Source organism: Peromyscus maniculatus, chromosome 2 (genome assembly GCF_049852395.1).
Source record: "Peromyscus maniculatus bairdii isolate BWxNUB_F1_BW_parent chromosome 2, HU_Pman_BW_mat_3.1, whole genome shotgun sequence".
NCBI classification, from domain to species: Eukaryota; Metazoa; Chordata; class Mammalia; order Rodentia; family Cricetidae; genus Peromyscus; species Peromyscus maniculatus.
The window spans coordinates 141,306,948-141,377,582 of record NC_134853.1 but is presented as its reverse complement, the minus strand read 5'-3'; the positions used below and the strand labels follow the sequence as shown (position 1 = coordinate 141,377,582).

General features: G+C 48.9%; 3 protein-coding genes across 3 annotated transcripts; 1 reads left to right on the top strand and 2 right to left on the bottom strand.

Moving 5' to 3' along the window:
• Positions 1-23,608: 23,608 nt before the first annotated feature.
• On the top strand, positions 23,609-38,624 carry Ppie (peptidylprolyl isomerase E). Its single transcript, XM_042271828.2, has 10 exons — positions 23,609-23,698; positions 24,600-24,698; positions 26,864-26,907; positions 27,536-27,562; positions 28,875-28,956; positions 29,391-29,491; positions 31,945-32,068; positions 35,030-35,215; positions 37,977-38,119; positions 38,302-38,624. The coding sequence occupies exons 1-10, from the start codon at positions 23,668-23,670 to the stop codon at positions 38,368-38,370; spliced, it is 906 nt and encodes a 301-aa protein (XP_042127762.1). The 5' UTR covers positions 23,609-23,667; the 3' UTR covers positions 38,371-38,624.
• Positions 38,625-38,967: 343 nt separating this feature from the next.
• On the bottom strand, positions 38,968-61,876 carry LOC102920686 (bone morphogenetic protein 8A). The gene is made up of 7 exons (XM_076564979.1): positions 61,378-61,876; positions 53,548-53,737; positions 52,997-53,145; positions 44,134-44,328; positions 43,378-43,454; positions 42,875-42,985; positions 38,968-41,307 (listed from the first exon to the last, which is right to left on the bottom strand). The coding sequence occupies exons 1-7, from the start codon at positions 61,700-61,702 to the stop codon at positions 41,158-41,160; spliced, it is 1,197 nt and encodes a 398-aa protein (XP_076421094.1). The 5' UTR covers positions 61,703-61,876; the 3' UTR covers positions 38,968-41,157.
• Oxct2 (3-oxoacid CoA-transferase 2) lies at positions 50,391-52,193 on the bottom strand. The gene has a single exon (XM_006992244.4). It carries the CDS (start codon positions 52,125-52,127, stop codon positions 50,565-50,567), a length of 1,563 nt encoding a protein of 520 aa, XP_006992306.2. The 5' UTR covers positions 52,128-52,193; the 3' UTR covers positions 50,391-50,564.
• Positions 61,877-70,635: the final 8,759 nt, after the last annotated feature.

Here is a 70,635-nt window from a genome sequence, read left to right as displayed (position 1 = left end):
TCAGGGAGAGAGGTGGGGCTGGGGGGCTGGGGGAATGGGGGCTGGGGGACTGGGGGACTGGGGGACTGGGGGGCTGGGGGGCTGGGGGGAGGGTGCAGCTTTTGCAGCTCTGGTAACAGCTGCTGTCACTGGCCTGGAGAGTCGGAACAGCCTTGGAAGTGGTTTGCCTTCTTCTACGTACAGTCTAATTGTTCTCTAAACAGACATTGTTGGTCCTTCCGAAGCAAAACCTGCCCTCGCTGCCTTTCCTCCTACTCCACCTGGGCCCATTTCACACATCTCACCGGCCTGCAGTGATGCACTCCAGAGAGACAGAACCAATGGGATGAGTTTGGCATGCACGGAGACACAGCCTTGGGGGAGCTGGCTCACGTGATGAGGAGTCAGGAGAGTCTGTGAGACAGGCTGGCTGGCAATCCAGGCAGGAGGAGTTGGTTTGCACTCCTGTCGAGTGGGAAGGCTGGAGAGACAAGCAGGATTTTCTAAACCGGAGTCTGGAGGTAGAATTCTTCCTTCCTCGGGGAACTGTAATCTTAGGGCCGTCAACTGACTGAAAGAGACCAACCCACGTGATGGAGGACAGTGTGCTTTACTCAAAGTGTGCTGAAGTTTATTGCTTTAAATACTGATCAGATCCCAATAGCAACAGCAAGACTAGTGTTTGACCAAACACCTGAGCACCATAGCCGGCCTATTTAACAATAAAATCAGCACCCAGAGCCTCTTTGCCTCTCTTGAGGGTTGATACATGTCTTATCTCGGTATTTCTGCTTCCCCTTCTCTGCCCTAAGGCTTTGCTCTCTGATATCCACGGAGTTGTAAGATACCCACGCCGCATGCTGAATGTCTGCATGGCAGGCCTCTCTTACAGCCCCATTGCCAGCCTTTCCTAGCCTCCCGACCCCTTGCCTGTCTCTGCTAGCCTTCCTATACACGATGTTCCCAAGTGTGGCAGGCCTCGGAGATGCATTTTCTGCTCCGCGACATTTGAGTCACAAACAGTTTGCCCCGCACGGTAAGCTCCTTAATAGTTTGGGCCTTATCTAACTTGAGCACTGCGCCGGTGATTAAGCTGCTATCCTTCTGCTCCATCCCGCTCCGCGGTAATCTGCTTTGTGAGGCCGGGCTTGGGCTCTGGAAGCCACATTTGTGCTCTGCTAACTGGCTTTGCGTTAGGCTCTGTCAGTGGAGGATGCTGCGTGGGACTGTTTAAATCAGGGGTGCTGCGGAAAACACAGCAGTGGACTATGAGGAAGGGAGAAGGGTCTCAGGGGTGCCTGAAAATGGGAGGCGTGGCCCTGCAAAGCAGGGTTGGGTGGGGGGCGCACGTGGAGACGCATCAAGGTCAGATGGGGACACAGGAGGAGTAAACATGGGCAGGACTCTTTGTTGTGTTTTTCACGAGAAGAACTGAGCAAGGCATAGTGAGCAGCAGCCTTGAGTTTGGTTGGTTTGAATCATTTCAGCAGACTTTGGGGGCCCAAAGGGTTCCCCTTAGGTGTTTAGAATTTGGCCTTCATGATTAGGGCAGGTAGAAAACCCTCTAGAGTCTAAAAGAGCTGGTGGTAAGGATTATAAGCACAGCTTTGTTTGGCTTATTTGCATGTGAAAGGTATGCTCTAGGGTGGGTTGTCATCTAGGTGAGTATGTTAGGGTTCTCTAAAGAAACAGAACTAGTCTGCTGTGGTAATGGCTGCATGACTTTAATCCCAGCTCTCCGGAGGCAGAAGCAGGCGATCTCTGAGTTCAAGGCCAGCCTGGTCCACACAGTGAGTTCCAGGACAGCCAGGGCTATAGAGACACCCTATGTCCAAAAAAACAAACAAAAAAAAAAAAAACAGAAACAAACAAACAAACAAAACCCCCCAAACAAACAAAACCAAAACCAGCATTGGTCAGAGAAGCTTCATCTAGCTCTAGGCAGTGGGAACTGCAGAGACTCATGCCTGATCAAATTGCTAAGAATAGAGACTGTTGGGGGCTCAGTCATAAATGGAGCATCTGTATCATTCCCTCGAAGGCTCAAGAAGCATCATGGGAGACAGAGAGAGAAGGAAGAACATAAGCGCCAGAGGAGGGGATGGAGCGCCGTGTAACACTGACTGCCGCAAGATGTGACTACATAAGATTGGGCTGTCAACATCCTGCATGGAGAGGGGAGCCTCATGAGGCCCCGCCCCTCCTTGAGGATTTCTAGGCACTTAAGGGGTTACCGGGGAAGGGAGAGGCAATTACTTCAGTGGTGCGGCCACTACTCAGGCACCCATGCTCCTGTAAATAACCTCTCACCCACATGGCTGTCAGCAACCCTAGTGAAACTCCCCGGGTCACTAAATAAACACATATCTGTTAAGTTAGAAGAAAACCAGCTGGGGAGAGGAAGAGGACCTGTGGGAGGAAGAGAAGGTTAAGAGAATCATGGGGGAGTGAATGTAATCAAAATACAGATATGAAAATGCCATATTGGAACTCAGTATTAAGTGTAGTTAGTAAATGCTAATGAAACATAAATGTAATAGGCATGCAACTATCACAGGGCTATGACAGACTGGCTTCCATCACTGGAGGCTGGATAGTCTGACTATTGCCTTCCGAAGATTAGAGGCTCGAAGAAACTATAGCTGGCCCAAGCTGGAGGTGTCAGAGTGTAAGTGTGGGTGAAACAGATCCAGTCTGAGGCAGACAGCCTGGACACCCCGAAGAGATACTGGTGTGAGCGAGCCCACACTGAGTGCTGGGGAAGCTGGACTCTGGTGTCTGCCAGCATCAGCCCCAGCAGGAAGAGCACAGCTTGGCTGCTGTCCTCCTTCCTCTACCAGATGCCTACTTACTCATCTTCAAGGTGGCTCTCAGTCTAATTCAGCTGACAGTCGAGATAACCCGTCATAGTCAGTATGGCTCCAATCTCAGTCCCATGCAACCCAAACCTTTTGGGGGGTTCAGCGATATAATTAGCAATTTTTTATGTTGAATTTTCACTGTTCAAATTACTGAAGATTCTACCTTCTGATTGTGTCCTGCCTGGCTAGAAATCTGTGCTAGACGTGGACACAGAACACAGACCCTTGAAGAGGGGATTTGAGGGAGGTGACATTGATTTGATTTGATTCTTGGCTGAAACTCAAATGCGGAGCTCTTTGCTCATAGAAAAGTGGGTGCTAGCAGTCTGTGACATCCCAGTCAAATGATGACCTGTAACCAGGCTGCATGACGTGACTACTCAAAGTTTTCTGGGGCACAAAGTGGTGTCTCACTTAACCATTATGACAGTAATAATAACTGTGATGTAGAACACAGTCTTCTGAATGGGATAGATTGCTTACAGGAAGAAGAAAGCAGCCTGGGGATGTAGCTTCACTGGTACAGTGGTTGCCTGTTATGAAACGCTGGGTCCAATTCCCAACATCAAATGAACTGGCCACAGTGGCCCATGTTTGTAATCCTAGCACTTGGGGATCAGAAGTTCAAAGTCATCTTCAGCTATGTATTGGATTTGCCTAGTATACATGAGCCTTGTCAGAGAGGGTGGAGGGGGTGTTTATTTGGGATTGTGACCAAATTTGATAGATAATTAATGTCTTAGCTAGGGTTTCTAGTGCTGTGAGAAAATGCCATGACCAAAAAGCAAGTTGGGGAGGAAAGGGTTTATTGGGCTTACACTTCCACATTGTAGTCTATCACCCAAGGAAGCTAGGACAGGAACTCAGACAGGGAAGGAAGCTGGAGGCAGGAGCTGATGCAGAGGCCATGGAGGGGTGCTGCTTACTGGCTTGCTCCTCATGGCTTACTCTTACTCAGCCTGCTTTTTTTTTTTTTTTTTTTTTGGATTTTTGAGACAGGGTTTCTCTGTGTAGCTTTGCGACTTTCCTGGAACTCGCTTTGTAGACCAGGCTGGCCTCGAATTCACAGAGATCTGCCTGCCTCTGCCTCCTGAGTGCTGGGATTAAAGGCGTGCACCACCACCGCCCGGCTAAGCCTGCTTTCTTATAGAACCCAAGACCACCAGCCCGGGGATGGCACCACCCACAATGGGCCGGGCCTTCCTGCATCAATAACTAATTAAGAAAACACTTTACAGCCTGAACTTATGGAGGCATTTTCTCAGTTAAGGTCCCCTCCTTTCAGATGACTCTAGTGTGTCAAGTTGGCATAAGACTAGCCAGCACAATTAACATGCCAGAGAAGAGGATGACATGAATGTCTCCCAAAATTAGGTATTAAAATGAGTATTAAAACTTTGTATCTCCCCATTTGGGTCAGGATTCAGTGCCCTTCTTTGAAGGACTGAATGATAGTTCTTTTTCATTAGGCAGATACCCTAAGATATCCCAAAGATATCCTGAGATATTTCAAAGAGAGCAAGAACACCCAAGGAAATTTGAAAACAAGAACAAGATCATTGTGGTCTGGCAGACCGCAGGTGTGTGGAAGGCTTGGTCCCCAACGCAGCAGTGTTCGAAGATGAGGCCTTTGGGAGGTGACTGGGTCTTGAATGGTTCATCTCATGACTAGAGTAATGTGTTTACGGACTGTGTAATAATTATTTAGCTGCCACCTATCAGCTTCAAACCCCCTTTCTACTCTGCTGAAGCAGAGCCACACTTCTGTTTTGCCAAAGCATGCTCCCCATTAGCAAGTGGATAGGATGGGTCTGGAGAGGAGGAGGGGACTGTCTCTTTCCTTTGGGTTTCTGAACTTGTGAACATCACCCAGCAATCCTTCTTCCCCCAGACCCCTGCAGTTACTTCCTGTGGGTTGTCTGAAGACAGGCGGCAGTTTTTCCATTCTTGCAGACCGAGCCCATCCTGCTACAGTTAAAAACTGCAGTGACCGCTGGCTGAGCAGCAACCCTCCTTGGAGATCTGAGCCCCTCCCTCAGCAGGACCCCTCAGCTAAGCTTGAGTTTTGATCATTTAAACACCTTCCCTTGGTTCCCCCATCCCAAGGGGTGGCTGGGTGCTGCACTGGGTTCCAGTTCCTGGAACTGCTGTTCCCAAGATACTTTGATATCCTTTTCTTGTCTGCATTTTATCACCTACCCAGGCTCAAAGCCATGCAGTGGGTAATTCTGTCTGTCTGCTTATGCTCAAGGCTTAGCCAACATTCCTGTTATTTCATTACGATAGATGAGGAACTTGGCCCACAAAGCAATTTAATCACCTTCCTTTGGTGCATAGCTGTCAATATTCAGGCTTTGATGGGTATAAGAGGCAACCTATTCTTCATATGATTCAATTTCCTGTTGCAGTCATACCATGCAGGCACCTGCATGGACCAAGCTGCTGGTCAAGCAGGTTGTTTCAGAGACAATGCATCTAACATTGTGGTATTCTGCTTCAATGGGGAAGGAAGAAAGGGTGAAGAAAAGGAGGGAGGAAGGGAGGGGGAGAGAGGAAGGAGAGAGATTTGCATGCTGTTAAGACAGTGGACTTTGGTGGCAAACAGATCCTGGTTAATAGCTCAGAATCGCCTTTTACTACTTAAAGCTTACATCATCCAAGTAGATCCCTCAGCTTTTGTTAGACTCCATTTATTCACCCGATACCCACGCAAGATAATTAAAAAAAAAAAAAAAAAAAGACATCAACTTATGGTCTATGACTGCCCCCTAGAGGTAAAATTTGAATGCTGCCTCCATAACTACATTGACTAGAACCTCAGAACTGTCCAGCCCCAAAGGCAGCAGTTTCTGCAAGTCAAACGGCCTGTTGATAACTAGTCATCAGTGACTTGGAACGCTTTGAATTGTAAATCCGTGCTTCTTCACGGGGACTAAGAAAAGTTAGAGGGCTGGAAAGATGGGTCAGGTGGTAAAGTCCTTGTCCTGAAAACACAAGCGCTTGAGTTCCCTCCCTAGAAACCATGCTTAAAAAAAACAGGTGTGCCTTTAATCCCAGCGCTCAGGAGGCAGAGGCAGATGGATCTCTGAGTTCGAGGCCAGCCTGGTTTGCAGAGTGAGTTCCAGGACAGCCAGGGCTACACAGAGAAACCCTGTCTCAAAAAACAAACAAACAAACAACAACACAACAAAACAGGTGTGGTGGTAATCCTAGCTTAGAGGTGGGCAGACAGGTGGAGCCCTGGAACTTTGGAGACAGCCAGCCTAGCCTATTTGGTAAGCTCCAGATCAGTGAGAGATCCTGTCTCAACAAGGTAGATGAGGCTGAGTAACAACACTGGGGGTTGTCTTCTGACCTCCAACCATAGGACCACATGTTTACACACACACACACACACACACACACACACACACACACACACACTCACAAGCACATGCTTGTGCTTAAATTGGTCAGTGTGGGTTCAAGAAGACAGAAGGGCCCCAAAGAACCAAGTCCCATGAAAATTTACCCACCAACAATAGCAACAACTATGCTTCAAAGAAACAGACAACCCACGTGTTATACAAACTACAACAAATAGCCTACTGAAAAAAAAAAGAAAAACGGAAAGCCAAGAGAATATGACCCAATTCATCTTATTAGGCTAAAATAGCTCTACAATCTTTTATCTTAAACTTATACAAGTTTGGGAGGATGGAGAGAAGGGCCAACAGTGACGAGCATGTACTACTCTTGCAGAAGACCCAAGTTCAATTCTCCGCACCCATGTGTGGTGGCTCACAACTGCCTGTGACTCCAGCTCCAGGGAATCCTCTGGCCTCCAATGACACCTGCACCCATGTGTGTGTGCACGTCTGTGCTCATACACATGCCCGAATACAAACACACATGTGTACACATGTTGTAAATCTTTAAACTTATATGAGTTTGGGAGTTTAGAAGGTGTGTTTGTTGAACTCTAACATCCTAGTACAGTCGGGCTAGCTTCACACAATCAAATATCCCAGAGACAAAACGGACTAAGTAGAATAAACAGAACGTAAAGGGTGTCCCAGAAGCCCACAATATGTTTTGCTGCCCAGTGAGCTTGCTCAAATTCTTTCCCTACCTCCGATAAGCAAACAAACAAAAAAGTATCTACTTCTAGTTTTCAGAATAAAATTTAATTTTGGAATTACAGATAAGGATTTTGGATCTACAACAAACAATACCAATCCAGGACAGTATAAGAGAGAAAATTCAATCCAAATTCAACTGTGAATGCATTGGGAGAAATAGTAAAATAAATACTAGAAAACAGAATCTGGCACTGTGTAAAATCAGTACACTCCGGGGCAGGGGAGACGTCTCAGTGGGCAAAGTGCTTGCCATACAAGAGTGAGGACCTGAGTTTGGATTCCCAACAACCATGTAAAAGCCCATGCAGTGGCTTTGTGCACCTCTAACGTTGATGGAGGTGAAAATGAAGGATCCCCAGAGCTCACTGGTCAGCTAGGCCAGCTGAGCTAGCCAGCTCCAGCTTCAGTGACAGACTGCCATCAACCTCTGGCTTCCACATGCATTTGCACACATGTGCATTTACACCCACATACATGTACACACAAACAAATACACAAATATTCCCACATATGCACACACACACACACACACACACACACACACACACACACACACACACACGCCGATCGTTGGGATGGATGTGCAGCACCACAGTGTGATTATGGCTACAAGTTGACCACAGGCCCCAGGAGACATGGGAGATGATGCACCTCCACCTCACTGAGAGGTCCAGCAGCTGCCCAACCCCCAATCCTGCCATCACTCATCCACAGGGAACAAGCAGCTGCCGTGGAAAGCAAGGCTTTGGCGGTGGTGTGTGTGTGTGTGTGTGTGTGTGTATGTGTGTGTGTGTGTGTGTGTGTGTGTGTGTGTGTGTGTGACTCTGGCTCACAGTGTTAGCCTGCATTCCTCACTAGTGTTTCCTACAGTTCCAGTTGTGTGAGCAGATGGCCAGCACGCCCACCAGAGACACCTCCAAACCCACACAACAAAGGCTGCATACACAACACCCCCATTTATCTTCACTCTGCAGTTTCCAAGGAAACAGTAGAGTTGAAGGCCAAGGCCAGTGCGGTTCAGGCTTGCGTGGGCCCCAAACTGATATTGATTTTCCCTTCATTCACAAATGGACAATTTAATGTTTGGAAATAAAAAACTTGGCACTCTGGATGTCAGTTAAATGATAAAGGGGAAATGACATGAGCTTTTCCAATATACAGAAATAGATACAGAAATAGCATTTAAAAAAAACAACTAGACACAGATTCTTTTTTTTTTTTTTTTCATTGTTATCAGGGGCTGGAGAAATGGCCCAGTGCTTAAGAGTGTTTGCTACTCTTGCAGAGGACCTGGGTTTGGTTCCCAGCACTGGTACGTAGCTCACAACCACCTGTAACTCCAGGTTTGGCGCCCACTTCTGGCTTCCATGGGCACTGCATGCACACAGTGTAATTATACACACTCAGGCAAACATACTTATACTCACAAAAATATAAATAAATATTTCTTAAAAAATTTGATGGCAAATTAAAAATGAAAGGGGGGGGCAGGTGTGGTGGCACATCCTTTTAATCCAGCACTCAAGAGGTAAAGACAGGCAGATCTCTGTGAGTTTAAAGGCAGCCTGGTCTAAATAGTGAGTTCCATGGACTACACAGTGAGACGCTGTATAAAAAAGAAATTGAAGCCGGGCGGTGGTGGCGCACGCCTTTAATCCCAGCACTCGGGAGGCAGAGCCAGGCGGATCTCTGTGAGTTCGAGGCCAGCCTGGGCTACCAAGTGAGCTCCAGGAAAGGCGCAAAGCTACGCAGAGAAACCCTGTCTCGAAAAACCAAAAAAAAAAAAAAAAAAAAAAAAAAAGAAATTGCTAAGAGTAGAAGGGAACATTTTCAATCTGTTAAAAGGTATCTACCCCAAACCTAAACTTCATGCTTAGGATGAAAATCTAGAATTGAAGTACAGCTTGTATCAGCACTACCATCTACCCACTCAGAGTTCCTAGCCTGTGGAATGTGAGTTATCAGCCTGTGGAATAGGAGTTCCTAGCCTATGGAATAGGAGAAGTAAATAACGGGCATAAGAATGAGAAGGAGCCAGCTGTGGTGGTGCATGCCTTTAATTCCAGCACTCAGGTGGCAGAAGCCAGTGGATAGCTGTGATTTCAAGGCTAGCCTGGTCGAAATAGTCAGATCCAGGACAGCCAGAGCTACATGGTGAGACCCTGTCAAGAAAGAAAGAAAGAAAGAAAGAAAGAAAGAAAGAAAGAAAGAAAGAAAGAAAGAAAGAAAGAAAGAAAGAAAGAAAGAGGGAGGGAGGGAGGGAGGGAGGGAGGGAGGGAGGGAGGGAGGGAGGGAGGAAGGAAGGAAGGAAGGAAGGAAGGAAGGAAGGAAGGAAGGAAGGAAGGAAGGAAGGAAGAAAATGAGGCAGCACTATCTTTACATGCAGATGATACGCCTGCCAATTCAGAAAATCCAGAGGAAAACTATTTGAACTAATAAGAGAGTTCAGTAGAACTGCTAGATATGGGATCAGCCACGGCAGTCAAACCCGGTATACTCTGCTTAAAAGAGTAAGAAACTAGAAAGTGTGATGGGTGAAAGGATTCTGGCCCAGAACTCACCAACTGGACTAGGCTGGTGGTCCAGAGAGCCCCGATGGTCCACCTCCACCTAACTTCCTAGTGCTGGGGTCGCAAGTGTGCACCACATGCCTAGTGCTGGGGTCACAAGTGTGCACCACATGCCTAGTGCTGGGGTCACAAGTGTGCACCACATGCCTAGTGCTGGGGTCTCAAGTGTGCACCATATGCCTAGCATTTTTCACAAGGATTCTGGGGATCAGGCTCGGTCCTCACACCCACGTGACAGGACTTACCTCATGATTTACTGACTGGGCTGCCCCCAGCAGGTCTGACAGGTTTCTTAAAAATGTTATTTATTTGAGTGTGCACACACACGCATGCAGCAATGCACATATGGAAGTCATAGGACAGCTTTTGGGAGTTGGTTCTCTTCTTTTACCACGATTGTGGGTACCAAGGATCAAGCTCATGTTGTCCGGCTTGGTGGTAATCACACTTACCACTGAATCATCCTACCATCCTGATTGTGTGTGTGTGTGTGTTGGGGGGGGAGGTATGTAAAAATTTATGTTTTAATTTTTATGGTGGTTAACTATCAATCTTATGTTTTCTATCCCAGAGCTTGTATCCAGCTGCATGCAACAAAGATACCAGATCACAACTTAAGTGGTAGTTGTTGAACACAGAACAGCCCGACTTCAATTAAAAACAAATATCAAGCTGGTTAAAATGTAGTCATTTTGCTCTTCTATACCTATATTTCTTTTTTCTTTTCTTTTCTTTATTTTTTATTTTTTATTTTTTTTATTTTTCGAGACAGGGTTTCTCTGTGTAGCTTTGGAGCCTGTCCTGGGACTCACTTGGTAGCCCAGGCTGGCCTCAAACTCACAGAGATCTGCCTGCCTCTGCCTCCCGAGTGCTGGGATTAAAGGCGTGTGCCACCACCGCCCGGCTCTTTTCTTTCTTTTTTCCTTCCTTCCTTCCTTCCTTCCTTCCTTCCTTCCTTCCTTCCTTCCTTCCTTCCTTCCTTCCTTCCTTCCTTCCTTGTTCCCCCCCCCCTCTCTCTCTTTGGTTTTTTGAGACAGGGTTTCTCTGTGTAGCTTTGCACCTTTCCTGGAACTCACTTTGTAGACCAGGCTGGCCTCGAACTCACAGAGATCTGCCTGCCTCTGCTTCCCGAGTGCTGGGATTAAAGGCATGCGTCGCCGCCGCCGCCGCCGCCGCCGCCGCCGCCGCCGCCGCCACCACCACCAGTCTCTTTCTTTCTTTCGTTCTTCTTTTGGTTTTTCAAGATAGGGTTTCTCTGTGTAGCCCTGGCTGTCCTGGAACTTGCTTTGTAGATGAAGCTGTCCTCAAACTCTCAGAGATCCATATGCCTCTGCCTTCCAAGTGCTGGGATTAAAGTCATGTGCCACCACACCTGGTTCCTATACCTGTATTTCTTAGCACCTCCTTTGGGTTGTTGTTATTACTAGATGTGCTATATGTATACATACGATAAACACAATAGAAAACTATTGTGTGCGGTGCTAGGGCAAGGGCTTTACACACGCTGGGCAAATATATTGAGCTGCACTTCCTACCTAGACAATTTTCAATTATAGTAACACATATCTAGTATAAAATTTGCCGTCTTAACTATTTTAAAGTGTGTGATTCAGGGGTTGGAGGTATGAAGGCTCAGTGTGGTTAAGGTCCGTGGATGCTCTAGCAGAGGACCTTGCTTCTATTCCCAGCACCCACATGGCTACGCACAACCATCTGTAACTCCAGTCCCAGGGGTTCTGATGCCCTCTTCCTGCCTTCAAGGGCACTGTACACATTATATATATATATATATATATATATATATATATATATATATATATATATATATATGCAGGAAAACACCTATACACACAAAATAATAATTTTTAAAAGACCCTAAAGTGGCATTAGGTATATTTATTATTAGGTATATTCACAGCATTGTGCAACCGTCATCACTATGAAGCTTCAGAAGGTCTTCATGTTTTCAAAAAAATTCTGTATTCAATAAGCAGTCATGTTCCATCCCCTCCTTCCCAGGCCTGGCGACCACTACACTGCTTTCTTACTATAGATTTGCCCATCTGGGATGTTTCCTACAATAGAATTATATAGTGTGTGTTGTTTGGTATCTGTCTTCTTTAGTTTCATATAATATTGTCAAGGTTTATCATGTACTATTTTTTAAGATTGTATTTATTTTATGCATCTAAGTATTTTTTTTTTTTTTTTGGTTTTTTCGAGACAGGGTTTCTCTGTGTAGCTTTGCGCCTTTCCTGGAACTCACTTGGTAGCCCAGGCTGGCCTCGAACTCACAGAGATCCGCCTGGCTCTGCCTCCCGAGTGCTGGGATTAAAGGCGTGCGCCACCACCGCCCGGCTATTTTATGCATCTAAGTATTTTGCCTTGAATGTATTTATGTGCAGCACATGCGTGCCTAGTACCCTTGGAGGTCAGAAGACAGTACTAGACCCCCTGAAACTAGAATTAAAGATGGTGAGCCACCACGTGAGTGCTGGGACTGAACCAGGTCCTCTAGAAGAAAAGCGAGTGCTCTTAACCACTGAGCCATCTCTCTAGCCTGGGTTCATTTTGTTTTAATATGTATGAGTGCTTTGCTTCTTTGGGGACAGAAAGATATTCCATTATCTCAGTGGTTCATGTTGGGGTGATCCCTAATCATAAAATTATTTTTGTTGCTACTTCATAACTGTAACTTTGCTACTGTTATGAATTATAATGTAAATACTTTTTGGAGATAGAGGGTTGCCAAGGGGGTCGTGACCCATAGCTTGAGAACCACTGCATTATCTGGCCACACCACATTTTAAAATCCATTTATTTGTTTCTACCTTTAGCTATCATGAATAGGAGTACTATTCATGAACATATGAGTGAATAGCTGAGACATCTGTTTTTAATATTTGAGGATAGGAACCCAGAGTGAAAATGCTTGGGCACGCGGTCAGTCAATGTTTAATTTTTTAAAGAAGAGCGGAATTATCTTCCACTGAGACACACCATTTCAAGTTCCCACTATCAATATACAAGGATTCCAACTTTTCCACATCCTTACCAAGGACCAGTGCTTAGTATTGTTCATTTTAGAATACAGCTATCGGGCTGGAGAGATGGCTCAGCAGTTAAGAGCACTGACTACTCTTCCAGAGGACCTGAGTTCAATTCTCAGCAACCACATGGTGGCTCACAACCCTCTGTAATGAGATCTGGTGCCCTCTTCTGGCCTGCAAGGACACATGCATGCAGACCACTGTATACATAATAAATACATCTTTAAAAAAAAAAAAAAGAATACAGCTATCATACAGGGTACGAAGTCGGGTTTATTTATATATTTATTGTTAGTATTAGTATTTGGCTTTTTGGGACACTATGTAGCCTTGCCTGGCCTGGAGCTCATGTAGATCAGGCTGGCTTTGAACTCACAGAGATGGCGTTCCTCTATCTCCCACATGCTGGGATTAAAGGAGTGTACCACCATGCTTGGCCGTGCTTTTCATTTATATTTTCCTAGTGACTAATGTTGATCTTGTTGTGCACTTGTGGACAATCGATCTATCTTCTTCAGAGAAATGTCTGTTCAAGAGTTTTGTCCATTTTTAGATTGGGTTGTTTATCTTTTCGTCATTAAGCTTTAGGAATTCTTTATATATTCTGGATAGTAGACTCTCGTTGGATATCACTTACAAATGTTCTCTCCCTTTCTGTAGGTCATCTCTTGGTAGGGTTCATTGGTGTATAATGATTTTTAAATTTAATCAAGTCTAATGTATCTATTTTTTTTAAAGATTTATTTATTATGTACACAGTGTTCTGCCTGCATGTATCCCTGCAGGCCAGAAGAGGGTACCAGATCTCATTACAAATGGTTGTGAGCCTCCATATGGGTGCTGGGAATTGAACTCAGGTCCTCTGGAAGAGCAACCAGTGCTCTTAACCACTGAACCATCTCTCCAGCCTCTAATTTATCTATTTTTGTTGTTGCTGTTGTTACTGCTTGTGCTTTTGATATTTCAGCTAGAAAATCATTGCCAAATCCCCAAATTTTTAAATTACATTTTATTGATCTATTGATTTACTCAGCATGTGAGTGAATAAATGGGGGGTGGACACATGCCACAGCACAAAGGTGGAGGTTAGAGACAACTTTCAGGAGTTGGTTCTCTCTTTCCACCATGTGCATCCCAAGGATTGAACTAAAGTCATCTGACTTGGAGGAAGGTGCCTTTTACCTGCTCAGCTCTCCATGGGCATTTTAACATGTTACTAATTTATTTTTACTTATATATATGTGCCTGACTGTAGGTGTGCACCTGCCAGAGAAGGCCAGAAGAAGGCATCAGATCCCCTGGAAATGGAGTTACAGGCAGTTGTTCACCACCCAGTTTGAGTGTTGGGAACTAAAACATGGCTTTCTATAAAAGCTTCAAGCGCTCTAAACAACCTCTGAGCCATTTTTCCAGGTCCCCCATGGGCATCTTAGAGTTTCATACCTCACGAACTGGACCTGTAGACCAGGGAGGGGGCACACCTAATGTGAATGAGGCTGTCATCATTTGAATGAGAACGGTTCCCATAGGCTCATGGTTGAATACTTGGTCTCCCATTTGTAGAACTGTTTAGGAAGGATTAGGAGGTGTGTCACTGGAGGTGGGCTTTGAGGTTTCAAAAGTCTGATGCTGTTTCCAGTGTGTTCTCTCTACCTCCTACTTGTGGGTCAAGATGTGAGTTCTCTGCTACTCCTGGGGCAGAACATTTGCTCCACCATTATGATCTCTAATATTCTGAAATAGTAAGCCCAATTAAATGCTGTCTTTTATAAGTTTCTTTGGTCATAAAATGTTTTGTCATAGCAATAAAAAGTAAACAAGACAGAGGCCCTGGGCTCAATCCTCAGCACCAATAAAATAAAATGAAATGAAGGAAATATTAAGGGGTCTGGAGAGATGGCACAGTGGTTTAGGTCACTTGCTGCTTTTTCAGAGGACCTGAGCTGGATTCCCAGCATCCACATCACGGCTTACAACCATATACAGCTCTGGTTAAATTTACAAATAAATTAAAAAAATTTTAAATTTAAAAATTAAAGTGCAATAAGATTATCTATAAACATTCCCTGTTTAAAATATTTAATTATTTTTAGTGTGTGTTTATGAGTGTTTTGCCTGCATGTGTGTATGTGCTTCATGTGTGTGCTTGGTCCCAGTGGAGGTCAGAAAAGGGTGCTGAATCCCCTGGAACTGGAGTTACAGATGGTTGTGAACTGCTATATTGATGCTGGGAACTAAACCTAGGCCTTCTGCAAGAGCAGCAAGCGCTCTTAATAGCTGATTGGTCTCTCCAGCCTCCATTCCCACCCCACCCCCTTTTTGCATCCAGAATGAACTCTGTTCCTATCTCCATTCTCTTCACATGTTATGACTTTCCTTGGGGAAACTGTCTCTAAGAGTGGTCCCCAAACCAACACTTTGCATACCTGGGACCTTGGTTAGAAACAAGTCTTCTTGATTTTCTCCAAGGTCTACCCTGGGAGTGGAGTTCGGCAATCTGAACAAACCAATGATCCCACACTTGCTCGGATTTTAGCACAGCTGACTGGGAACATGGAACCTTCCAGATATGGTGACTGAAGCCTGGGGTGTTGGTGAACCCGGTGCAGTGAGATGTCTGCGTGCGGCGGGAAAGTGACCACCAGCTCTAGATTGTTGCAGACTTGAACAATGCTTCCGCCTGCTCACAGAAATGTGTACTGGCTCACAGAGAGGCTGTTTCAGCTTCTAGTCCCTCAAACAGTCTCCACGCTACAAACACTGATTCAGCCAGAGGACTCCTGGGGACAGTGGCTGCCAAGAGCAGCGAGCTTTGATTTGGTTGCTCTTTCTTTCTTTTTTTCTCTCCAGGGCTGGAGATGGACCCCACGGCCTTGCACATGCTAGGCAAATGCTCTGCAGTTGAGCTACATCCCCAGCCTCGGGTTCATTCTTCTCTGGGGTCCTGCTGCAGTGTGGCTCCTAGCACCTGGCCCACCACACTTAGGTTTGCTGCTCCTTCTAGGGCTGCTGCTCCACATAAACACACCCCCAACGCTGGCACCCCACAGCCTGGGATTCAGCCTCTGCGGGAGAGACCCAGACAACCAAGGCACTCAGAACAGACTTTTCCATTTCAGCTTTATTGAAAAGACGCTTTCCTCTGCTCCATTCATCAGATATTAAAGCTCGACTAAACGCCGAAGGACCGTGCAGCGGGCTGAGGATGCAGTGGGAAACAACCTGGCAAGATCCTGGCAGTCAGGACACTTTCTCTGGCAGGAGAGGAAAGGGTGTCGAGAATGAACACAATGCACCGGGTGCCCAGTGTGATCGTGATATGTACCCCCCCCCCCTTTGTAACATAGGAAAGGATGCTTCCCACTCTTCTCCTCACTTTCCTGACGCAGAGTGCCATAAAGATGGTTAATTTGAAAATGCAATACTGTGTGGAAAGATGAGTCCTGCCTACTGTCGTCAGATCTTGAGTTCATCACTGACATCACAGACTAATGTTTCTAGAGCATGAGAGAGACGGGTATGGTTTGTTACAACGTTTACTGCTCTGGTGGTTATACCCTCTGGCTGGCCCAGTTACTTCTGGGACTCCTTCTAAAGGGGATAACATGGTCTGTCTTAGTTAGGGTTTCTATTGCTACAACGAAACACCATGACCAAAAGCAAGTTTGGGAAGGAAAGGGTTTATTTGGCTTACACTTCCAAATCACAGTTCATCGTCAAAGGAAGTCAGGACAGCAACTTTAGCAGGGCAGAGACCTGGAGGCAGGAGCTGGCGCAGAGGTTCATGGAGGGGTGCCGCTTACTGGCTTGCTCCCCATGGCTTGCTCAGCCTGCTTTCTTATAGAACCCAGAAACACCAGGCCAGGGGTGGTGCCTCCCACAATGAGGGTCCTCCAGCATCAATCAGTAATTAAGAAAATGCCTTACAGTCAGATCTTTGTTTGTTTTTTGAGAGACAGGGTTTCTCTGTGTGACAGTCCTAGCTGTCCTGGAACTCTATAGACCAGGCTGGCCTTGAACTCACAGAGATCCCCCTGCCTCTGCCTTCCAAGTGCTGGGATTAAAGGTGTGCGCCGCCGCCGCCGCCGCCGCCGCCGCCGCCGCCGCCGCCGCCGCCACCACCACCACCACCTGGCTACAGCCAGATCCTAAAAAAGCATTTTCTGTCTGATGACTGTAGCTTGTGTCAAGTTGACATAAACTAGCCAGTACGTGGCCTTTAGCAAAACAAACAGACAGACAGACAGCTGTCCTGTTAAGATGGTTCTGTGGCATTGCACATTCGATAAACAAGCTGAATGGTTATTGTGCTAATGTGAACAAATTGGTTGAGCTTACGGGGTGTCTAGGTAAAGTAAGGTGATGATGTGTACCTCAAAAAGCTTGTGTATGGGTCCTTGCGTGCACACCTTTAATCCCAACACTTAGGAAGCAGAAACAGATGGTTCTGTGAGTTTGAGATCAGCCTGGATTACTTAGCTCCTTACAGGCCAGCCAGGGCTAAATAGGAAGACTGTCTAAAACCAAAGGCTTCTGTGGTGCTGGGAAGATATACTGTTGTGCCCGTGTTGTGAGTCCCCGAGCAAGACCACCACAGAGCCGATATCCGATGCAAAACACACAGGGGTTTATTGATAACAAGCAAGCCTGGGCTTGGTCCTTGTCCAACACTCGACACAGCGGGTGGAGGAGGATGGCCCCGAGCCTCAGGGTGAGGGGTTTTTAAAGGGAAAACCCCGCAAACAGGGTGGTACAAGCCTTGGCGTTATGTGATTGGGTCAGGGTATGTAACCTTTGAATTTACAGGTTGGGGGTTATTTTTGGGCAGGCCTGGACAAGTCCCAGGCTTTGTCCTTGAGCTGCCATGGGGGCTGGCTGGCCTAGCACATTCACGTTGACCCATGCACCTAGCTCTAAGTTGGTGAGGGGTCCCAGACAGTAAACAATTGGCTGAACCTTGAGCAGTCAGAGTACGTGCAGAAAGCGAGCTACTGCAAGGACTATGTCTTTTGTTCATGGCCCTCCCAGAAACTGCTTGCTCAAGTCTCAGGAAACTGAAATTGAGGCCTGATCTCTGAGAGAAGACTGAGCAGCCTGTCATGGTGTCTGCCTGGTCTTTCAACACTATTTGTTGAGCAAGCGTGAAGACCCAAGTTCAACTTCTAGAACCCACGTTAAAAAAAGCCAAGGGTGGTGGTGCATACTTGTGGTTCCAGTGCCAGAGAGGTGGAGACCTCCTCATATACACTGTAGCATGCATGTGCTTGATTACACATGCCACACATAAACACACTCACACACCACATACACACATATACACCCCCCCCACACACACACACCCCAAACAAAAAAGTTACGTTTATGTGGCACTAGGCACAGAGGTAAACACTTGTAGCTCCGGCTTCTCAGAAGGCTAGGACATAAGGGTCACTGGATCCCAGGAGTTTTTAGGACAGTCCGGGCAACATAGCAAGACCCTGTTTCAACAACAGAAAGCTCGTGAGAAGTAAACCTGAAAACAGCTCTTTGGCACAAGGCCTGGCATAGAATGAGTGTCCTACATGGGCTGACTTCCCCTGCTCACTGTGCTGAGTTTTTATTTGCCTATGTGTCAGAAGCTATATGGTTGTTACCTCTGAATTCAGTCAGGAGCTGTTACCTCTTCACCCCTTCCCCTGGCTTTCTGAAACAGCATTCAGTGGTTAGACTAGCCTAATCTTAGCCACTGCCATGTCCTTTCTGAAGGGCTAACATGCTGTCTTCCAGAAATCCACGGAACTGGGAAAGGAACTCATGGCTACCTCCATGCTGGCATTGGAAACACCCTTTATGGGGAGCTGAGGAAGCCCTTAGTGAATGTGTATTGTTTGACTTGAGAGGGCCATGTCAAGAACCAAGGCCTTGGAGCCATAGTGCCAGCTGTTAAGAGTAAGTTCCCTGGACACCAAGTATAGACTCATTGGTAGGATCTGGTGTGCTCCAAGAGGAAAAAATACAATGTAAAATGTGGGATGGATAGATAGATCCACCTTTACCATACATAGGCATTTATATTGGTGGAAAAAGTATGGTATAGTGAGATGGAAAAAGAGTACTTTATCAAAGTCTGCCTTTTACAGAGAGATTGAGACATGAGACCCTCTTGTAGAAAAGGAAACTATAAAAGCATATCTTGCAGACATGAAAGAATTGTCTGGGTTTGAATACTGTTGTCCTTAAAGCATTGTGCCCATGTCTACTATCTTTTAACTTTGTAACCACAGTAGCTGCCAGCTGACATAAGTGCTTCGAGAGCAGGATGTGTCTGGCTCCATATTCAGTTAAGCCTGCAAAAATGCTGAACTCTATGTCTAGAATAAGGTTATGAGGGGCTGGGAAGGTGTATTTAGGGAAGTATAAAGGGGAACAATGGGTGCTTTCATAATCATCATGATATATTCTTTAAATTATGATGTATTTCTTAAAGTCAAAAATAGAAGCCAATAATAAAACTGTCCTTATAACCCTTGTAGGAAAAACTCTGTTTAAATATAAGTAAAGATGGCCTGAGCTATTCGGGGCCATTTGAGTGCAATCCACTTGGTGGTAAGAAGTTTTCCTTGCTGATGCTCCTTCCTTGCCTTGAACCTGAGCTGAGGCTGGATCCCAGCAGTTCCTAAGACAGGGTCTCCTGTAGCACAAGGCTTAAACATAGATTGGTCTCGAACTCTTGATTCTCCTGCTGCTAGGATTACAGATGTGTGTTACCTTGAGTTGTGTATTCCAGAATAGCTTTGAACTTGAAACCCTACTGCCTCAACCTCTCCCCCATGGCTAACTGTGTGGCTTTTTTCTAATGCAGATCAATTCTGCAATCCTCTGACACCAACTGAATGTTCCAGAATTCAATTCAACTCAATTCTGAGCTAACACACACAACACAGGTTAAGGATTCAGTCCCATCAGGCTGTCTCCACTTTAGACACTGACCAAAATGAAGTCCCTACGTTACCTGTCTCTCTGCCCAGCCGACTACAAATTTGGGAGCTCCCCTGATCCCATCTTCCCCAGACTCAATAATTCTCTAAAACACTCATAGAACTCAAGAATGCATTATGATTGCAGTTTATTATGAAAGATATAGCTGAGGAAGAGCTGAATGGAGGATGCACTGAGCAAGAGGGTATTGGAAGGGAGATGTGGAGTTTTCACACTCTCCAAGCATGCCAGACCTGCCATCCTCGAAGTATATCACATATTCAGCTACTCGAAAGCCCCCAAGCGTGGAGTTTCCTTACACAGGCACCATTGATTCATTGGTAGTAGAAATTTAATTTCCTACTTCCTGCCATCTCTGAGGGATCTGAAGGTGGAGCTAAAAATTCAGCCTCTGATGAAGACAAAGATTCCTCTGGTAACCAGTTTCCATCTGGAAACTATGAAAGGGCCCCACAATGAGTCATGGTGAACATAAACTCAGATATGATCAAAATGGGCTAATTATGAATAACAAGACTCAGCCATATTATTTGGGAAATTCCAAGGGTTTTTAAGAGCTCTGTACCTAGAACTTTAGACAAAGATAAACTATACATACATATTTTTAGTATGCCATACCCACATAAAGAACACATGAATAAATTCCCCAGAGTGACTGTGTTGTTCTAGAATACTTTGGGTACACACACACACACACACACACACACACACACACACAATTCTCCTAACCAGACTACAAAGTCTTATTCCCATAAGCATTATGTCTTAGTAAGGCATGAGATTGGTGAAGTCAGCTATGTGCTTAGCTCTAGGGACACAGTGGGTACAGGTCTTGGTGTCAAAGACCTGGATCTAATGGAAGACAGACACACCCTGACTACAGTTACAGGAGGCTGCCAGTCAACTTCTGGACTTCTGGGCCACGGACTCTGTGGGGTCACAGGTGAATGCAGAGTAAACAGGACCTCTGACAAGAACTGGTGTGTACCTCCACGGATAAAGAGGAGAGAACCTAATAAAGGCAGAGACAAGAAACATAGGTATGTGGTCAGGGGTTGAAGGGCTGGCTTAGAGATCAGGCTTAACATGGAGCAGGCACAGCTCCCATGTCAGGGGATGTGTGGTTGGCATCAGTGATGTAAGCAGGGAGCACGGGATGGTTTAGGTTTATTTTGAAGGAAGATCGCCCCAGAAATAGCTCATAGATGTGCTGAAGGGAGAAAGCCACTACTACGAGCTTTCCCTAGTCTGCTGCATTAACACCTTGTTCTCCTGGGCTCCACTCAATCCATCCTAGACAAGTCAGGCTGGTGTCTATACATGTAAATGGGGGAGGGGCAGCAGTTGGAGAGATGTCTAAGTGGTTAAGAGGACTTGTTGCTCTTGAAAAGGACCCAGGTTCAATTCCCAGTACCCAGATGGTGGCTGTAGCTAGGGTTTTCTTGCCTTGCCCAAAGTCAGGACAACTCTTTGTCACCCGCCAGTCCCACAGCCGCTCAGACCCAACCAAGTAAACACAGAGACTTATATTGCTTACAAACTGTATGGCCGTGGCAGGCTTCTTGCTAACTGTTCTTATAGCTTAAATTAATCCATTTCCATAAATCTATACCTTGCCACGTGGCTGGTGGCTTACCAATGTCTTCACATGCTTCTTGTCATGGCGGCGGCTGGCAGTGTCTCTCTGCCTCAGCCTTCTGCTTCCCAGAATTCTCCTCTCTCCTTGTCCCACCTACTTCCTGCCTGGCCACTGGCCAATCAGTGTTTTATTTATTGACCAATCAGAGGAATTTGACATACAGACCATCCCATAGCAGGTGGCTCACAAGCATCCATAACTCCAGTTACAGGGGATTTGATGCTCTCTTCTGACCTGTGGGCACCAGGTATGCACATGGTGCACAGACATGCCTGCAGGCAAAACATTCATATGTGTAAAATAAATCTTTAAAAAAAATATACACGTAAGTGCAGCCTTCATCCCTCATCCTTCATCTGTTTACAACAGATGACAACCACTACAGAAAACCACAACCAATCAATAGGTAGAATTGGGGAGTCCAGTCCCAACAGCTACATCTACAAAATACCCCCACACCCATGGCCCAGGAAACATTGCAGAAGTGGGGGCGGGAAGGCTGTAAGAGCCAGGGGATCAGGGACCTTGCTCTACATTGTGTCTCCTAGTAACGTCAGAGGCTATACCCATAAGGTCTCGACATGATCATCCAAAGGAGAGCTGAACAAGGACACCAACGAACACACTAAACGGCACAGGGAAAAGCCCACAAGGCCTTAACCCTACACAAAGAACCACACGCAACTGAGCTGGGGCGGGAGAGATGGTCTCCCTCAGGAAAGAGCACATCGATTGGTTGTCCAGTGCCAAATGGTCAGCCCTAAAGTCATACATACAGGGGACATTATATGGACTCAACAGGCTATACTTAGGAACATATGTGTATATACAAATACATATAGGCATGAAATAACAATTGATGAAAAAAAGAGGCCATGAGTTTGAAGGAGAGTGAGAGGGACATAAGGAGAGTTTGTAGGGGGGGAAGGGAGGGAGAAACCTTGTAATTAAAATGTAATCTCAAAATTAAAAAAGGAAAAGGATTAATGTAAATGTGATCATGTAACTTCCGCGTTATAATCCTACTGTAACTTTTCAAAGCTAAGTTTTCCACAGAGTTTGCAGGCCCTGGCATGGTATGGCCTCTTCCCACCTTTCCTGCCTGATTTTATGCGGTCCACTCCCACCTTAAAAGTCTCCTCAAGCCGGGCGGTGGTGGCGCAGGCCTTTAATCCCAGCAGAGACAGGCGGATCTTTGTGAGTTCGAGGCCAGCCTGGGCTACAGAGTGAGTTCCAGGAAAGGTGCAAAGCTACACGGAGAAACCCTATCTCGAAAAAGAAAAAAAAAAAAAAAAGTCTCCTCAAAGGGCAGTGAGATGGCTCAGCCAGTAAAGACACTTGCCTTGGAAACCTGAGTTGGTGGAAGGAGAAAACCAACTCCATCAAATTGTCCTCTGGCTTTCACAAGCATGTACGCGCCACTCTATGCACATGTGCACCCGCACCCGCACTCGCTCGCAGGTACACAAACGCAAAAGTTACCTTAGTAAAGTCTAAATGCTCTATCTAAAATAGGTGAGGGTTTACAGATCAATGGTAGAGAGCTTGCCTAGCAATGGGCTACAGCTCTGGGTTTGATCTCCAGCACCATCATAAATAAAGTAAAGCCTGGTGTGGTGGTTCACACTATTAGTCCTAGCACCTGGGAGGCAGATGCAGGCCGATCTCTGTGAGCTGAAGGCTAGCCTGGTCTACATAGGAGTTCCAGGACAGCCAGGGGTACCTAGGGAGATCCTGTCTCAAAATAAATAAATAAAATGAAACTAGTTAAATTTCTGTTTGCGGTGTCTTGGCGGTACATGACCGAAAGCGAGACACTTTAACAAGCAAACAAACGTGGCCTTACCATTTTCTACTGTAAATGAGAAAAAAATTAAATATTACTTAATTTAGAACAAGAGTAGTTCTTGTACAAAAGTACAAGAGTAAAACAATAGCAGTTTTCCCTAAGGGTCAGAGAGTAAAATATCACAGGCTTTGGGTGGAACATGAAAGCAGCCAGGAAACAGAGGAACGAATGTTGCTGTAACTAATAAAACTTCGCGCTATTGAAATTTTAATTCCATGTAATTTCCATCTGTTATGAAATATTGTTGTCTTGATCCTCTCCGCCTCCCGCCCCTTCAAAATGTAAAAATCACTCTTAGCTTCCGAGTTGGCCAGAAACAAGCGGCTGGACAGCCCGGACGGCAGTGTGTGGGTAGTGGGTCACAACTGCCGATAATTCCCCGATGGATCGGACCACGGTTTGTTCCCCCAACACCATCAGCACCGGAGCGTCCAGCTCGTGCGAGGTCACTGACATCACTCAGGTCCGCACACCACCAGGGACACCGGACGCCGCAATGGGCGGGAAGGGGCGGAGCCTGCAGCCGCCGAGCACCGGGACCCACCAGGACCTAAGGGAGAGGGCGACGGCAAGGGGAGCGTGCCGAGCGACGGCTTCCGGCGGAAACTGGAGTGAGCAAGATGGCTACCACCAAGCGTGTGCTGTACGTGGGTGAGCAGGAACGGGAGCTAGGCAGAGTCTGGGAAATGTGAGGAAGGCGGCGAGCAGCCCGGCTCGATGGAGGAGGGCTTGTTAGACCTGAGGGTGTGAGCCGAGATGGAAGGAACCGTTCCGGCGACCTTCCTAGTCCACTAAGCGCACGGGAGCCCTGACCAGTGACAGGAATTACGGGCTTCCAAATCCTCCCGCCTATTCGTTTTACAAAAACATTCAGTGCGGGAATGTCTGGGTCAGTGCCCTAAGGGAAGGAGGTACCAGACTAGGAAGAAGAAAGTTTGATAAGCGCTGTAGTAGGGACGAACAGTGAGGACAGGAAGTTGGGTGAGTGCAAACTTTCTGTTGCCGGGGACGCAGAACCCGAGCAGGAGTTAGGCAAGGGGTCCGAGTATAGATAGGCAAAACTGTTAGCTGCAGCCGAAGCCCAAAGATGTAAATAGCCCGATGCCTGGGGGCAAGTGAGTCGTTTTTCGAGAAACCCAGGGAAACAGTGGAAGTGTGGCTCGGGTGATAGCCCTGTGTACACTACTATTTAAGGAGCTCTCACTTTATCTTGAGGACGGTGACGTTTAAGACTTGTCCAAGAGAACTGATGGATTTGTTCCCACTTCCCCCAAAATATTCCTACTGTTTTGGTTTTTTTTTCCTTTTTTTTTTTTTGCGGGGGGCGGGGTCAGTTATGAAGCTGTTGTGGAATCTTGGGGATAGATTCAGATCTGTTTGCAAAAAGGTTGGAGAAAGACCGTAGTCGGGGGGGGGGGGCAGTAGAGAGAGGTGTTTGTGTAGATGAAGGACTGGATGGAAAGATCCCTCCCCTTTGCCGTCGTGCCAATGGCTGCAGCGACTTTTGAGTGTGGAGGACGACGGGCTCAGAGTGTCCTTGGCTTATTTGCAGGTGGGCTGGCAGAAGAGGTGGACGACAAGGTTCTTCATGCCGCTTTCATCCCCTTTGGAGACATCACAGATATTCAGATTCCTCTGGATTATGAAACAGGTGGGTCCTTTGGGTGCCTCTGATGTTCATTACCCTCCTAGAGGAAGAGAATTGTAAAAGATTAGTCACACAGGCGGTGGTGGCCCATGCCTTTAGTTCCAGGAATCAGGCGGCAGAGGGAGTCGGATCTCTGAGTTCTAGGACAGCCAGGGTTATACAGAGAAACATGACCTGGAAAAACCACCAAAACAAGCAAACAAACAAAAAAGTCACATTCCAACTCTAAATTTGCATTCTTACACTGGAGGTATAGCTCAGCAGAATTTTTGCCCAACATGTAAGGCCATGGATTCAGTTCCCAGCACCGACCACACCTATACACACATACACACACAGAGAAAGGTAGTGGGGTGGGGGATAACAAGATCTTTAAATTCTCTGAGCCTAGGGAATCTTTTTTGCCAGTATTTGCTGGGCATGGTAGCACATGCCTGTAATCCCAGCATTTCAGAGGCTGAGACAGGAGGATAGAGTTTAAGGTCAGTCTGGGCTGCATAGTTAGACACCGTCTGCAAAAAAAAAAAAAAAAAAATTCTATTGACTTTTTCAGGGGTGTGGGGAGAGGGGCGGTTGAGTCAGGGTTTCTCTGTAGCCCGGCTGGCCTCTGCATCCTGAGTGCTGAGTTTAAAGGTGGGCGCCGCCGCCGCCACCACCACCGCCACCGCCACCACCACCACCAGGCTGGCTTTCTAATGGACTGTGTAACTAAGTTGACGTTGTGGGGAGGCTTTCTATTTATGTCGGAATTTGTCTGGGGGGGGAGACTGAATATCCATACCAGATTTTAGGATGTATGCTTTATGTGTAGTTGATGGGTCAAATTGTACATTTGGTTGGTGACTTTTTGCTTGTTTTAGTTTTGTTTTGTTTCTGTTTCAAAACGATCTCACTGTTGTCCAGGCTGGCCTCTTAACTGATGATCCTTCTGCGTTAGCTTCCCAAGAAGTTGGCATTACAGATACATACTGTGGCACCTGCATTCAAATTGTATATTTGGATAAATAGTTGATAACATATTAACTTACCTTGCCAGTTGTACTGTGTGAAGGTTAAGGTTTATGTTTGACTTTCATAAATGAATAGGATGCCCTTTAAAAAATTTTTTTTTTCTTTATTTCTGTGTGGTATGGCCAAGGACAGTTGCAGGAATTGGTTCTTCTACCATGTGGATTCTGAGATTGAACTCAGGTTATCAGGCTTGGTGGCAAGCTCCATTACCCACTGAGCCATCTCGCCAGCCCTCAACGCTCATTTTAAAGATTAAAAATAAAGTTTGGAGCCAGGTGGTGGTGGTGGTGGTGGTGGCACATGACTTTAATCTCAGCACTCAGGAGGCAGAGGCATGGGGATCTCTTAAGAATTCAAGGCCAGCTTGGTCTATAATGTGAGTTCTGGGACAGCCAGGACTACACAGAGAAACCCTGTTTAAAAAAAAAAAATCAGGCCGGGCGGTGGTGGCGCACGCCTTTAATACCAGCACTCGGGAGGCAGAGCCAGGCGGATCTCTGTGAGTTTGAGGCCAGCCTGGGCTACCAAGTGAGTCCCAGGAAAGGCGCAAAGCTACACAGAGAAACCCTGTCTCGAAAAACTAAAAAAAAAAAAAAAAAAAAAATCAGTTCAGGGCTGGAGGGATGGCTCAGTGGTAAGAGCACTGGCTCACACTGTGGCTCCCAGCCATCTGTAACTCTAGTCTGTGGGATCCAGTGCCCTCTTCTGGCCTCCTCAGGTACGCCAGGTTTTTAGACATGCACGTAGGCAAAACACCCATACACATACAAATGTACAATTATTTAGCTCTGTCCATAGAAGATGTTTATTATTGTTTCCAATATTATTTAAAAGAGATCAGTTAGCCGGGCGTGGTGGCGCTCGCCTTTAATCCCAGCACTTGGGAGGCAGAGGCAGGCGGATCTCTGTGAGTTCGAGGCCAGCCTGGACTACCAAGTGAGCTCCAGGAAAGGCGCAAAGCTACACAGAGAAACCCTGTCTCGAAAAAACCAAAAAAAAAAAATAAATAAATAAATAAAAGAGATCAGTGAGATTCCTTCTCTCTAGATAGTGACTGGGCAGGATTTCTGGTGTCTGGACATGGCGTGTGACTGATCTTTTTCCTTCCATTGCCTCACATGGTAATAACTTGTTCTTGTGTCTTTTCCTTTTTGCAGAAAAGCACCGAGGATTTGCTTTTGTTGAATTTGAGTTGGCAGAGGTAAGACTTCGGTGCTATCCTGGTTTAGTCTTTGGTTCCTATAGAGCAGCAGTTCTTGACCTGTGGGTCATGACCCCTTTGGGGTCACATATCATATATTTACATTATGATTCATAACAGTAGCAAACTTACATTTATGAAGTAGCATCGAAATAATGTTATGGTTGGGGGTCAGACAGGAGGAGCTGTGTAAAGGGTCATAGCATTTGGGAGGTTGAGAACCAGTGCTGTAGAGGAAGCTGTTTCCCATTTACTTAGGTTTGGGGTCTTAGGCTGATGCTTTGGGAAGTGCTGTTTGAAGGAAAGCTTCCTATCAGCCTGTGACCTGTCGGTAGCAGCTCAGACTGACGGTCAGACGCTGCTTGTCTTGCTCCGCAGAGCTCTTACAGCTCTGTTTGTTGAGCATTCCTGCCTGGCAGTGCTGGTGTTTGTCTCTTATGCCTTCAGCTAGAAGCAGATCATGGCACTACAAGCTTGAAAATTGCCCAGGAAGTGTTGTTAGTCACACACACAAACTAGGCAGGAAGTGCAGAGGTGGCTCTTTCCTGTTTATTTTGCTACCAAGTGTGCATTTAGACACATGCATTCAGAAAGAAGCCTAAACTTACACCTTGCATTTTCTTGGCAGGATGCTGCAGCAGCTATTGACAACATGGTATGGCTGGGAATCCTGAGTCTCACTGAAGTTGCCTTTTGCTGGTACAGGGGGCCTTGTTCAAATACTGGTATTTTGAATCTCTGAAGTGTCAGGGTTGGGTGGGGTGGCAAAAGTTGCCATCAAGTAAAAATACTGTGAGCTGATTGCTGGTAAAATTAGTTCCTGCTCAGACACCTCCCCACTTAACAGTGTACTTCCTGCTCACCCTTCTTGGCTGGTCTCTCACTGGATGGTGAATGGCGAACCCAATGTCAACTGATTGCTCCCTGAAACTGCATATTTGCAGAGGGAAGGGTTTTGTGAAATGTAAGATTCGTTAACAATTGAAAAGAGAAATTCAGTAACTGAAGGCTGTGCTACTGATGCAGATGATTGGAACAGCCTGGAAAAGTCCTTGGGCATGATGACATTCTTAAGATTTGTGGCTGGCCTAAGACACTTCTGTGTCATTTTATGTCAGATATGAAGTGCAAAAATATTGTACTGTTGCTAGAATTTTGCTGAAAAAAAGTCTTTAAAACTAATCATCTCTGGTTGCTTGTTTCCATTATAAATCAGTACATAATTGATTCTGATATTAACTGGAAGAAATTTAGGTTTTTCTCATGAGATTTTCACTGCTGCCTTAAGGTTCACATTGAGTGGCCTTTCCCAGTGCCGCTTTGCAGTTCTCTTTTCATTGTTCTCTGCTCCCCATTCTCCATGTATACTATCTCAAAGCTGACCTTGCTTTTAAAGGTGGACTCGGGGTCTGCCTGCATTTATCCTGTCACTCGAGTCCCTGGAGCTCAAAATTACTCTCAGCAGTGCAGATCTTCGCTGGTCTGCACCTTTAATCCCAGTGCTCGGGAGGCAGAGGCAGGAGGATCTCTGAATTTGAGGACAGCCTGGGCTACACAGAGAAACCCCATCTCTGAAACCGAAAAAAAAAAAAAAAAGTTTGCAGCAGCTCCAGGGGGCAGTTTCCTCTAATTTCCGTCCTTGGTACTGTCTGGTGAGGGCATAGCTTTTGTTGCTAAGGGATCCAGATGAAAGGAAGAGACTCATCAGGTCTCAGAAGTAAATGAAAAGCTGCTGGCGGATTTTTTTTTTTTTTTTTTTGGTTTTTCGAGACAGGGTTTCTCTGTGTAGCTTTGCGCCTTTCCTGGAGCTCACTTGGTAGCCCAGGCTGGCCTCGAACTCACAGAGATCCGCCTGGCTCTGCCTCCCGAGTGCTGGGATTAAAGGCGTGCGCCACCAACGCCCGGCTTTTAGCTGCTGGCGATTTTTAATCTGACAGTTTAAGCAACTGGATTTACAATCTTTTCAGAATGAATCTGAGCTCTTTGGACGGACTATTCGTGTCAATTTGGCCAAACCAATGAGAATTAAAGAGGGCTCGTCCAGACCAGGTGAGGGGGGCACCTTTTGGGGTGCTCATTGGGTGCTATGGTTTGGCCTCCTTTATGTGCATGCTCATTGCTGCTTCTGGTGGACAGGAGTGGAGGGGGGTCAAGAGGGTGGCTCACACTGGCGAAGGGAATACATTACCTTTATCAGCGAACAACAGCAAAGCCCAAGTAATTGTTCCTCTTGAGAGAACCCTGCCTGGTTCTCATCTCCTGGGGAAGGGCTGAAGCCAGCAAAGCTCATCTTTGCCTTTGGCACAGCTTTTCCCCTTGGTCCTACTAAGCGCTGGGCCTCTGGGGAGTCCCAGTGGGAGCTTGGTCTAGAGCATCCTCAAAGGGGACGTCTCTGGCCAAGAGGACCACAGAGATGACCAAAGCATCTGCCTGGCAGTTGAGGGACAGTCTGATTTCTCACTGTGTGTGTCTTTTCCTTCCAGTTTGGTCGGATGACGACTGGTTGAAGAAGTTTTCTGGGAAGACTCTTGAAGAGAATAAAGAAGAGGAAGGGCCCGAGCCTCCCAAAGCAGAAACCCAAGAGGTGAGACGGAAGGTGGCGCCTCCCAGAAGACAGCTGTGCTGCCCATCGTTTGGGGACTTGGAGATGTGTGCATTTACGGCAGTGCGGAGGGCGGGCGGTGGACTTAGGACTTGGAGATGTGTGCGTTTACGGCAGTGCAGAGGGCGGGCGGTGGACTTAGGACTTGGAGATGTGTGCATTTACGGCAGTGCAGAGGGTGGACAGTGGACTTAGGACTTGGAGATGTGTGCATTTACGGCAGTGCGGAGGGTGGGCGGTGGTCTTAGGACTTGGAGATGTGTGCATTTACGGCAGTGCGGAGGGTGGACAGTGGACTTAGGACTTGGAGATGTGTGCATTTACGGCAGTGCGGAGGGTGGACAGTGGACTTAGGACTTGGAGATGTGTGCATTTACGGCAGTGCAGAGGGCGGGCGGTGGACTTAGGACTTGGAGATGTGTGCATTTACGGCAGTGCGGAGGGCGGGCGGTGGACTTAGGACTTGGTGAAGGTGTGCTGGGGGAGGGAAAGGGCACAGCTCTGGGGATCGTGTTTGTGCCCCTACACCCCTCCAGGCGGCCCTCTCAGGTGAGGGCCTTGCTCTCATACAGAGGTGACAGGACAGGTAGTTTTTCCCTTTAGCTTGTGTGTGGTTTCTGGGTTGACCTAAGGCAGTTCTGCCCTGGCACATTTCCCGGTTCTCAGCACACCTCCATGACCAGTGCTGCAGGACTTCACTGTTGTTCAGATCTTACATGTCTTTTAATAAAAAAAAAAAAAACCAGAGCCACATATCAGGGTGAAAGCTGAAAGATCAGAGAGGCAGAACAGCCAGCCACTAGTTCTTACCTCTACGAAATCCTCAGCCTAGAGAGAGTGAGTTCCTGTTTCCTCACGCCTTATATACCTTTCTCTGCCCCGCCGTCTTACTTCCTGGGATAAAGGCGTGTGTGCTTCCCGAGCAAAGGCATGAGATCTCAAGTGCTGCATTAAAGGTGTATGTCTATATCCAATCTAGTGGCTGGCTCTGTCCTCTGATCCTCAGGCAAGTTTATTAGGGTACACAAGATATCACCACACTTCACTTCCTCTATGTACCCTATGAGGTTGACATTCTTCTATGCTTTGTTCATGGCACATGGCTTTTCTGTCATTTTTCAGCTGCAACAGTAGCAGTCATTCTTGGCTGGCTGCAGCCTTCCTGTGCTGTGCTGCACCGTTGATTTTGATGGTCTGTTTCTAACATCGGACTTGAGTTGTTTCCTGCTGCCCGTAGGGGCTACTTAAAGTAGCCCACTTAGGGGGTCCCCAGGTGTTCCGAGTCCCTTCTTTATGGTAGAACCAGCACACTCTTCAGGTGTTTCTCTGAAGCCTCCCTTGACAGCCTGTCTTTGTAAGGCAGCCCCTGTCTAAGCTCAGGTCTCTAGTTTGTGCTTTCCCTAAGAAGCTAGAATAATCTTCCTGGGGTACAGATCCTGTTCTTTCCTCTCCTGCTCAGAACTTTGTACTTCCCCGTCATGTGTCTCAGGACACAAGCTCCCAGGTCTCCATCCTGCCCACTTGCAGGTGTCATTTTCTGCTGTTCTGCAGTACTGTCCCCGCCTGACGCTTAGAGTCTCCGTGCACACGCTTGCTTTCGCACAGGCTACTCCTGTGCCCATTGCCTTTTCTGGGCAGTACAGTTGATAAGCTGGGGCCTCGTACTGTGGGGTGGAATACTGGACTAAGCGTGAACTTGAGGGGAAAAGATGGCTTGTTTTTCAGTTCCTACTCATCACGTACTACCTTTGTGACTTGGTGCAAGTTATACAGCAAGTGCTCTATTGTTGCTGCTGCTGTGGTATTGCTAGTACCAACGTAACCAGCAGTAGCCAGAGCCTCTGCATCTGCATGATGCTTTGGCATTCGATCAGCTGAACCAAAACATATGATGTTTGTATTCCGTGTCTGCCTTCCTCTGCGTGGTCTCCCCTGCTGCAGTACAAAGCGAGCCTCAGCCTCTTGTCCTCTGACACTCCAATCCGAAGGGTTCCCCTGTGCTTTCAAGGTGGACCTTGACAGTGATGATTGGGCATGGAGGAAAGAAGTGTTGGTGCATGAGTGTGTCCACTACTGTAGTGAGGTTTATGACTCCCTGAGGCATTGAAGATGAGGAGGGTTGAGTGTTCTGACCCTGCTAGCTGCGGGACAAGGAGACGTGAGCTGGCATGTCTGATGGTGAGCATGCAGAGAGATGCCTCCAGGTGGGGGCCCCGTTTTAGAGTGCTGAGTGGGGTTTCCTGTCGTTGGCTGTCCAGTTGGGTGCTGTGGCCGTAGTTCCTGCCCCCTGCGGCCCTATCAGGGCCCACGACCTTCCCTGTCAGCACTTGTCTTCAGGCTGGTCACTGGAGTTGTGGTGCTGGGTTCCATTACTGGTACACCCATGGAGGGAGCACTAACACTAGCATTCTAACTAGTATTTTCTCCTGACCTAGGGAGAGCCCGCTACAAAAAAGGCACGGTCAAATCCTCAGGTGTACATGGACATCAAGATAGGGAACAAGCCCGCTGGCCGCATCCAAATGCTCCTGCGTTCTGATGTTGTGCCCATGACAGCAGGTAAGCAGACCCCTGTGGTCAGATTGGCAGGAAGCCTTCCCAAGGCTCTCACTGCCTCAGCTCTTAGACCCTTGGCGTTGTTTCTGACCTGACTAAATTAATTCATGGCATCTAAGGTCCTAGGATCTAGTAACAGATCAGAGCTGACATTGAGGTTTCATAAGTGCTGATTTATTATTCTTTAATAATAGAGGAGTTTTAGAAAATAGCACAAGTAATATATTATTACAAATACATTGTAAATAATGTATTAATTGTTTAAAAGAAACTATCACACATACATATATAGTCCAACAGTAGTACATTCAGCTCTATGCTTTAGAAGTAACTAGTACTAATTTCCTGTTTATTAAAATATTGACTATTTTTTAATGTAAATTTTACTATTTCCACATACAGTTTAAGGAGTTGTTATCACAAGGTTGGTTTGACAAGTCGTTAGCCCTGTAATAGGGACCAGTGAACCTGTCCGCGCCTGCCATCAGCACCGTTGGCCATCCTCAGAGGCAGCCGGTCTCATTTCTTAGCTCATTATTTTGGTTTTGACTTCCATATTGGAAGAAAATAGCTATGTATTCACCCCCTCCCCTCCCCCTTCCTCCCTCCCTCCGTCCTTCCCTCCCTCCCTCCGTCTCTCTTTCTTTCCCTTTTTTTTTTTTAAACATATCTGTGTTTTCATTCAAGGCATTATCGTTTGATTTACTGCCCTAGAAAAGGAATTAGTCTTTTCCCCTTCCACAACCCCTATCTGTCTTGGCTGGCATGTCTGAGGGTGAGCATGGGGAGATATGCCTACAAGGGGGGCCTGTTCTGTAGTGCTGTGAGTTACTGTAAGCCTGGCTAGGCAGCTCCAAGGAATCGGATGCCTCTTCTGGCACCCACTTTCACATCCACATGCTCACATACAGACACATTAAATGAAGATGATTTAAAAAAAAGAATCTTAGTAGCCAGGTGGTGGTGGCGGCGCACGCATTTAATCCCAGCACTTGGAAGGGGGGTGCGGAGGCGGATCTCTGGTTTATATAGATTGAGATCCAGGATAGGCACCAAAACTACACAGAGAACCCCTGTCTTGAAAAAAAAAAAAAGGAATCTTAGAAAAAAATTACTGTGGCTGGGTGTGGTGGGGTACACCCCTTTAATCCCAGCATTTGGGAGGCAGAGGTAGGCAAATCCCTTGAGTTCTAGGCCAGCCTAGTCTACATAGAGTTCCAGAATAGCCAGAGCTACATAGTGAGACCCTGTCAAAAACAAATGATTGTGTACGTGTGTGCGCATGTGCATGACATACGGAGGTTAGAAGACAACTTGCAAGTTCCAGGAAAGTCGTGAACAGAGTATGAGTAGGTAGTTACTAACAGGAGCAGAAATTGCATCACCAAAGGCCCAAAATGGCTCATGAAAGCTAGGAACCTGGTGCTAACTGCACAACTTCGGGCAATTTGGCAGGTTAGAGAGTGGTTTTTCAGGCAGCCCTGTGTTTTGAGGTGACGACAGACAGCTCCATTTGTTGACAGTGCCTCCCAGCAATCTTTCCTGCTTAGGGAAGAGAGGACCCTATTGAATCTAGTCAGTTTCAGGGACTTCCTGAATTGACAAAGAGCTTTAGAACATCCTGAGTCTTAACAAGCTTTCCTGCAAACCCCGCAGCTAGCAGGGTCAGAATACTCAACCCTCCTCATCTTCAATGCCTCAGTCAAATCATAAAGCTGTATCTCGGAGGAAAGTACCACTGTCCTTCTGCCCCCACATAGATTCTGTGGGTCCGACTCAGGTCTCCAGGCTTGCACTGTAAGTGCTTGTAGCCTTACTTGTTGAGCTGTCTTACTGGCCCTGGATTCCACCTGCCCCGCCCCCTTTTCTTAAAAAAAAAAAAAATCACTGCATGGGGCTAGAGAGATGGCTCAGTGGTTAAGGGCATTGGCAGTTCTTCCAGAGGTCCTGAGTTCAGTTCCCAGAAACCACATGGTGGCTCATGGTCATCTATAATGGGCGTGATCTTCTGGCATGCAGGTGTATATGCAGATAAAGCACCATATATATAAAATAAATAAATCTTTTTTTAAAAAATCAGGTTGGAGAGATAGCTCAGCATTTAAGAGCACTGGCTGCTCTCCCCAGAGGACCCAGCACCCACATGACAGCTCACAACTGTCTGTAATGCCTGTTCCAGGGGATCTGACACCCTCACACAGATGTACACGCAGCAAAATGCCAATGTACATAAAATACAAATAAATTGAAAAAAAAGAAAACCACTTCATTATCACTTTAGTATAGTTTGAGAATACAGCATAGATAGAACACACAAATTCTGTCCTATTTAACCAGGGTGGCATGTGGTTATTTAGTAAATCAGTATCGTAACAGCTTATAAGGAGGATAGGAGGAGAATACAATTAGCCCTCTCTATCCGTGGGATCCACATCTCTGAACTGAACCAACCATAGCAGAAATACGTGACGGGCCAGTCAGATGGCTCAGCAGGTTAAAGTACTGCTGCCAAGTCTGACAGCCTGAGTTCGAGCCCAGGACCCACATGACAGAAGGAGAGAGCCAAACCCTGTGAGTTGTCCTCAGACCTATGCACACATGTACACATACACAATAATGAATGTAATAAAAATCTCTACATCTACTTGAGGGAACATTGCGTCTCTACTAAGCATGCATGTATTGTCCCCCATTATATACCCTAGATAATTTAGTATAGCAACCATTTATGGAGCTTTTGTGTTGTGTATCCTAGATAATGTAGAGATGGTAGAAAAGACAGAGAATCCAGAAGAGTCCTGGGAATCATCCCCATGTGCACACCCAGGAGCAGCTGTGAAAAACTAAACAGGAAAAACATGTTTTATTTCCCCCTTTCAGACCCCCTCATCTTTCTGGGTAGTTACTTTAATTCTGATCAGGAAACTACACTGTCTTCAACACCGTTTCCTTTCTCAACACCAGAGAATTTCCGTTGCCTGTGCACCCATGAAAAGGGCTTTGGCTTCAAGGGAAGCAGCTTCCACCGCATCATCCCCCAGTTCATGTGCCAGGGTGGTGACTTCACAAACCACAATGGCACGGGGGGCAAGTCCATCTATGGGAAGAAGTTCGATGATGAAAACTTCATTCTCAAACACACAGGAGCAGGTAAGCACTAATTCTGATGTGGTGGGTAAGGCAGGGCCAGGGCGACTGACCACCCCAAGTGGTCGGCCAGCCTTGAAGAGACAGATGCGGGGGTGAGCTGCTCGCCTCCAGCCTTGTGCTCTTCATGTCCCTCCTCCATTCCACGAGCTGGTGTTCCCTGCTAGCCTAGAGTCTGGTTATCTTTGCAGGTTCCCTGTGCCCTCAACCTCTGCATCCCCTTTACGCCCTCAGTCCCAATCAAAGATCCCAGGCCCATGCCTGTTTGTCTTCTGAGACCTCCATATTGATCTGAGGTCTTGCCTCCTGCCTACCACAGGTACCTGCTCTGACTTCCTTCCTGTTACAGAGACTGACTGTCCCTTTTTATGAGGGAGTCTGTCCCTCTGCCCTGCTTAGGAAGTTGGCATCTTCTGCTGGTTCCCTTTGACCTATATAATGTGTTTCTCCTGCTTAGCAGTTTGGTCCATCAGTGTCCAGGCATGCAATCTCAATCCTTAAAGTAAATTATCTTTGGACTCTTGTTCCTCTCACCGGCTGTCATCTTGACTCTAGTCTACTTTTTAGCAAAACTTTTAGAAAAAATGTATAGACTCGCGGCCTTTTTACTCTCTCGAAGTCCTTCTGTCTAGACTTTTGGCCCCAGCTGGCCAATCAGACCTTTCTTGCTAAAGATGCCAACCATCTTTCTTGCCAGCAGCCAGTTTTCTGCCTCACCTTATTCCATCTCCAGCAGCATCCTGTACTGTTGGCCCTGTGCTCCTGTTTCTCACCTTGCTCTGGGTCGGCTCCTCCATCTTCCAGTTGCTTTGCCCACTATGCTACATTTTTGACTTGCTGTTTCCTGCCTTGATTCCTAAGCATGGCGGTGGCTCAGAGATCAGTTGATTTCTCCATGGAAACCTGTTCACTGTGCCTTTGTTTCCTTCCTGCAAGTTTGTGCTAGACTGAAGTACTGAGGACAATAAGTTCTTCTGCCTACCTTATCTTAAAAAGTAACAATGTTGTAATAGCTGCAGTTACACCAGAGGACACAAGAGTTATTCCGCTGTGTGCCACACTCAGATGCAGCAGTTAGAAATAGAGAGATGTATCTGCTGGTGATTCGAACACCACAGTGTTGCTGGTGCTGACTCTATTTTGTGAAATGATGAATGAGATTGCATTGATTTATGTTGTAGTTGTAATTCCTGGGTTGTTTCTTTGTCTTGGTTTGATCTTGATTTTGTTTTTGAGACTCGGTCTCACACTATGTACCCCTAGCTGACCTGGAACTTGACATATAGACCAGATTAGCCTGGAAATCAGAGATCCACCTGCTCCAGGCTCCCAAGTCCTGGGATTAAAGGCATGTACCACTATACCTGGCTTGGTTTTTGTTTTTTGAGACAGGGTCTTAGTGTGTAGCTCAACCTAGCACTGAACTCTGGATCCTCCTGAGTACTCTGCCTCCTGAGTGCTAGGTTTATAGGCATGTACTGCCACATCCAGCTCCCTAGAAGATTCCATTTTGGGAAAAGCCCTTAAGACTTACAGTTTATGTCAATATAACAGACTTAGTTCTTAAGGGACTAGAGAGATAGATGGTTCAGTGGTTAAGAGCACTGGATGCTCTTGGAGAGGACCCTCAGACTTCACAGATTAGAATAGCTTTTTCCCCAACTCCCTTCATGTCCCCCTGTTTTAGTAGATGATACACTGTCTACTTGTCAAGAATTAGGGCTCAGGGGCTGGAGAGATGGCTCAGTGGTTAGGATCACTGGCTGCTTTTCCAGAGGACCCAGGTTTGATTCCCAGCACCCACAAGGTGACTCAAAACTGTAAGTCCAGTCTCAGGGGAGTCTCTTATGGCCTCCTCTGGCACCAGGCACACATGTGGGCCATAGACAAGAATGTAGGCACATAAACATAATTAAAATTTAAAAAAAAAGAAAGAAAGAAATGATGGCGCACGCCTTTAATTCTCAGTATTGGGAGGCAGAGGCAGGCAGATCTGTGAGTTCGAGGCCAGCCTGGTCTACAGAGTGAGTTCCAGAACAGGCTACTGAGAAACCCTGTCTCGAAAAAAGAATTAGTGCTCATCTTGGATTCATCTCCCCTGCCAGCTGTTGCCTGTCTCCAGCTCCTGTCCTGGCCCAGCTTCCCTCCTCCCCCACGTGACTGCCTTAACCTCTCTTCCCAGCTCAGATGTCCCTGCATCTTAGTTGTCACAGCACCGGATCCTTTACAATACATGTACACACTTATCACTTGTGTGGGTTTGTGTGTGCTGTGCATGTGTTTGAGTACCAGTGCATGGACTGCAGTTGGTGTGTGGAGACCAGAGGACAGCCTTCAGGAGACCGTCCCTTTTACTGTAGCTTCTGGGGATGAACTTAAGATTGTCCGGCGTCTACAGCAAGCACTTTTCTCTGCAGAACAGTCTCCCCAGCCCGTACTATTCCATTGAAATGAATGGGCCTGGTTACACAGTAAACAGCAAGTTATTGTTACAAATGGAAAGAACATGAACAAAATGAAACAGCCCACTTGTCCTTTTCTGTGGTGAGGAAAGATGAGGTGCTACATCTCAGGGTCCCTGTCCTGGAGCCTGAGCCAGCATGCAGAAACCCTCCCTGTCAGCAGTCAGTATAGTCATGTGTCATGGGTTCAGGTCCCTGTCCTGGAGCCTGAGCCAGCATGCAGAAGCCCTGTCAACAGTCAGCACTGGTATGCACCATGGGCTGGAAACTGGAGGGAACTGAGGAGTCTTATTTTCTCCCAGGCCTTCTCTCCATGGCCAATTCTGGCCCAAACACCAATGGCTCCCAGTTCTTCCTGACCTGTGATAAGACAGATTGGCTGGATGGCAAACATGTGGTGTTTGGGGAGATCACTGAAGGCCTGGATGTCTTACGGCAGATTGAGGTAGGTAGTTGGAAATGGCTTCCTACCTGGACCTGGAATGGGCTTCCCAGTGGGCGAGCTGGAGGGGGTTCTCTGTGGCTGTGGAAGGGGGCATTTGGAAGAGGTCCCTGTTCAGGAGAGGGTGATCCCTGAGCAGCTCTCAGCCCTGTGCTTCTCCTGATTTCTCTGTTCTGCCCACCAAGGCTCAGGGCAGCAAGGATGGGAAGCCAAAGCAGAAGGTGATCATCGCTGACTGTGGAGAGTACATGTGACGCTTCGCTCGGCTCCCACCTCTGGAAGACAAGGACGGAGCTCTGGCCTCGGGCCCTGGTGCTGACTGGGTCCTGTGAAGCAGTTGTATTTGGCCCAAGCCCGTTGGGGTGACCTTCCTTAGCAGCAGCTCCTCTGCAGTGCCCAGGCTCTTTCTTTGGACGCGGCTGGGCCAGCATAGGCAGTGGGCTGCCGTCTGTCCTGGGCCGGCTCTAGCCACTGGGTGGCGTTGCTGAAATAAACTGTTTTTTTTGTACTGTTGCCTCCAGCAAGTTCCTGGGAGTTATCTGTTAAGAGACCATGTCCATGGCTAAACTGTCCCCTGGGTGGGATGGCAAGTCTGTGAAGGTCTAATACCTTCCCATGGCTCGTTCCCTTCCAGCCCGGGTCATGTGTCTTGATGCCAGATGTCCTTGTCAGATCATGTCAGGGCAGCAGGAATCAGAGCTGCCTGCCTGGTGTCGGCCTCAGCGGCTCCAGTGTCTTAACATTCACACTGTTTTCTCAGGTTTTTAAAATGATACTATCACTCAGAGAGCCCACTGTGCCAGGAGACAGGAGGTTGGCACACGACCTGGGCTTCAGACAATCCACTGCTTGTTTCTGTGAAGAAGGTTTTGTTGAGACAGCCATAGCCATTTATGTTCCAACACTGCCTGTGGCTTCTTATTGCAACAGTGGAAACAAGTAGTTGGTGACTGACCGTGTATTTTGTGTGTGCTCAGGGTGTGTGCGGGTGTGTGCGCACGCATATCCATATATATGTGTATGTATGTATGTACACATGTGTACTGACTAGGGAATTGGCTCGTGTTTATAAGGAGTAGCAGGCCATGTGTGCACAACAAGCAGCAGACTGGAGACGAGTGAGAAGAGCTGAAACATCAAGTCTTTGGGTGGCCTGAGTGCAGAATTCCTCCATGACTAATCTTTTTCCTCTCAGTGATCAGCTTACTTACTCTGCCTTACTCCAGTGAATTCAGTAGTAATCTACCTAAAATATACCTGCACAGGAGCATCTAGACTTGGCCCAGGTAGATTGACCCTGCTACATTCTTTATTCAGAGGTCAGCCTTAGTGAGCAGGAACCAGTCTTAGGACAGGCATTGAAGTGAGGGACCACAGTTCTTAGGACTTGTTCTAGAACCAGGACAGGCCATCTGTAAAGAACTTAGCAGAGAGCGCCAAGAGATGATGAGTTCCTGTGACAGTGACCTGAAGACTTGAGGACAGAGACATACTGGAACCTGTCCTGGTTTGGTTTCTGTTGCTGTGACAAAGCACCATGACCAGAAGCAGCATGAGGAAAGGTTTTGCTTGTTTGTCTTATATTTCTACATCATAGTTCATCATCCAAGGAAGTCAGGGCAGGAACTGAAACAGAAACATGGAGGAACACTGTTTTCTTATACAACCTGCTTAGGGACGGTACTGTCCGCATTGGTTTGGGCTTTCCTCCATCAAGAAAATGCCCCACAGGTGTGCCCATGTGTCAGTCTGATGGGGACAATTCCTCATTGGAGGGTGTCTCTTCCCGGGTGTCAAGTTGACAACTAAGATTAGCTGTCAAAAGCCCTGCACAGATAAACCAAACCTCTGCCAAAGATCATCCGATTGGTACAGTAGAGGTAGGGCGGAGCTTGTCTTGCCTTTGCTAGTGGCAGTAGACTACCAATCCGCAGGGTGCTGGGTTTTCAGGGAAGACAGCTCCAGGAGGGTAGCAGGGCCTGAAGTCCTCGATAGGAGACACAGTCATGGTCCTCTGCCAGCAGGAGTCAAGCGAGGCTCTGGAGCCTGGGTAGGAATGCTCAGCAGCATTCCTCATCCTGCGACTCTTTCCCTGCTGCGTGGGCCATGAGTAACTGAAGGGTAATGCATTCTTTCCTTGGGGCTGCTTGGCTTCTGTTCTGGGTTCCTCTTGCCTACAATACCTTTGCTCCAGCACCAAGACAGGACACAGCTTTGTGTTTCTGGCTAATGCCGAGTTGTACGCCTGCCTGTGATGGCTGTATCAAGACAGAAGTGGGGACTGTGGATCCGGAAACTGCTGGCGTTTCCTGAATGGCAATGGCTGCGTCCAGATGTCAAATCCACAACAGATTGTTCATCAGCTGGCCTCGCCTGTCCATGGCCAGAGGTTTAGTGACTGAGATCCATAAATACACAAGGGTTTTGTTTGGTTGTTTTCTTTGTTCTTCTGAAAGATCTTGATACGTATCTTAGGCTGGCCTTGAACTCATGGTAATTCTGCCTGTCTTCCAAGTACTAAGAGTGTGCATCACTATCCCTGGCTTTTCCGTGTTATTTTAAAACGCTTCTCCAGAAATCTCGTTTTATACCTCCAAGGAACAGGCTATGGAATAATGGAGGGAGTTGGTTGTGTCTGCACACACCTAAGTATCTGGTGGATACTAAAGAGCCTGAGGTCCATCTAGTGCTCCAGATTCAAGTCAGGCTGGCCCAGTAGTCATCACGAATAGGTGGGTAAATTAGACTTCTGTGCCAATCCCAAAGGACTTTTAATAGATGCCCCTGGGGGAGGGGCAGAGATGGGCTGCTGCTTGGGGACATAGGTCACCAGGGTTGTAACCAGGACCATCTTCCCACCCTTGGGCAGAGGAAGGGAACAGAGGGGCCAGGAGAGGGCCAAGCCTGTGACAAAGGCAGAACATGGACATAAGAGTTGGAAACCCGACCTTTCCACCTTGGCCTTGGATCTGATAGGGTCTCTCCGTTTCCCGGTCAGGGGGGCTGACCAGATAATGGGCCAATGGCAGCAGGCTGCTAACTCAGTGGCAGCCGCAGGCCTGGACCACCATGTTGCGGTGCTTGCGCAGGATGACGTTGTTGCTTTTGTCATAGTAGAGCACAGAAATGGCACTCAGCTCGGTGGGCACGCAGCACACCTTGGGGACGATGTCTGGCTTCATCAGGTGCACCTGGTAGGGAGGACAGGCAGATAGGGACATGGGCCTGATGGTCCCCGTTCCCACCCACTACCCTTCCAAAAGATCTCAGCCCCTTTGAGCGGCCCAAGGTCCTTCTCCACCTGCAGCTAGGGTGGGTTCCTCCTTGCACATGTGCCCTGCCCACTGCCCTCAAGACAGCCCAGGCACCTGGCTTGGAGGGACTGATACAGAAGCCCTTTGGCGCTCTCGGCCTCTTGGTCCACTGTCACATCCACTTCTGCTGTGACTCAAGCTTACTGGTCCCCAGCACTGGGTGCCATGGGGCACCCTCTGGTGCCTCACTGCCCCGAATTGCTCTGTCTCTTACTACATCCCCACCAGGTAGGTGTAAGCTGTGGAAGGGGCAGTCTCTTTTTGCAGACTGAACTAGAAACGTTTATGGAACCAATGTATAAGTTCAAGGGCTCTCCCCTTCATGTAGCTTAACCCCAATTTCCGAGACAAAGCGGTCTTTGCAGGTGATAAACAGGCTGCATGGAGTCCCTATGCCTGTCTGACGGTGTCACTGAGCTTGAAACAGGTGCCGATCCTTCTACCCCCTCTAAAGCATGCACATTCCTCCATCAGGCTGAGCATCTCCCAGGACAGTGGCTCCAGGTATCCAGCAAACACCAGTGCCCTTTGTGAAAGGACACTTAATAATGGCTCAAAGCAACTTGTTCAAGTCTTGATGTTCACTCTAGAGCAGTGGTTCTCAACCTTCCTAAAGCTGCGACCCTTTAATACAGTTCCTCATGTTGTGGTGACCACCAACCATAAAGTTATTTTGTTGCTACATTACATTGTAATTTTGTTGCTGTTATGGATTGTAAATATCTGATATTCAACTTCAAAGGGATTGTGGCCCACAGGTTGAGACTCACTGCTCTAAAGCATCATTTGGTACAACTGTCTATTAGGTAAACACAAGGCCAAGGTCACTGGGTGCTAGGATTCCAGACAAAATGTTCTGAAAGGAAGTCTCAACACCAGGCTCTACAAAGCACAAATATATGGCAGTGGGCAATTGCAACTGCCTTCCTGCTGGCAACTTCTTCCATCACTGAGTGGTCCAGACTGCTGCTCATTAGTACTATAACCTGTGAGAGCAGACAGCCAGGAAAGAAGTGGGGAGCAGGCCCAGGAAGAGCCAAGGTCCCAAAGCTGAGGGTTCATGAGTCCCCCAGCCAGGCAGGATGCACAAGCACATAAACATCCGGGAGGCCAGATCTACCCGGATGCACAGGGCACATGGGTCATGCCGGCCCCTAGTGGGCACCCATCTGTTGTGTGCACGCCTCAGTCTGACTCCAGAGGCTGTATTACATTAGTCCGGGACCCACACAAGTCCACAGGTTCCCACCTATGAACGTGCGGTGCACGTTGTATGCTCAGGTGTCTGTCCAGAGACACCCATGTGAGCAACAGCATTTACTGAGAGGCAGGAACCAAACTTCATGGTGAAGTCTGCAGGATCAAGTTCCCTTTTGCCCTTGTTCTTTCCACCCCCATGCCTGTCCAGCCCCTCGGGTCCCAAGAAGGCCACTGTGATACTGACCAGGGCCTGCAAGGTGGCATGATTGGTAGAGTTCATGCAGGAAGTAAATGGGTAGTTGCACTCTCCAGCACAGTAATAGGCTGAGTAGCCTTTGGGGGCGATGACGGAGTCCTGTGGGTGGGAAAGGTGAGTTACATCAGTGTCCTTCCATTGACCATCATCATAGCACCTGTCACAGGATGACCTGAGCCTGTGAACCCCTCATCCCCCTCAGTGACCCTCAGCAGGCAGGGCTGGACCCCAGCTCTGTCCTCCACACCTCACCCTCCTCTGCTGTCTCCTCCACAGCTGCTCCCATGCCTCCTGCAGCAGCTGTGGCAGGAAGAGCCCAAAGGCCCTGCCTCAGTTTCCCTGTTGTGCTGACAGTTTACTGGGCAGAGGGCTCAGGTTGCCTCCGTTTCCACGGCTTTTATGCACAACTAAAGGCACAGTAGTAGTTCCACCTCCACCCTGGAGACCCCAGGCTCTGCAGGTGGCATTCAGAGAGGAGAGGCAGAAATTACCAGCCAGCCAAGGTCCCGGAAGCTGACGTAGAGCTCGTGCCTGCGGCAAACATCTCTGCCTTGGGCGCCATGACCATCTGCAGGACAGAAAGGTGCAAGGTCTACTCAGGGGTCCTGCTCTCCTCAGGGTCCTGCTCTCCTCAGGGTCCTACTCTACTCAGGGGTCCTGCTCTACTCAGGGGTCCTGCTCTACGGAGTTGCCATGGTACTCCCGTAGGGGGGGCATGACAGACACATTTACAAATGAAGGACAATAGGAAACTGAACCATTGGGATCACAAGTTCCACTTCTGGATCCCTGCTCATGCCATGACCCAGCCCCACAGTCCTCAGTGGCTCCCTGTTACCACAGGGTGTGGCTGTGCTCTGGGCACACTTGGCTTCTGCTTTCCTCTGCAGACTCTGGATTGCAGCCCACCCTCCCTGCCGGGCACAGCCCACCCTCCCTCCCTGCCGGGCACAGCCCACCCTCCCTGACGGGCACAGCCCACCCTCCCTGACGGGCACAGCCCACCCTCCCTCCCAGACACAGCCCACCCTCCCTGACGGGCACAGCCCACCCTCCCTGATGGGCACAGCCCACCCTCCCTGACGGGCACAGCCCACCCTCCCTGATGGGCACAGCCCACCCTCCCTGATGGGCACAGCCCACCCTCCCTGCCGGGCACAACCCACCCTCCCTGACAGGCACACCAATGAGCTTCATTGGCAGGCCACCACTTTCCTCAGATGAGGAAGGCTCAACCCGACCCTCACCAAAGATCCCCGGGAGTTTGTTGGGATGTGGAAGCTCGTTCGTTTTCTTTGGCTGCCTCCTTTTCAGTGGCCTCGCTGCCCGCGGGGCCCGCACAGGACTCGGGCTGGCCCTGAAGAAGGTGACCAGGAAAGGCTGTCTGGATTGTGGTGCTTGTTGTCCCAGCAGACCGGCCAGGCCAGGATCCATGCTGTGCCCTGGGAGACAGAGACAGAAACACTAGACAGACTGACTGACTTGTGGGGGGTGGTGTGGCACCTGTGACCCTCAGTTTCCTCATCTGGGGACCAACCCAAGCACTCTGGCCAGCAGGTCTGAGGTGACAGGGACAGGGACCTCAGTAGCCACAGGCATTCCTGCTGGGGAGAACCTGACAGATGGAAACATTTGACAGGTGTCAGGGTTTCCCCCATTAATGTCCTCAGTTGGTCCTCACTATAACCCAAGTCACAGTCACTTAGAGTCCATTGCTGGGGATGCTCAGGACCCAGACTTCCTTGGTCTGGTGATCTAACACCCAGGTCCCATCTTCATCCTGCACTTTCTGGGGACTAGAGTGTGTGGTTCATGACACACCAGCTCATGGCAGCCTCTGCAAGGACATTGCTGGGGCTTACTCTCCCAGCGCGACAAGCTTGAATATCCAAGGGCAGGGCATTCACTGCCCTGATGCCCACTGATGCCCACTACCAAGGCCTCAGGCTGAGCAGGGTCAGAGGTCAGAACAAAGTCCAGGGTTCAGTTCACATCAGGCTCAATTCCAGTGCCGAGTGTGTGTTCACCAGGCCAGCTATGGCTTTAAAGAAAGGAAGGGGCAGCCGGGAGACAGCCCGGAGCTTGTCCACAGGAAGAGTGGAGCCTATAAAAGGGGTGGGGGCAAATGATAAAAGGGCTGAGAAAGAAGTCAGAGAAACATCATCCTTTACAATAGCCACAAATAATGTAAAATACCTTGGGATAACACTAACTAAACAAGTGAAGGACCTTTTTGATAAGAACTTTAAATCTCTAAAGAAAGAAATTGAAGATATCAGGAAATGGAAGGATCTCCCATGCTCATGGATAGGTAGGAATAACATAGTAAAAATGGCAATCTTACCAAAAGCAATCTACAGATTCAACGCAATCCCCATCAAAATCCCAACACAATTCTTCACAGACTTGGAAAGAAAAATACTCAACTTCATATGGAAAAACAAAAGACCCAGGATAGCCAAAAGAATCCTATACGATAAAGCAACCCTTGGAGGCATCACCATCCCTGACCTCAAACTCTACTATAGAGCTATAGTAATAAAAACAGCTTGGTACTGGCATAAAAACAGACATACGGACCAATGGAATCGAATTGAAGACCCTGACATTAATCCATGCACATATGAACACCTGGTTTTTGACAAAGGAGCCAAAACTATACAATGGAAAAAAGAAAGTATCTTCAACAAATGGTGCTGGCATAACTGGATGTCAATATGTAAAAGATTACAAATAGATCCATATCTGTCACCATGCACAAAACTCAAGTCCAAGTGGATCAAAGACCTAAACATAAATCCAGTTACACTAAACTTAATAGAAAAGAAAATAGGAAGCACTCTTGAACACATTGGCACCGGAGACCAATAAAACACCAACAGCACAGACCCTGAGCACAACAATTAATAAATGGGACCTCTCGAAACTGAGAAGCTTTTGCAGGGCAAAAGACACAGTCAATAAGACAAAAAGACAGCCAACAGAATGGGACAAGATCTTCACCAACCCCACATCTGACAGAGGATTGATCTCCACAATATATAAAGAACTCAAGAAACTAGACATCAAAGTACTGAACAGTCCAATTTAAAAATGGGCTAAAGAGCTAAACAGAGAATTCACAAAACAAGAACTACAAATGGCTGAAAGACATTTAAAGAAATGCTCAACATCCTTAATCATCAGAGAAATGCAAATCAAAACGACTCTGAGATACTACCTTACACCTGTTAGAACGGCTACGATCAAAAACACCAATGACAGTCAATGTTGGAGAGGATGTGGAGCAAAGGGAACACTCCTCCACTGTTGGTGGGAATGTAAACTTGTACAACCACTGTGGAAATCAGTATGGCGGTTTCTCAGAAAATTAGCAATCGAACTACCTCAAGACCCAGCCATCCCACTCTTGGGCATATACCCAAGGAATGCTGATTCATACCATAAAGATACATGCTCAGCTATGTTCATAGCAGCACTATTTGTAATAGCCAGAACCTGGAAACAACCTAGATTCCCATCAACGGAAGAATGAATGAAAAAAATGTGGTACATATACACAATGGAGTACTACTCAGCAGAGAAAAACAATGAAAGCATGAAATTTGCAGGCAAATGGATGGAACTAGAAAAAATCATCCTGAGTGAGGTAACCCAAACCCAGAAAGACAGTTATGGTATGTACTCACTCATAGGTGGATTCTAGATATAAAATAAAGAACAATCAGACCACAACCCATAAAACCATAAAGGCTATATATATAGCATGGAGGTCCCTAGGACGACTGTGGCTTATAATAAATTTCAGTTTTACTCAATTATTGAAAAAAATAGCCAAATGAATGGAAACACATGAACTATGAACCAAAGGCTGAGGGGCCCCCAGCTGGATCAGGCCCTCTGAATAGTTGAGACAGTTGATTGGCTTGATCAGTTTGGGAGGCAACTAGGCAGTGGGACCAAGTCCTGTGCTCATTGCATGAGTTGGCTGTTTGAAACCTGGAGCTTATGCAGGGACACTTGGCTCAGTCTGGGAGGAAGGGACTGGACCTGCCTGGACTGAGTCTACCAGGTTGATTGCAGTCCTCAGGGGGAGGACTTGTCCTGGAGGAGGTGGGAATGGGGGGTAGGCTGGGGGTAAGGGGAGAGGGTGTGAGGGGGGAGAATAGGGGAACCCATGGCTGATATGTAGAACTGAATGGTATTGTAAAATAATATATATATTATTATATATATAAAAAATATATATATAGCCGGGCGGTGGTGGCGCACGCCTTTAATCCCAGCACTTGGGAGGCAGAGGCAGGCGGATCTCTGTGAGTTCGAGGCCAGCCTGGGCTACCAAGTGAGATCCAGGAAAGGCGCAAAGCTACACAAGAGAAACCCTGTCTCAGAAAACCAAAATATATATATATATATATATATATATATATATATATATATATTATATATAAAAAAAGGGAGGGGGGTCCCCTGATCCATTAAGGACTGCAGATGCCACTACAGCACAGTCAACCCAGAAGAGCAAAGCCTCCTCCACCAGCTCCGGCTTTGCCGGTCTTCAAACAAGCAAAAAGCCGAATAGATCTGGCTGCTGAGGTTGCCTGCACTGCAGAGAACAGCCCCAAATCCATGTGTGGTTGGGCAGCAGTAACAGAGGGCCTGGATTATTAATAACAACAACAAAAAAAGGAGACCATGAAGTTGGGAAATAGACAGGGAGGCACTAGCGGGACCAGAAAGAGGTAGTGGCTGGACAGTGGTGGCTCACGCCTTTAATCTCGGCACTCAGGCAGGATGCAGAGGCAGGTAGATTTCTGTAGTTTGAGGCTAGCCTGGTCTATAAAGCAAGTTCCAGGACAGGCTGGGCTGTTACACAGAGAAATCCTGTTTAAAAAAAAAAAAAAAAAAAAAAAACAAGATCATGTAGGTCATGGTGGGTGGATATGATCAAAATACATTGTGTACATATATGAGATTTTCAAAGTATAAATAGAAAGGGGGCTGGAAAGATGGCTCAGTGGTTAAGAGCACTGGGTGCTCCTCTAGAGGACTCGGTTCAATCCCCAGCACCCACATGGCACTCACAACTGTTCAGATGGATCCGGTTCCAGGGGTGCATGTGATGCACATATCTGTGCATGCAGGCAAGATACCTATACCCATAAAATAAAATAAATCTTAAAAAACAAAACAAAAAGTATTGAGAAACCAACCAAGAGTCAAATAGTGTAATAACCACACAAATGGTCTCCACAATAACCAGGCACACGCAGCAGCTGGCTTTGGGAGGGCTCACCTCCCACCCGGCAGTCAGGTTCCTTTCTGGAGTCAGGACAGGACTCAGAACCCTATCCCTTTGTGTCTGTGTGAGATTCCTTTCACCAAAGCCCAACAATGCTCACGTTATAGATCGTTACACACAGCGCTGATGTTCAGCTGACATGTTACAAGCACCGATGTGTGCACACATATACATGCATTATGTGCATAAATAAAACCTCAGACACGAATGTGGCTCAGACACTAGTATGGCTCCATGTCCCAGGTTCCACCCAGTGCTGGAAGAAATGTAAAAGAACCTGAAGGGCTGAGGTGAGGCCACAGCTCAGTAGCAGAGCGCCTGTCTAGTAAGCCGGAGCCTTAGATATAATCCCCACCCAAAACTGTAACGAAACAGAACACACTCACGTGCACACTCAGGTCTGTTTGCTCCACTTGCACTCTTACCAGGCCCTTATTACACATGGAGTCAAGGCCACTGTCTGCCCGTGGTGGACAGTCCACTCAAAGGTCAACCCTTCAAGCAGCTGGACTCCCACAGATGTCCACCAGGCACTTGAAAGAAAACTCCTCGTTACAGCCTTTGACCTGACTTCACCTGCCACTAACAAATGTGCTAGGCTCGTGAGACCCCATCCCAGGACGGAGGCTGAGAGCTGTGGGGCTGCAGGCTGGCCCTGAGAAGAGACTCAGATGAGGTCAGGCAGGAAGGAGGGGCCCAGAATGAAGATGTTGGGAAGCAGGTGCTGTGAGGAGGCAGATCCTCAGGCACAGAGGGAGAAAGACAGGGAAGGCCCCAGGGCCACGCTCGGGAGGATGGAGCAGCTGTGAGCGGGAAGGGTGATGAGAGCCACAGTGTCAGGCCCTATGAATGACACAAGGGGCAGGCTGGGACCCAGGACAGGCCCGGTGTCCCTGCCACTTACCGTGGAGTCCCAGAGCCCGGCTTCTTTGGAACCCAGAGGCCGTCAGTGTTCCAGGCTCAGGCACACTGGTTTTCCCTTGATGTCACTGGTCTTCCAGGCTCGGCTGGACAGAGCAGGCCTTGGCTGAACTCCTCAAAGTTAGCCTGCTCGTGTGCTAGGGGCCTCTGGAGGCTCTCAAGGCAAGGGGAGCTGGACCGAGAACCCATGGATGCAGCTAAGTCAAGGTTCCCGGTTTACAGGCACACAAACTAAGACCAGAGACGGCATCAACTGTTCAAGGCCTGGAGCAAGCAGCTGCAGAGCCAAGCAATCCCACCCTGCCCAGCACAGGCAGAGACCGAGTGAGCTGGAGCGGAAGCCCGGAGGGACGGACGCTGCTCTTCTCAGAGTTCTGGATCTGATAGGCCTGGAGAAGCTGCTCACTGCCCAAAGCAGAGCGCACCTTCCCTACAGCTCTGCTCCTTGACCCCATCATCAGCTAGGACCCCTCTGGGAGAAGGCCACCAGGCTTCCCAGCTCTGGACAGAAAAGCATGTCTGGAGGCATGCTATCTCAGGGCTTGCACACACACACACACACACACACACACACACACACACACACACACACACCCTCTATAACTCTCTTCACTTCCCTTGTGAGATTACAAATTCAGAATGAGACACCCCAGAGCTGCCACATTGGGGTTAGGAAGGGAGGCCTGCTGGACTTCCGGAACAGAATGTCAGTGTGGTATGGGCACCAGGAGACGCTGCAGTTTACTAGGTAAGAACTCATCCGTGACACTGGTTACATTCTAGACTCCACTTGTGCTAAGACCAGGCCTCTTCAGACACACACTGGGACTGTTTATGTACAGTGGTTTTTCAGGTGGAATACCAGCACCAACCATCTTCCCTCAGTTTCATCCCACGAGAAACAGGCCTTGCCTCTCTTCTGTGGACACCTAAGCAGCTCCCAGGAGGAAGTCGGGAGCGGGCAGATTCAGGGAAACAAAATTAGGAGCAGAACCAAGGCCCAGGAAGAGAAGCCAGAGTGTTGGTCCTGCTCACAGAGCGGCAGATCTGCGTTCTGCCGCAGCAGTAAAGTGGCACCGGGTGAAATCTGGATTTCCTCCCGCCTTTATGCTTTTCTCTGCGTTTCATGATTCAGTTATGAGGAGCAGCATTGGTGTTGAGACCTGTCAGGGGACACTCTGGAGCCTTGTATGTGACGGTCACAGAAAGTGAGGGACGGGGACCAGTCTTCTCCATGGTTGTAGCGGAGGGCTTTAGTTAGGCACAGGACACACAGGCTCAGCTTAGGAATTTTAATTAAAATCACTCGGCTCTTGAGAAGATACCATCTGGCATCAGGAAGCCCGAGAAGCCGGTGGCACACTGGCCAGGTGCTGCTCAGCATGTCCCCTGTGGTCGCTAACTCCTTCGCAAATCATCCCTGGAGAGGGGGGAGGGGATGGTCAGGGCTCCTCAAGCATCAGGTTTGATCTGCTCCATGGGCTTGAGGTTGGGGGACACCCTAAAGGGGCAGGCTGTGGTGGCCTTGACGTCGTCCACGGACGAGCCCTCCCACAGCTCCGTAAGCGTCAGCCCCTTTTTCCTGTCCACAGTAAACACAGCCTTCTCGGTGATGATGAGGTCCACGCAGCGCTTGCCGGTCAGCGGCATGGTGCATTTCTCCATGATTTTGGGCTGCTTTGTCTTGGTGCAGTGCTCCATGGTGACCACCACTTTGGTCTTGTCACTGGACACCAAGTCCATGGCCCCGCCCATGCCCTTCACCTTCTTGCCTGGCACCATCCAGTTGGCCAGGTCGCCGTATTTGGAAACCTGCATGGCACCGAGCATGGTCAGTTGGATGTGTCCCCCGCGGATCATGGCAAAAGAGTCATCGCTGGCGAAGAAACAGCCCCCGGGAATCACGGTCACTGTCTGCTTGCCCGCGTTAATGATGTCGGGATCCACGTCTTTTTTCGAGGGGAACGGGCCCAAGCCCAGGATCCCGTTTTCACTGTGCAGGTAGACCGTCATCTTGGGGCTGATGAAGTTGCTGGCCAGGACAGGTATCCCGATGCCCAGATTGGCATACATGCCGTCCTCGAACTCGAGAGCCGCGCGCTTGATGATGCGTGTCCTGGCTTCAGCCTGTTTCTTGTTCATGGTCGAGGGCGGGCTGTCGCACGTGGTCAGGCGCTCGATGCGCTTCTCGTACTTCGGCCCCTTGATCACTCGGTCCACGTAGATGTTGGGGATGTGAATGTCCTCCGGGGCGAAAGAGCCCACGTCCACGATCTCCTCCACCTCCACCACCGCGACGTCCGCAGCCTTGCACATGGGCACGTTGAAGTTGCGCGCGCTGCCCCGGAAGATCACGTTGCCCGAGCGGTCGGCCTTCCAGCCCTTGACCAGGGCGAAGTCGGCGCGGATGGCGTGCTCCAGCAGGTAGTGGCGCCCGTTGAACTCGCGCACCTCCCGCGGCTGGCTCAGGGTGACCAGGTGGCCGTCGGGCGAGTACCGGATGGGGGCGCCCCCTTCCTGCACCAGCGTGCCGTACCCGGTAGGGGTGTAGAAGGCGGGCACGCCGGCGCCACCTGCGCGGATGCGCTCGGCCAGGGTGCCCTGAGGCGTCATCTCCAGGTCCACCTGGCCCGCCAGGTACAGCTGCTCGCACAGAGCGTTCTCCCCCAGGTACGAGCACACCACGCGCCTGACCTGCTTGGAGGCCAGCAGGATGCCCAGGCCGAAGTCATCCACGCCCACGTTGCTGCTGATGATCTTCAGGTCCTTCACGCCCTTGGTCTTGAGTGCGCCGATCAGGTTCTCGGGGATGCCGCAGAGCCCGAAGCCCCCGAGCATGACGGTCGAGCCGTCCTTGACGCCCTCCAACGCCTTCACCGGGTCCTTGTAGAAGCGGACCCGCCCGCAGCGGTCGCTAGCAAAGCGGAGGACAAGGCGGTGGGGCAGCGCGGGCTGTAGGCGGCGGGCGGAGACCCCGCGCGGGAGCGCCCACGCCAGAAGCCTCAGCGCCGCCATGGTCCACGGGCCACGCGGTTCCCAGGACCGGGACAGAGAGGGAAAGGCCAGATGCACCCTGTGAGCCTGCCCCACGCCGCCTCTGCGCTGCGTCATAGAGCAGGGAGGACACCGACTGGGATCGCCATGGGTCTCATTGGCTGAGGACACCCTTGGCCATCCCTGCCTCCGGCCTGTCTGGCAAAGCCTTGGACAGACACTGGAAACCCTTGCAAATGCTGCTGACAACTGGCAGTGAGTTCTGGGGCCCCATGGTACCCAGAAGAACTCACCTGGGGGCGTGGTTAGGATCCCCTACTGGCGGGGCTGAAGTTAGCCTGGTCTTTTAAAACCACAGTCACATCTGTCACCCACTGCTTTAAACCGCTCTAAACTCTCCAAGCGCTTTGCCAGTTTCCCCTAACTCAGAGTGACCCCTGCCACCTCTCTGCCCTCTCCTTCCAGTTATCCCTCCAGCCTTTTGTTGGACGTGGGACTGGCCACTCCTGTCCTGCTGTCCTTTCTGTCCTCACTGCTGACAGAAGGAAAGTCCCGGGAAAACCCTGCGAGTGAAGCAGTGAATATTAACCTGTGTAGACACGAGACGAGGCTCAGGTACTGAGTTCCAACACCGCAGAGCAGGGACAGCCCAGGCCTCAGAACCTGGGGTGCAGATCCCCCACCCCTCCTTCCTACTGCAGAATCTCTCAGACTGGAGGCAGGAGCCTGGGGCCTCCCCCTGTCCAGGACCTCGCCACTCTACCCACTGAGTCCTCAAGTTGGCCAAGCATGGTCCAGTGAGAGGGCTCCGTGTACTAGGCTGGCAGCCTCTGCTGGAACCTCCTCCCCCCACCCCTGGGGCAGCTTCCTGCTAAGCCCCGGAGCCTCACCATCCTCAGTTTCCACATAGAGGCGGAGTCCCAGGTCCTTGTTATGGTTCAGCAACCATCGGTCACTGGCTGCTGTGATGTCCAGCACCAGCCAGCCTTCGTCCCCAGATCGAAGCGTCTGAAGATCCAAAAAGAACAAGTCAGACTCCCTGTGGACATGAAAGAAGAATTAACCAAGGGCTGAGGTCGGCGTGGCTGCCTGTGTCTTGTGCCTGCCTGGGGTCCTCTTTCAGAGCTGCTTCCCTGCTTGGCTCTGGACTGGCCTCCTTTGGTACCACAGTCCACTGATAACCAACCCCTGGCATTTTACTGTGCCCGTGTGCCACTGATGGGGACACTGGCTCAGTGGCTCAGTACGGTGGCCTATCGAGGGCTCCACAGTCACAGTGGCAAGGCAGGGAGTTCCAGGCCAAGTCCTTTTCTCACTTCCTGGCACCTCCCCTAGGAGGTGCCCCTTTCCTTTCTTGGAAATGCCCCCTCTGGACAGGCCCACCAGAGCCTAGACCATGAGACCATGAGGCGAGGTGGGCATCTGGGCAGAGTGAAGGTACCTGTTGGAGTGCTCCTGGACCACCTCGAACATGCTGACATGGAGAGTTGTGTTGAGTGGGTGGGTGCTGGGTTCTTTATATATCCGGAACTCAGCCGCTGTGACAGCCTCCCCAGCAGGGATCTGGGTGAGGTCAAAGAGGAATTCCTTCCAGTGTGGCTCCTGGTAGTCCAGGGTACGGTCTCGCTCCACTGGAAGACAAAGTGGGAGTGAGGTCATCACCGGGAGCCAGGATGGCTTGTGCTCAGAGTAGGACTCCAGGCAGCCTGAGTGGGGTCGGCTCCTGCTCTCCACACAGGCTTGTGGTCTGCTCTGGGAGCACACCAGGCCCCAGGAGGTGGTGTAGTGGGAAACTCAGCAAGTGCTCACCAGGTCCCTGGACCCATCAGTGAATCAAAATGTCTTCTCTCAGAGCTCCTGAGCCAATGGCAAGATGGACATTGGTCCCAAGGCAGAACATTATCACAGTTCCAGGGTAAAAGCCTATCTACAGGGACATAATTGGCTGAATTTCAGTGGGACAGAGGACACCCAGAGCCTGCCCTTGATGAGAGGGTGGCGTGGGGGAGCTCAGATGTGACAGCTGAGCTGAGCTGTCAGTTGTGTTTAAATTTCCCTCAGTGTCCTGGGAGATGTGCAGAGTGCAGGCCACATTACAAAGTTGGCCACTGAAGGACCTTAGGAAATGGAGGGACACCCAGTGACATCAACCAGGGCACAGAGGACATACATGTCCTCTAGGGTACAGAATAAAAGTGGAAGAACAGCAGTAGAAAGGAATAAAAATCACACGTAGGATAACAAACTCCTGGACAGGCCATCAAGTGCTGGAAGAAGTCTGTCTCACTGTTTTGGGAGCTAAACAGGCTTCTTGGAGGAGGGGAGCTTTCAGAAGGTCCTGGAGGATGACGGGAAGCAGTCTTAGCAGATGGCAAAGGGTACTCTAAGTGAGGAGAGATGCTGTGCACTGGTGAGGGGCTGCTGCACACAGACCACCATTGTGGGGTGTAGCATTGAGTTAAGTGGGGGCATGTCTGCAGTGAGCTGGATCCCAGCGCTGAGAACACTGCTGTGCTCTGACCAGTGGGAGCCACGTAGTGGGGGAGCCCAACTACAAGATCCCATGAAAGTGAGGGGAGGAGAGGATGGGGGTGACAACTGAGGTGGGCCAGGGTGGGGACAACTATCAGGGCAGAGGCTAAATCTGAGGAACATCCCACATCGGCCCAGCTGCACAGAAATGCCCGTGGAAAGAATATTTAGGGAAGTCTCCTTTTTCTTTCTTCTTTGTTTCCTTCCTCCTTTCTTTCTTTGTTTCCTTCCTCCTTCCTTTCTTTCTTTCTTTCTTTCTTTCTTTCTTTCTTTCTTTCTTTCTTTCTTTCTTTCTTTCTTTCTTTCTTTCTCTCTTTCTTTTTCTTTCTTTCCTTCCTTTCTCTCTTTCCTTCCTTTCTCTCTTTCCTTCCTTTCTCTCTCTCTCTCTCTCTCTTCCTCCCTTCCTCCCTTCCTCCCTCCCTTCCTTCCTTCCTTCCTTCCTTCCTTCCTTCCTTCCTTCCTTCCTTCCTTCCTTCCTTTTGTTTGTTGTATTTAGGGATAGGATTTTTCTGTATAGCCCTTGCTCTGCAGACCAAGCTGGCCTCAAACTCAAAGAGATGCACCAGCCTCTGCCTCCTGAGTTCTGGGATTAAAAAAGTCTGCTACCGCCATCCAGGCCCTCCTTTCACTTTCAAATGACAAAAAACTCCGAGTTGCCAGTAAGCAGGGCCTGAAGCAGCCCAGTGTCTTCTCCAAACCTAACAGATTTTATTTCCAAGTCTTTAACAATTCCCTCTGTGGTACTAGGCTTTCTGACCACAAGCCAGGTTCTACAAAGCACCAGGTTGAACTGTTAGAGCAAAGCTGAAGCCAGCTTGCTGTCTTTCCGTGAGGACCTAAGCTTGCAGTGGCCGGCACACAGCAGGGCTGGGGTGGCCTGGGTGACAGGTTCGCCTCTATCGAGGCAGGTAGGGGCTCCAGCCCCAGGATGGGAACGATAGAGTCTCCTTACACCTCAGCATGTCTCCGAAGTTTTACCGTCAGAGCAAGTGTTTTTGTGTTTTTCACTAACAGCTGTGGTTCTCTGCCCATTTCTGCACAGCTGTCCTAGACCGTGGGAACACCGAGGTGAATAAGACAGGTAAGCCCAGCACTAATGGGGTTTAAAAAACAAGGGAGGGCCAGGTGGTGGCGCATGCCTTTAATCCCAGCACACAGGAAGCAGAGGCAGACAGGTCTCTGCGAGTTTGAGTCAGCCTGGTCTACATAGTGAATTTCAGGACAGTCAGGGCTACATAGTGAGACCCTGTTGAAGAAGAAGAGGAGGAGGAGCAGGAGGAGGAGAAGGAAGAAGAAGAAAGAAAGAAAAAGAAGAAAAGAGGAATGTAATGATAAAAACAATCTGTAAATGTGTGAGGTATAGGTTTTGATCCCACACCATCCCCCCTCAAAAAAAAGTCAACTAGGAAATGTCATTTCTTTGTAGCTGGTGTTAAGGCAAGAGAAGGTGTCATAGGTTCAAGAATGATGGAGAAGAGTTGGATGCTTTCCACAAGGTCAGTACAGCCTTTGAGAAAGTAATAGTTAAGATCAGACAGGTAAACTGTCACCAGGTAAGACAGATACAGATAGCAATGCTGTGTAGAGACATTTTGCAAAATCAAGAGAATTGACCATGCTGTGCAAGAATCCCAGACATGCTGGGCAAAACCATCGAAAGATATGCAAAAAGCAATGCCCTGGCCACAGAGAAAGTGACACTCAGTTCCACAGGTACCTGTGCTGGCTAGCTTTATGTCACTTTGACAGAAGCTAGAGTTATCTGAGAAGAGAGAACCACAGTTGAGACATTACCACCATAAGATGGGCCTGTGGGAAAGCCTGTAGGATACTGTCTTGATTAATGATTGATATGGAAAGACCCCGCCCACTGTGGGCGGTGCCACCCCTTAGCAGGTAGTCCTGAGTTGTATAAGAAAGCAAGTTGAGCAAGCCACATTGAGCAAGCCAGTAAGCAGCTTTCCTCTGTGGTCTCTATTTCAGTACCCAGCTCCAGGGTCCTGCCTTGCTTGATTTCCTTCCCTGACTTCCCTTAGTGGTGTAGTGTGTCAGTGGGGTATGTCCCCTCTAGATGGTGAGCTCTTTAGGGCAGTAACTGAACATGGTTGGTGGATGGATGGACGGCAGCAGCCTGTTCATCAAGCCACTCTGTTCCAGGGACAGAGAGAGTGACCTTCTGTTCTTCCCCAGGACACTGGCTCAGTGTCCATCACTCACAGCTCCTGGGGCTGGGGTCTACTGCTGGTCTGAGCGACAGCCACGTCACAGCGAGTCTCCATCAGAGGCCACTGGTGTCTGCACTTGCTGTGAGATTTGCCTCCTTCCCTGGCGGGGCCTTTGAGGGTGGGGACAGGTTCCCAGGCCCTGAGGAGGCGGGGCCGGGCATGACTGCCATATGATGCTGGTACCAAAGGCTGAGGGCCCCACACCAGACTTACAAGACCCTGGGCTCATGCAGGACCTCAGAGGAGGGTGGGGCCCTGGGGCTGGTGACCTGTGCATTCTGCACCTGAAGGAATGTCTCCCACCAGGAGCCTCAGTGCTGTGGTGAGACCCATGCTCGATCCTGGGGTACTTCCCAGCACTCGGGTAGCAGGGACTGGGTCTGCAGGGCAAGCGGGCTAGCCAGCTAAACTCGGTAGAAGAATTGCAGTCTCGGTTCTGAGACAGACCCTATCCCAATAAATGAAGTGAGGAAGGCATGGAACGTCAGCTTTGCCCACCCCGACAAGCATGTGCACCTGGGTACACATATATGCCCACACACATGGATGTGTATGCACAGATGTACACATAGTGCATACATAATTAAAATAAAAAATACAAATGTGTGTGTGTTTTAATAAAACAAGCCAAACTCATCTTTGCCAATAGGAATTACAAAGCCCTGGGGGCCTGGCTAGTAAAATTAGGATTCCCATACAAGCCCCTGCTTTTGGATGGTTTGAATTTTGTATGAGGAGCATGTGAAAATACTGTGAACTCAGGAACACGTTATGAACAGGATTCTCAGCTTACAGCATACATTCACATTTAGTCTAATACAGTAGCTCTTGCTGCATCTAGGGACAGACAGGACAGGCCCCCGACTGAGGAAGGAGGCAGCTGTATGGAGGGCATAAGCACAGGATGCAGATGAATTGCTGTGTGGCCTTGGGAATATCACCAGCCTCCTCCTGGGCCTCACTCTCCTGAGGCAGTACTTTGAATGCAAGTGCAGGAACAGGTGTGGAGGTCTGGCCATGTGGTCAGCGCTGCTATCATCTCAGTCAGCACTGGAAACCCCTTAAAGACCAACAGCTCCATTTCACAGAGGGGGAAACTGAGGCTCAGAGAGGGAAGCCAGGAAAGGCCAACCACAGTGAGAGTAGTCAAGAGGGGAATTCTCTCTGTGTGAGTCCCAGGTCAAGAGCCCCTTGACCCAGCCCTTCTCAGGTCCTCTTGTTTCCAAATTGGGGGTGGGGTGGCTCTATGTCACCCCTGACAGCCACCTTCATGACACATGTGGTCTCTCCCACTGGAAGGTCGTCTCTGAAAAGACACAGGCAGTGCCTGTTCAGTGCGACTTCCCCAGCAACTAAACCAGAGCCAGGCCTCCTGGCACATAGTAGGTACTGCCTGACTACTTGTGGAAGAAATGGATGAATGGATGAGCAAGCGAGTAAAGAAATGACAGAATTCCCTGGTAAAGGGTCAAAGGACATGACCCTGAGGTCAGTGGTGAGAAAGCATCACCCTCAAAGTCACATGGCTGGCAGGGACAGAGCGGGACCAAGGCCTGGTCTCTCATTCCCTCAGATCATTGCTGCCCCTGCCTCGCCATCTGAGGCCCCAGAAGAAAAGCTCCTGGGCTGGGAAAGGGGCCCATGCACGTGCAGATGGCTCCATGTGGTCCTGCCTGGACTCTGACTGTTGGTGCTATTTGTGCCTCAGTTTCCCCATCCAGAACACAGTTGCCTGCCTGTCCCCTGACATGAGCAGAGCTGGTCCTTCCTGCCCCCTTCCACCCTTGGGAAGGTCTTGCCCAGCCCAGGGATGGGGCAGTGAGGCCAGCAGGTGCCAATGAAACAGAGCCGAGGGTCAGGGCTGGGAGGCATCTTGCTTTTCCAATACTGTCACGGCAGACAAGAAACAGGACCACCGAGGGGAGCACCCGATGATGGAGACCAGCAGGGACTGAGGGTGGGGCGGGAGGGGACAAGATTAGGGTCTGGTGATGAGAGTACCAACTTAGCTCAGGGACACCAGGGACAGGAGTCTGCTGTCACACTGCTCCACGGGGTCACAGCCATTGACACCCTGGGATACTGCTGCTGTCGGTGGCATGCTGGTTCCCGGGCCCTGACCTTCAGGCTCGGGCCTGGGCTTGCCAACAGAAGGCATCCGGGTGTGTGCCTGACACACGGGGCCTGGTAATCAGCCGGTAAAATCACTAGCTAGGAGAGTTGACTAGTGTGGCCAGTGCATCAAAATAAAGGGGGTGCTCTAACGGATTGTCCACAGTGAGTCCGCACCAAACAAAGGCCTGCTTGTTAATTCCACAGATCCTCCTGGGACACTCAGGCAATATGGGGGGAAACAGGACATGGTAGGAAACACGATTTGGAATCCATAACTATGGATGTGGCCTTCGACACATTGTGTCGGCCTGGGCTAGCCATTGAACCTGAGTTCATAAAGCAGGGGTTCCCATACAATTCATGTACTGTTGCTAGGAGCCAGTAACAAATGGAAGCATACGAAAGGCCAAAGATCTTCTGGACTCTAAGAAAATTCTAAAGACAGGACATGCAGCTTTTGGCTGGCTTTTAGCCGTTTCTAGGTTTAAATACGCACAAGACAGACATACAGGAATATCTACCTCATGCCCTCCTTCTGCGTTCATATGTGTGTTTGGACACGGCCTCACTCTGATGCCCAGACTGGCCTTGAAGCTGTAGTAATCCTCCTGTCTCAACCTCCCGAGGGCTGGGATTACAAGCAGAAGTCACCATGAGCAGCTCACTTGAGAATTTTGTTGTATGTGCAAAGCTGAGCTGCAGTAGCTGGTAGGGATCAGCAGGGACTGGACCTGGTTCACCCTCCACTGGCTTCCTGCTAGTCCGTTTGTTATCTCTAGTGATTTACTAGGGGTCCCAGAAGGAAGGGATGTGCGGCTTGGAGAGAGCAAAGGATGCCTTTCCAGGTGCATTGCAGGATCCTGCTCTGTCCACCGCAACAGTTCCCACCAGGGCTGTTTCCTGTCTTGACCCAAGGAGAAAGAAAGATGGGGGAGGGGAGTCAGGCATGGGCTGGGTGGTGACTCATTTGGACCAGAGGTTCCCCTGGGGGGGGCATTCTTGGACAACTCTATCCTCGGTTTTTCTATTCCTGCACTCTAGGCCAGCCTTCCTGAGGATGGAGGGCCAGTCTCGGTCCCACACGTGGTCTGTCTTAAGTACCCAATCGTGGTCTTTAAGCAGGAAGGCAGTCTCCAGATCCCACTGCTGCAGCCCCCTCCTGGCTGTGTGGGATTTCAGTGCTGGCGAGGGACTGCCTCGGCCTTCACTGTGCTCTCCCTTACTGTAGCCACCAGCACCTGTGTGTTGCTGGAGGGCTTCTCTCCAGGTTCCACCAAGCCCCGCAGTCCCACAATCCACGTATAAAATAATCACTCAGACATTTATATTACTCATAAACTGTATGGACGTGGCAGGCTTCTTGCTAACTGTTCTTTTATCTTAAATTAACCCATTTCTATAAATCTATACCTTGCCACGTGGATACGGAGCCATGCAGCCTGGGCCTTTACCAGGCGGTTTACAGGCTGCCACTGTCTCTCTGCCCTTGCCTGGGAAATAGGTGTGAAGACTGTGGCTGTTCCTGGTGCCCCTGGGAGGATGGACAACACAAAGGAACTGGTGGCCATGGCAAGGTCCTTCCTCTCCCTGCTCTCAGCTCAAGGCCTGGTACCAGACCCAGGCTAGTGTCTGCTACACCCCAGGCTGCCTGTGGTAGACAGAAGCAAAGCAGGTGGGGACCTGACCAAAAGCAAACACTCATGCTTACAGATAAAAGGCTTTGGGGAAAATGCCTCTAAGACTAGTAGGAGAATGTGGTCCCGAGGTCAAGAGATACCTGGAGAAAGGAACCACCCTTTGGGAGACTGAAGAGTGTCACAGCCTCACCTTGGGTCATTCACTGTCCTGGACACTCGCTCTATGCCAAGCCAAGGTCCAACTGCTGGGGCCCAGGCCCACAGGACTAGTCATGATCTGAGTCCGTCCACTTCACCTCCTGACAGTGCACCCCACCCACCCGCTTCCTGCTACACAGAACCTTCCTGCTACACAGAACCTGCCGTCAGGGCGTATGGGTCAGCCCTGGTCACTTTGATGATATGACCACAGATTTCTACACTGAACTTTGTCCCTCTCTTCAGGGCTGCGTTTATCACGACAGCATCACAGCCTCTGTTTACTCATCAGTCTTCAGGACCGACTGTTTTCCGGTGCCACCTAGGGGACCTGGGCATCCCCAGATTCCCACTCTCGGGGAACCCGCTCTAGCCCTCAGATCTTCCGGTCCTGACCCCTGCAGTCCCCTTTCCCGTGGTCGTGTCTGCTGCACCGTGTTTCCCTGTCCTCGCACTCCTGGAGGACAGCATTCCCAACAGGTGACTAGGAACGTCCTTTCTAGACAGGCGGCCATGAGCTCTCCATGTGGAGACTGAGGCCACCCGGACCCTCCTCGCACTCACCCATATTGACGAAGCTCATGACCAGGTCGGAGCGCCCCAGGTGAGAATGCAGGGACCCACTGTCGTCGTCATTGGCCATGGCGTGGTACAGGTCCAGCATGAATTGCGGCGCGGACGCTGGCTGCGGGGAGGCAGCGGGTGGCACACGGGGTCGGGGCGGCTCAGGCAGCCCGAGCACCGCCAGGATCTCTCGCTGCATGTTTCGGCGCTCGTGTACTCCCAGGCGACGCTGGGGAAAGACATACGGGGGACGCGGGCCGTGGCCGACGCCCAGAGCGCACAGAACCAGGCCCAGCAGCCAGAGGAGTCCGATCCGCGTGGCCATCTCGGATGCTCAGCGGACGCGCATCCAGCGACTCCCGGACGTCGAGGACCGGACGGCGCAGAGGATCCCCTGAGTTCGCACCTGTCACTGACAGCTCCGCAGTGACTGAGCGCCACGCGCTTGGCAGGTGATTGCCGCGCCTGTAGGACCCGCAGGGCAACGTGGGCTCCCGGGGTGCCGACCCGCGAGTGTCAGGAGCGTGACCTGCCTTCGGGGGCTAGATCCAGGAGCTCTTCCTCGGCCCCGCCCTGCCCGGGACACGACCAATGGGGGCTCGGGGGCGGGCCCAAGCGCGGACGCCCGTTCACCCGGTGTCTGTACCGCTACTGCAGCACTGGGTGGTGGGAGCAACGGGTGCGACCTCGAGGTAGGTATCGGAGGGTCGGGGGTAGAGGGTCGGGGAGAGGCCATTAAGGGTGTTCTGGGTCCCCATCCAGCTGCCGGGGCGCACTCCGGGCTCCGTGCGGAGACGTCGGAGTCTCTGAAGCAGGCACCTGCACCCTGGGCTGGGTCGTCCCATGTGGGCCGGGTCATTCCGCATAGGAGAGGATCCTGAGTCCCGGAGCTGTGGTAGGACCCACAACCACGCGTCTCCGCACGTGCCCATACTATCTGCCGTCGGGGCCGGGCGGATGCCAGCCATGCCGCAAGGGTGGGGCACATTCCGTCGCCAGAAGCAGCCAGATGCCAGCCTCCGCAGCTTGTCGCCTGCCAGGCACCTTCCCCTTTTGCTTTCCTAGGACCACAGCCTGCAGGCAGCTCCCTCCGACGCGCGCACGCTCTGATGCTCCGGGGTCACACGCCTTCCGCGCGCTTCTGCCAGGTCCTGATGACCCAGCTGCTGAACCAACCCGAACAGACTCTGAGGGCAATCCGGAGGAGGGATACCGAGGCACACAGAGCTTACATCTTATCTCGGGTCGCACAATAGTGGAACCTGGAGGGCTGTAGGCAAAGGGTGGCTGCTGGAGGGGCTGCCAGGAGAGAGGAGACCATAAAGCAGTGGTTCTCAACCTGGGGGTCGATCGACCCTTTCACAGGGATCGCATTTCAGATATTTATATTACGATTCCGTAAACAACAGCAGAATTACAATTATGAAGTAGCAACGGAAGTAATTTTATGGTTGGGGTCACCACAATCTGAGGAATTATATTAAAGGGTCGCAGCGTTAGGAAGATTGAGAACCTTTATGGCGTAAAGGGCCTATAACGGGCAGTATGCTACATGGGGGTTTTGACCAATTATGGTTTCTCCAGTGTGTATTCAAAATAAAATTCCAAATGAATGTGTGATGGCCACCTTAAAATCATCTTGATGTGATCCTTTCAAGGTTTTAAATATCAATTAGATTCTTAGTGTAATCTTTCAGTCTTGAGCACACACTAGTCTGTCTTGTAACCAAACCGACAGATCAATTTCCATGCTGCTTCAAAGCTCCGCAAAGACGATGGATTATGCCAAGTAACCATTGAAAGTGACTAGGTGAGACAGAGCCAAGGTGCTGAAGGCCAGTGTGGGATGGAGTGAGGAGGAGAGACTTGGGTGCTGGTGTTGGAGTCAAGTAAAAGTGTGGGGGGGGGTGAGGGAGAAGGAGAGAGAGAGAGAGAGAGAGAGAGAGAGAGAGAGAGAGAGAGAGAGAGAGAGAGAGAGAGAGAGAGAGAGAGAGAGAAAATGAGTAACAGTGAAGTGGGAGAAGAGAGGGGAAAGCTATTTGGAAGACTGAATCCACAGGGCAGGCCTTGATGACTAAGGCGTATGTCTGTCTCTCTCTCTCTCTCTGTCTCGTGTGTGTGTGTGTGTGTGTGTGTGTGTGTGTGTGTGTGTGTGTGTGTGTGTATTGCAGTGCTGGGATTGCATTCAGAGCCCTGTACATGCTAAGTAAATGCTCAAGCATTGAGCTAAACTCTCAACTTTGTATATTAGTTACCACACACAAAAAAAGACGACATTTGCTACAGTCATTTAATGATATGTATTCCCTTAATGATATATTCCAACATTTCCCCATTGTACTTCTCAGATTTTTGAAACTGGCTTCATGGTACCTGTTCACCATACAGCTGCCATAATTTACTTAAAGAAGCCTACGATATTGAATAATATAGTTGTTTTATATTACATATAGTGTTATGAACAGTCTCATAAAATACCCTGTGTCTGTCCATGGTGTCTTCTTCAGGATACATTTCAAAGGTAGATATTTGGATCAAAATAAATACACACCTATTAAGGTTTTTGACGTTTGCCTGTTGCTCACATAGTGTGAGGGTTTCACTCCACCTTGGCCGCAGTGGACGTTGTTATCAGGTACACAAGTCAGGCTGACCGGTAACAGGCTGGGGCATCTCTCTGCTGCCGTCATCTGCGCTTGGGAAGTCAGCAGCATCTCTGCCTTTCTGAACAGCCCACCCCTGACTTCAAGGGAAGACTTTGTTGATGGCTTTGCCTTCCTGTCTGCTCACCCCTAACTCAACAGTACTAGTCTCTATTGGGCTTTTGCCCTGGGGACCATCACAGGATTATTTCCAATGCAAGTACAGTCACAACGCAGAGCTGGATACCAGGAGTTTAGTCGAAGATAGATTTGACATGACTTACACCAGAAACCAGGGAGCTCACAAATATCCCAGCTTCCCTGCCATGCCTCATGGGTCCCCCCAAGCAGGCTCACGAAGACTCTTCTATCCAGGGTGAGCACAACTTCTGCCTGATCTCCTCATCCACAATCCCTCACAATCCACCTCTCCTCAGTTTCCCCTGAATGAATATCTAGGTAAACATCTAACTGGGCCAGTGAGAAGGCCCAGTGGGTAGAGCGGTTGCTGTATAAACACTAAGACCTGAGTTTGGATTCCCAGAACCCGTGTGGAGCTGGATGTGATGGCACACATCTGTAATCCTAGGGCTCCTATATCAAGATGAGGGAAGAGGTGAGAATCTCCAGTAACTTGTGGGCCAGCTAGCCTGGCCTCTGCAGCGGTGCCCAACAAATTCCAGTCTCAGATAAGGCGGCAGGTGAGGACGAATGTCTGAGGTTTTTCTCTCCACATGCCTGCATATACACATGAGCGTGTGCGCGCACGCGCGCGCGCGCGCGCGCGCACACACACACACACACACACACACACACACACACACGCACACACACACAATCAGTGTGCAGTGGATTTTACTGTTTAAAACAGAATTTTACATGTTGAAGTTTCTTGATTTGATTTTGCGTTTTCCTTTTTAGATGAGTTTGGTGAGCCCTGTCCTCTGCACACAGCCCTTGGGAGAGTCCAAATGTGCCTGGCATCTAGCTTAAGCCCTATGAGGAAAGGAAGATGTTAAGTTTGGGTAGAGATGCTTTTTAGTTTTGTTTTTGTTATTGGTGTATTTTGTTACATGCTTCTTTTTTTTCTTTCTTTTGTTTTTGTTTTTGTTTTTGTCTTTCGAGACAAGGTTTCTCTGTGTAGCTTTGCGGCGCCTTTCCTGGAACTCACTCTGTAGCCCAGGCTGCCCTTGAACTCACAGAGATCGGACTGGCTCTGCCTCCCAAGTGCTGGGATTAAAGGCCTGCGCCACCACTGCCCGGCTTGTTACATGTTTCTTATTTGTATATATTGATAATTGTTTCGTTTTGTAGTTTTGAGACCCAACCTCACCATGTAGCCCTGGAACACACAGAGAACCACCTGCCTCCACCTCACGTGCCATCATGGCCCCCAGCTGTTTAGCTTCGACTCAGCATCTTCCAAATTCATTGGGTCATGGTTTTGTTTTCCGGGGACCACATTCTGGGGGCCAGGCAGGCACAGTGATCAGGGGCCCAGCACTTGTCCTGGCATCCATGATTTGACCCCAGGTGCCAACCCCCTCCACAGTTCTAGCTGACCATTATCTCATACACACTGCTGCTGTCACATGGGATGACTAAATACCCCAGGTTCCCCTACACACCCTAGGTGACATTCCTGTTCCTGTGAATGTCTGGCTTCATGGACTGAGAGTGACTGTCTCGTCACATCTGTCTAGACAGATGTCACCACCAACTGTCCTGAGTTCCTTTCTACCTGCATGGGCACGTCCATCTTCCCCACCTGTCTCTACCAATGTATGCACTGTGTCAGCTGAAAGGCACATAGAGCTTGCTCCCTGAGCTGCAGTGGGAAGTGGGGGCAGCATTTTATGACCCACAGGATCCTAGAGGCTGCCTGGAGCAGAGGTACTGCAGTGACTCCTTGGATGGCCACTGAGGGCCCAAAGGGTACCTCACTCGCCTCCATGGCTGGTGCCTACAAAAATACCGAGAAAATCCAGTTTATCATATTCCCAGGGTGCAGTTACACATCCTAAAGGAACAAATGAGCATAAGGACCCAGCAAGGCTCATGCTTCAACCCCCAGCAACAATATTGAGCTAAAAATCCATAAGCACTTTGTCTGCCTACCTGGGACATCACCAGCCATTGGGCCAGCTCATCTCCTCTTGCTGAATTCCACATAAAAGCCAGAGGTTCCTAGACGTCTTAATGGAAGAGGATGGGGCAAAGCAAGAGCAAAACTGACCGTGGTGGCAAACCCCTGTAATCTCAGTTCTCAGGAAGTGGAGGCAGGAGACTCAAGAGTTTGGGGTTGTTCTCAACTACGTAGTACGTTCGACTTGTCTATAAAAGACCACTATAGAGCCAGGCAGCGGTGGTGGCGCACGCCTTTAATCCCAGCACTCAGGAGACAGAGCCAGGCAGATCTCTGCGAGTTCGAGGCCAGCCTGGTCTACAGAGTGAGCTCAGGACAGGCACCAAAACTACACAGAGAAACCCTGTCTCGAAAAACAACAACAACAACAAAAAGACTACTATAAATATGACACAGGTTGGAATTGAGAGGGTAGGAAAAAAGATGCACCATGTAAATAAGAGACCAAGAAGTCTGGAGTGGCTTTTCCGCTATCAGGCAAACAAGACGCTAGAGAAGAGAACATCAGAAGTCAGCGTGGCGGCTCACACCTGCAGTCCCCGTGCTCAGAAAGCTGAAGAGTTCCACTTTGAGTCTGAGACCAGCCTAGGCTACAGACTATGACCAGTGGAGGCCAGTGGAGGTTACAGTCTGTATTAAGAGCAGGGTGGAGGGGTGGGGCTCAATGGTAGAGCCCTTGCCTGGCATGCAGAGGGCACCGTAGTTCCACAGAACAAGCTCAAGCCATGATAAATATTGCTGTGTCTGACTCAGAGGTGATTAAACTCTTGTGCTTACTTTGAGAGTCAGTGGAAGCCAATGTCCTGGAAGGTTCCTGCGGAAATTAAATTCATGTTGTGATCCCAGTGAGAGATATCAATGGATGAATGGACCAGCTTTGCTCAGCCAGACAGAAAGGACACGGGCTGATTGGGGGGGGGGGGGGCAGGACCTCTCATCATGAACTTTACAAACTGTTGAATCTAAACCAAATCAGTTTCGGCAAATTCTTTGTTGCTGATGCAGAATGCCAGCGAAAGTCTGTAGACAGGGCAGGAGTCGGGAACCACCTCCCTGACAGCAGCCGTGTGCTATCAGGCTGGGTTTCTTTCTCCTCCAGACAGTTAAACTAGAGAGAAAAGAACCAAGCAGCCTTCCCGCCAACTGTTTCCCCCTTGCCTCTGGGTACCCATGAGCTTCATGCCTAGGTAGAGGTCCCCATGCACAGGCTGGCCTGGGCTCCACCTCACATAACCAATTGATGAAAGCCACAAAGCATTCAAGAACCAGCTTGAAAACAGCAGGGATTCCCCTACCTTGTACTGTCTGAGAAAAGGGTATAAGCCTCACCATTTGGTGGTGGTGGTGGTGGGACGTCCATTTGAACGGACAACTCAGCTGGCAGGGCAAGATTGGTTGAACTCTATACAGAAAAGGACCTTGCCAGACTTGACGGCACACTGCTTTAATCCCGGTACTTGAGAGATAGAGACAGGCGAATCTCTGTGAGTTCGAGACCAGCCTGGTCTACCAAGTGAGTTCCAGGAAAGCCAGGGCTACATAGAAAGAAAGGACACCCATGTTGGAATAGTTAGAAATATAATCAGAGTGACTAAGATAACACCCAAAGCAAAGACAACAAATGAAAACAAAACAAAAACAAACAAACAAAAAACAAACAAACAAAAAAAAACAGATCATTTGGGCTTTTAGACTTTATCAGAATTTGAAATGTCACCAGATGTGATGGGGTACACCTGTAAGAGTGTGAATCCAGGCCAGCCTGGATTATATAGAAAACCTGAGTTTAGCTTTGCCTATATAGTTAGACCTTGTCTCAAAAATAAGCAAAACAAAACCCGCCTTTGTGTGTCGAAGGACAGTATCAGGAGAATGAAAGGCACACAGGCTCATACCTGCAATCCCACCACTCAAGAAGCTGAGGCAGGCAAATTGCCCCGAGTTCTAGCCCAGTCTGGTCTACCTAGCCAGTTCTGGGCCAGCTTGAACTACAGTGAGACCGTCTCAACAAATGAAAGAGGCACTCCACAGAATGAGGAAAACTTCTCTGCTTATTTTTGGGTAAATGGTTAACATCCAGGAAGTCTATATTTATTATTGCTATGACATTTGTTTTGAGTGTGCTTGTGTGTGTGTGTGTGTGCGCGCACGTGTCTGTGTGTGTGTGTGTGTGTGTGTGTGTGTGTGTGTGTGTACGCACAGTGCACATGTAATAAGAGGAGAACTATCAGGAAGGATTCTTTCCTTCACTCACAGGCACTGGGCCTTGGACTCGGTGCCCAGGCTGTGTAACAAGCCCCTTTGCCCGTTGAGCCCCCTTGCTGGCCTCTTTTATTGTTTTTGTTTTTACTTAAAAAAAAAAAAACACAGACTTTATTTTATGTACAACAATACAGTTTACCTATCAAATAACACTGGAATAGAATGACTTAATATAGTTTTAAACAGAAGAAAAATAGCCGGGTGGTGGTGGCACACACCTTTAATCCCAGTACTTGGGAGGCAGAGGCAGGTGGATCTCTGTGAGTTCGAGGCCAGCTTGGTCTCCAAATCGAGTTCCAGGAAAGGCACAAAGCTACACAGAGAAACCCTGTCTGGGGGGGTGGGGGACAGAAGAAAAATGGCAAATGTTTCAGGGTACAAAATTCTTCCCCTCAAAACAATTTTTAAATCGTTTTTTTTTTTTTCCTAAGTGGATGAGTATGACAAATGTACTCAGTGGCTAGTGTGTCTAATTCTCATCTCACTTCCCATCCCATGGGCAATGAATTAGAAAGAAAGCCCAGTGTTCATAGCCAAAGTTCATAGCCTCTGAGCCAATTCTCAGAGGAATAACACACACTGAGGGTTTTTTTGTTTTTGATGCAGAAATGGTCCTGCATACTTCAATATCCAGAAAGGTGAATCCACACATCCACCATAAAATAAAAAAAAATTATGATGGAGTTGACACTAGAAAAAAATTCACTTAACATCCTCTATTAACATTCCTGACTTATGTGTCCTGTTGCGTACATCCCATCCTTCCTCCTCACCTGTCGTCACTCCTCCTGTCCTATGTCTAAGTTTTATAGCCACACTTGCTCCTGATTACATGTATGTGTACCTTATAGGCTGGGATCTGCGCAGAAGGTGGAGCATGCCGTGGGGTTCGTTTCCTTTCTGAGTTTGGGGCACCTCCCTTACTATTGTAACTTCAGGTCCATCTGTCTCCCACACATTAATTTTTCTTTATAGCTGAATGATGTTCCACGGTATATATGTATCACTTTTTTCATTATCAATCATCTGCTGGTGACATCTGTGTTGGCTCCCTTTCCTTGCCGTACCCAGAAGTGTTATAGCGTTCTAGGCTTTTTTTTTTTTTTTTTTTTTTTGAAGAGCCTCTAAACTGATTTCCATGTATTAATTTGCACTCCCACCAGCGGTGAATAAAGGTCGGTTCCTTTTTCCACACCTCCTTTCCAGTGTTGTCAGATTTCCTGATATAGCTGCTCTGACTGGAAGTGAGGAAGCAGTTTTAGTTTGTATTTTTCTGATGACTAGGATGTTGACTACTTTTTAGAATAGTTATTGGCCATTTATATTTCTAGGAGGAAAGTTTATAGCTAAGTGTTTTAAAAAAAAAAACTTTTGAAATCTCAGCTAGGCATGGTGGTGCACACCTTTAAACCCAGCACTTGAGAGGTAGGGGTAGGCAGATCTCTGTGAGTTCAAGACCAGACTAGTCTACATACTGAGTTCTAGGACAGCCAAGGCTATACAGAAAAACTCTGTCTCTAAATAAACCAAACCAAACCGAAACAAAACGCCTTCAAAGGTCTCAAATAGACAACCTAATGACGTACCTCAGTGCCTTGAAAAACAAGAGGGAACCCATCCTAAACCCAGACATCAAAGAATCATAAAGATTAGGAAAAAAAAATAACTAAATGGATACTAAGAGAACAATACACGGAATCAAAGAATTGGTTCTTTAAAAGGTTAATAAGGTCGACAAATCCTTAGCCAATCTCACAAAAAGAAAGCAGGAGAGGAGCCAAATTAACCACGTTAGACATGAAGGGGTATTGTTACTCTAATGAGATCCAGAACATCTAAAAGTAGAGGAAATGTCGAAAACTTATACTCCAAAAAATCTAGAAAACCTAGAAGAAATCAATGGATTTTTAAATGCATATGCCTTATCAAAATTAAAGCCAGAAAACATAAAAACGGTCATACTTGGAGCAGGATGATGACGTGATCACTTCCCAGGGTCTTGCATGGGCAGCCTACTGCATGCCCACTCTCTCGTCAGTCTGAGGTAACAGGAGTTGTTGGCAGTTGTCTGCATTCCTCCTGTTCATCAAGAATGTAGGAGAAAACCATGCTCTGGGTACTTTGTTTTTGCTTGGTTTGTCTGGTACTGCTCTTAATACAGGGTCTCACTAGCTTTGAACTTGTGATCCTCCTGATTCAGTCTCTTGA

Excerpts from the sequence above, each read along its gene's own strand:
- LOC102920686 (XM_076564979.1), bottom strand. The coding sequence starts at position 61,702 with ATGGCCACGCGGATCGGACTCCTCTGGCTGCTGGGCCTGGTTCTGTGC. Across the intron at positions 53,738-61,377 it reads CATGAGCTTCGTCAATATGG|TGGAGCGAGACCGTACCCTG; the intron begins GTGAGTGCGAGG and ends TTTGTCTTCCAG. Across the intron at positions 53,146-53,547 it reads GTCCAGGAGCACTCCAACAG|GGAGTCTGACTTGTTCTTTT; the intron begins GTACCTTCACTC and ends TCATGTCCACAG.
- Oxct2 (XM_006992244.4), bottom strand. The coding sequence starts at position 52,127 with ATGGCGGCGCTGAGGCTTCTGGCGTGGGCGCTCCCGCGCGGGGTCTCC.
- Ppie (XM_042271828.2), top strand. The coding sequence starts at position 23,668 with ATGGCTACCACCAAGCGTGTGCTGTACGTGG. Across the intron at positions 27,563-28,874 it reads CAGCAGCTATTGACAACATG|AATGAATCTGAGCTCTTTGG; the intron begins GTATGGCTGGGA and ends CAATCTTTTCAG. Across the intron at positions 35,216-37,976 it reads TCTCAAACACACAGGAGCAG|GCCTTCTCTCCATGGCCAAT; the intron begins GTAAGCACTAAT and ends ATTTTCTCCCAG.